General features: G+C 41.0%; 3 protein-coding genes across 3 annotated transcripts; all 3 read left to right on the forward strand.

The window, feature by feature from the left end:
* The first annotated feature begins 11,211 nt into the window (after positions 1-11,211).
* Positions 11,212-11,958, forward strand: LOC113505245. Its single transcript, XM_026887864.1, has one exon. It carries the CDS (start codon positions 11,212-11,214, stop codon positions 11,956-11,958), a length of 747 nt encoding a protein of 248 aa, XP_026743665.1.
* A 16,666-nt stretch (positions 11,959-28,624) lies between these two features.
* Positions 28,625-29,770, forward strand: LOC113505246. The gene has a single exon (XM_026887865.1). It carries the CDS (start codon positions 28,625-28,627, stop codon positions 29,768-29,770), a length of 1,146 nt encoding a protein of 381 aa, XP_026743666.1.
* Positions 29,771-37,602: 7,832 nt separating this feature from the next.
* LOC113505247 lies at positions 37,603-38,115 on the forward strand. Its single transcript, XM_026887866.1, has one exon. The coding sequence runs from the start codon at positions 37,603-37,605 to the stop codon at positions 38,113-38,115; it is 513 nt and encodes a 170-aa protein (XP_026743667.1).
* Positions 38,116-72,089: the final 33,974 nt, after the last annotated feature.

The raw sequence follows: 72,089 nt of genomic DNA on the forward strand, positions 1-72,089 counted from the left end.
ATTGATCTAAATTGGGAGACAGTAGTAGCGTTGGATGATTTTGCCAAAGGAATAATAAAAGCTTTTTTCCAAATAGACGGGAAGGTGCGGGAAGAGATGGATAAATTAAAAATGTAAGTAAGGATAGGGAGTAATTCTTCTAGGATAGGTGTAATCAACCTCGAGCACATATTGTCAAAGCCAACAGCAGAAGAAGATATAACACGGACAGATGTTTTTACATCTGAGAAGGAGACAGTGTTAAGATTGAAATGAGGACAACTCGGTATTGGTGAACGAGACAGCTCCAGCAAAGTGGAGGACTTTTCAGTTGACCCCAGAGTAATTGGAGACAAGGCGAAATGGCGATTGAGGTCATCAAAGTCCATGTCTTTGCGAATGTCAACTCTAGGACGTTTCCCAATACCGACTGACTTGAGGAATTTCCAAGTGTCAGAAGGACTAAGTTTTTCAAGAGATTCGTGGAAGTAGCGCCTCTTTGCACCCTGACACAGACGATTGCAACGGTTTCTTAGAAGTTTGTAAAAAGCCAAGTTGGAGTCGGATGGCCTTCGCTTGTACCTACCCTTGGCCCTGTCCCTACTGATCATGATCTCCTTGATTGATGAAGTTACCTTCGACCTTGATTCTTCGCTTCGGAGCATGCTTGTCGAATAATTCTACCATCCAAGAATTAAAGATATACACTGCGCTGTCGATGGACTCCGCAGAGAATAAGGGTGACCAGTCGACCGCCACAGCATCGTACCTTAACGTCTCGAGATCCATGGTACGGAAATTACGTAGCTGGAAATATTGAGGTTTGATTCTAGGACGGCGGATACGGTATGATATACAGGGTGTGGCGTAAATAGTGGTCCATAGCTAAGGATTCGACGTACCAGTTAATTAACTGTAACACATATTTTTTTTAGCCATTTTTACCCAAAGGTTTCAGAAAAAAAATGCTTTTTACCTTTTTTTATAAAATTGTTACCCTTTATTACAAATTTTGCTGCAGTTTCTACAAAAAACGTACTTTTTTTATTCTGTTTTCTGTTTGTTACAGCTGAATACATGACCTATCTTAAAAAAATACTGATTTTTATGTAAACTGGAAGCTTTTAATGAAAAAACGGCTTTTTTCCATTTTGGACCCAAATTGATAATAATCATGGATATTCAGATGCGATTTTTGTAAAAAAATTGTACTGTACTGTCAGTGCCCATGAATTTTAAAATATGCCTACTTAATACCAATTTCAAAATGGTATTACATTAATGGATCCTATCATTAAAAAAAAAGTTATTAGTAATAAAGAGGATTTTCAATTAAATACCATGTATTTTTTGTTACGTCAATATTAATGCAAATTGTATTAAATCCTATTAAAATTTAACTTATAAAATCTGTTTTGTAAGCGCAAACATGTCCCAGGTAAAAAAAAGGTCAACTAGTACCCCGAATTCTTAGAAAAAAACTCATTGTTGCGCCCGAGCTCTACCTGTAATTCTGCGCCCCGCATTCCTACCGGCACTACAGCGGTATGCACACCACAAGAGTGATAAGGAAAGAATATGTTTTATTATTGCTATCTCTTTCATTACTAACGTTAGAATCTCCAAAAATTTCGACATGATTTAGTACGATCCCGTGCTTGGTGTGCGTATCGTGTTTGTTCTACCTGTGTTAACTCTGCCGTTTCTCATTGCTATTTCCTTGGACTCTGTTTTGTTTACTGATTGGACTTGTTGTTTTGGTGATCTCCACGATATTGGCTACGTTTTCTGGACTTGGGTTTGCTCAACCAATTTTACAAAGTTACAGTGCAGTGACGGATACGAAATGTCTCAGTATACTCCGCGCGAATATGCTGACATGCATTTTATTTACGGTGAATGCAGAGGCGTGGGTAGAGAAGCAGCGCGACTTTATCGAGAGAGATATCCTGATCGAAGACATCCAGACCATCGGGTTTTTGGGAGAGTCCATAACGCATACACCGAGGGGAGGATACCTGGCACGGGCGTAGGCGGTGCAAGCGAAGGACGACCTCGGGTACACAACGACGATGAGGTATTGAATTTAGTCACTCGAGATTCAACATTATCGGCCCGTGACTTATCTCGCAGAACGGGCATTTCTACAAGATCTGTACACCGAATTCTGAAAAGGCATGAACTGTACCCGTACCATTACCAAAGAGTACAGTCGCTGCAACCAAGGGATTATCCTCTACGAGTAAGATTTTGTAGGGAAATGCTGCGCAGAATAAGAGAAGACCCACAATTTTTTAATAAAATATTATGGAGCGACGAATCATCCTGCAAAAAAGATGGATACCTTAACCTACACAATTTACATAGCTGGCAGCTGGAAAACCCACATAACATACGACAAGATAGGTCGCAATATCAATTTAAAATAAACCTTTGGACCGGAATCATTAATGGACAAATAGTCGGTCCACATGAGCTGCCAGATACTTTAAACGGTGAAAGGTATTTAAGTTTTTTGCGGAATGACTTACCCTTACTTCTAGAGAATGTCGCTCCAGAAGTTCGAGAAGACATGTGCCTGCAGAACGACGGCTGTCCCGCGCATTATGCTCTTAGTGTTCGAGAGCACCTTAATGCAACATATCCGAATAGATGGATAGGGCGCTTAGGTCCAATATTGTGGCCACCGCGCTCACCAGACCTTAATCCCCTTGATTTTTTTATTGGGGTTGTCTAAAAGAAAAAGTGTACAAGGAGCAAGTTACGAGTTTAGACCAACTGAGATCTAGAATCCAAATAGCAGCTAGGAAAATCCAAGAAAACGGATTTGCTCGACGTGTTAAACGGTCGTTTATTCGACGATGCAGAGCGTGCATAGCTGCAAATGGGGGCCATTTCGAACATTTTGTGTAAAATTATTAGTATTATAATCGTGTCAAAGATTATTAATAAATTATGATGACTTTGTACAATGTGTTTTTATTTTTTAATGTTGTTACTTTTTATTAAAATAGCCATAACTTTTTTTTTTACGATAGGATCCATTAATGTAATACCATTTTGAAATCGGTATTAAGTAGGCATATTTTAAAATTCATGGGCACTGACAGTACAGTACAATTTTTTTACAAAAATCGCATCTGAATATCCATGATTATTATAAATTTGGGTCCAAAATGGAAAAAAAGCCGTTTTTTCATTAAAAGCTTCCAGTTTACATAAAAATCAGTATTTTTTTAAGATAGGTCATGTATTCAGCTGTAACAAACAGAAAACAGAATAAAAAAAGTACGTTTTTTGTAGAAACTGCAGCAAAATTTGTAATAAAGGGTAACAATTTTATAAAAAAAGGTAAAAAGCATTTTTTTTCTGAAACCTTTGGGTAAAAATGGCTAAAAAAAATATGTGTTACAGTTAATTAACTGGTACGTCGAATCCTTAGCTATGGACCACTATTTACGACACACCCTGTATAAACGAGGTCGTGGTAGGAAAAGGGAGCGGTGAATTGACCATGGGCGAAAACATTGTTCGGGGAAGAAACTATAATTAGGTCAAGTAGAGAAGGGGTGCAGTTGGGAGAAAAGTGAGTAGGAGAAGAAGGTAGGACGGTCAGATTAAAGGAAGATAAAAGAGATGTTAACTTAAGTGAGCGATTGTCATGTTGTAAGAGGCAGGTATTAAAGTCGCCCATTATGACTATGTGGTCATATAAGGGACAGTAATTATGCAGGCGGGATTCCAGAGATTCGAAATAATTAATATGCAGATTAGGGCAATATACTACGACTAACAGGATTTTGGTGCGGCGGACTATAATCTCGATGAAGAGATACTCGGCAGATTCGGAATATAAATTGTGAGATGAAAATATAACTCTAAAGGGTATCTCAGCACGAAGATAGATAGCCACACCACCACCGCCCTTGCCTGTCCGGTCGTTGCGGATTAGCACAAAGCCGGGGAGAGGATATTGGGTAGAGAGGAGGGAGGGTTTCAGGAAGGACTCCGAAATCAACAGCGCATCGACAACATCACTACAAATAGACGCTAGAAGGTCGCTGTAGTGGCTAGGAACACTCTGGGCATTAATGTGGACTAGGTGGAGGTTATTAGGAGTAATGGAAAATGCAGAGACGATTCTGTCGCGTAGAGTGACAGAAGGGGAATCACTGTCCGCGCTGACATAACTATCTAAGGAAGAGCAAGAGACGAAACTATCATCAAAATTAGAGGATACATCTACCATGACAAATTAAAAACAGTATTAATAATAACAAAAAAAAAATACTATAAAAACAAACACAGGAAGTAAACAAAAATAAACGAGTAACTGTCAGTAATTAGCGTCGCTAAGACTAAAGACTGCCAGCCACCCTAAACTCACAAAAATCTGAATTTAAAAAAAAAACAAAATGAGGCATAAAATTAGCATTTTGCATTAATGTATAAGTTGTTTTGTATAGATAAGCACAGAAAATAGCAACTAAACAGTAAGTGTGTATTCACAACTATTTAAAAACAAAAGCGTGAATTGTTAAAACTATTTACAATTACCGAAACAAAACGCACAAAAGCCCATGCAATCACCAACATGCCATGTAAAAAATAAAAAAAACTAAACGCACAGAAACGTCACACGGATTAGTGACAGTTACAATATAACAGGAGTGTTATATTGACACTACAGTGTCAGTGACAGATGCAGAGTGAGGTTAAGATAGAAAATAATGTTGTCGTACCTACTTGAGAATTAGAAAAATAGAAAGTGAAAAGTAATACAATGTTGGCAGATAGTAAAAGCGGTTAGATAAGAATAGAATAATAGATACATACTTGAAGTTTTGCAAAATACGAGTAGAGATTAGCCAAAAATCCGGTCAATTACGCCGCCGCGCCTTCCTTAAACCCTTGGCAGGAGCGTCTGACTCCTTCGGCGAACCGAGCTGCTCCAATGGAACAGAATTGAAGTAGTATAGGACTCCGTTTTTATATACCGGCTACAGTATACTACTTGCGTTGATAATACAGGTAGGTATAGCAGAAGCAATGATGACTTTGATGATAGGCGAGTACGGGTCAGGAATTCGGACACTGTAATACCGGAACCCTTCAGTAGTTTTTTGTTGTCCCATACGAGTTGCCGATGCTCCGTGGTGAAGAACCGCACTAAGATGGGTCTGGCCTTCTGCTGTGAAGTTCCGATGACAGACGTGAATGGTGTTATTTGTGCTTGCCTCAGATAACTTAAGATGCGTCTTCAGTATCCCAAGGACCGTTTCCGGCAACTTTTCTGAGGGTTTCTCAGGGACACCATGCAGCAGAAGAACCTTGCGGCGCATAGCAGTCTCGTGACGATCCACAGCAGAGTTTAGAGCATCCAGCTGCATCTTCATTGTGTTCAGTGCCTGCCACACAAAGGATTTAAACTCTGCGAACTCGACGGCCAATGAAGCAAGATCTGGATGCGCTGAGTTGGAGCTAGACGTGGCACGCTGTAACTTCTCTTCGTACTGGTGCATCCGACTCGTGAACAGCTGCTCCAGGTCACCAAGTGTGTAGTTGGCGTTCATGTTTGTCGGATTTTACTGGGGTCAAAGTTCAGTGACTTATTGGTGTCAATCAAAACTTGTATGTAACACAAGGACTATGTTACATGGTGAGCGAAGGGTGGCTAGACACTCAATACTAACATAAATTCATGTAAATAGTCAACTTTACTATTAAAAATTAAATATTTAAAGTAGCGAATTGTTTTCACTTGTGTCCACTATGCCTACCCACAGAGGAAAAAAGAGACATACAACATCTGAGAAGCTTCCTTCAAACTTACTCTTGGTTTCGGAAGTTCGTACCAGGTTTCTCTGAAATAGCTCAGCCGCTCACCAAGCTCACTAAGAAGAATGAACCTTGGACCTGGACTGAAGACCAGCAGCGCCTCTAAAGAGCTGAAGCAGAGGCTCATCACAGCACCTGTTCTTGTACAGGCAGATCATAGTAAGCCGTTTATAATTTATACAGATGCCAGCAACTATGCGCTAGGAGCTGTACTCCTGCAGGGTAAAGGTAACGACCTGCATCCCATCGAGTATTCTAGCCGGTTGTTAACGTCGGCAGAAAGTAAGTATTCAACTACGGAGCGTGAAGCGCTTGCCGTAGTCTGGGCAGTAGAGAAGTACCCCCCGTACATTGAAGGTCACCCGGTTATACTACGTAGCGATCATCAACCACTCAAGTGGTTGTTATCCTTAGAGTCTCCTAGTAGATTGATGCGCTGGGCGCTCAAATTACAAGCTTTTGATATAAAATACGAGTATACCCCTGGTAAGCCCAACGGCGTTGCCGATGCTCTTAGTCGCCCCAACTGCGAAGAAGCTACTCAAGCGGTCTGTGGCGTCTGTTCTGTCATATTAGACGTACCACGCAAGAGTCCAGCCGATCTTCGGTCAGCTCAACTTGAAGATCCTAAGGTGAGTAAGGTCATCAAAGATATTGAAAACATCTCTGACCCTATATCTTCTACTCGCTGGGTAGAGCGAGGATATCTAATGGATCAGGGCGTTCTATATCGTTACGCACCTGATTCAGAGTCTGAAGAGCCGCAGTTGGTATTACCAGTGTCTATGTTCCAAGAGGTAATGGATGAATTTCATAACGCCCCTACCTCAGGCCACCAAGGTGTGGATCGCAAAATCGACCGTATTAGGCAAAGGTACTACTTCACAGGTATGCAAAAGCACGCCACTGAGTATCTCAGGAACTGCGTCGATTGCCAAAGATACAAGTTTAGCAATCAAAAGCCAGCAGGTCTTTTGCAGACTCCAATCCTCAACCAGCGGGGTGAGGTACTAGCCGTTGATCTATTCGGCCCTCTCCTAGAGGCTGACTCAGGCGAGGGGTATTTCTTTGGGTATTCCTTGTTGAGGATACTGCCACTCGCTGGGTCGAGCTGTACGCCATCAAGGAGGCCACAGCTGAGGTTTGTGCTAAGCTTTTGATTGAAGAATACTTTCTCCGCTATGGTTTCCCCAGGCGTGTCATTTCAGACAATGGAATCCAGTTTGTGTGTGCGGTCATGCAGCAATGTATGTTCCCATTTCTTGCCTCAGGTACGTTTTTCCCTCAACACTGCTACCTGCTCGACAACTGGACTAACCCCAGCTTTTATGATGTTTGGTCGTAGATTACGGACCCCCTTTGATGCTCAGCACGATCTGAGTGCCATCCTAGATAAAGAAACGTACGTACCACAAGTTACGCCTTACCTTTCTAGGTTTGTAGATTCCCTCAAAGACATTAGAGACCGTGTCGAAAGACGACAGGATCTACGAAAGGAGTACGCTGATAGCTCTGGACGTCCTGGTCCTGGTGATCAGGTCCTTTTAACTACTCATTTATTCAGTAATGCACCAAAAGAGTTGACTAGGAAGTTTATGCCGCAGAGGGATGGACAGTATACTATTCAAAGAGTTCTCAGTCCTACGACTTATGAGTTAGTTGACAGTCAGGGACAACTTTTAGGCCGTTTTCATTCTTCCGCCGTGACCGCTCTTATTTGTAATAACACTGAGGCTGTTATTGAGCCTGTCCAACCACGCCGTCTGCGTGGTTGGCCACGTAAAGTAAAGGCGCGCTCTTAATTATATTTTTTGCCAAGACATTCTCGGGGCGAGGTCTTGTCTTGGAGGAGGAGAGTGTAGCGCGCATTCCTAATATTACAATTCCTGCCGCGGAACACGTAAGCGATATTTCAATAGCAGCTTACGCGTCCCGCGCGCATTGACCAATCACAGCGCTCGGCGCCGACGCGACGCTCAGGACGCGTCACCCCGCGCCCGAGCCCCTCTCTCTCTCGATTTAAAACTGTCGAACGAACGACGTGCTCTGCGTTTAAATTGTGTAATAATAGTTTCAATCGGATTTAATAAACTTTTAAAAATTAAATAGTTTGTTCACCTTCCACACAAGCTATAGACTTAAAAAGAGACAGAAGCTTACTTCTATCAGGGGAATCGGTCAAAATATTAACATTAAAATCTCCACAAACATTTATTTCTTTATTATTGCGACATAACTTATCTAATATTTCCTCCATAATTATAATAAACGACGCCAATTTGGATTCAAGGGGTCTGTATACGCAAAGGATTATAAGATTTTCTGTCTCTGCACATGTTACCTCACATACGCGCTCAATAAAGAGAGAGATGATGTCTTGACGTTCTTTGCATGTAAGGAAATCTTTACATAAAATAAGAGACCCATCACTCTGCTGAAGGTCTATTGAACGCACTGGCAATCACAAAATTATTACCATTAAAGTTCATCTTGTCTGACTTTAACCAAGTTTCACAAAAACAAAGAACATCAATAGAATACCTGTCTACTAAAAGTTCTACATCTAGAATTTTGCCAGAGAAGCGATTTATAGTCTGATGATAGAGCAGAATGATATCATCGTGCTTATCTATTGTCTGCGTTGTAAGTTTGAACAATCTAAATTGTTACTTGATATTAAATTACAACTTAACCTATTCTGTGTTATATTTTCCATAAGTTATCAAGTTAATATTATAAGCTATTAAGCTAGCAATTAAAAATTTATATCTTCTAGGAAGATACATAGTTCCTTGGGTTAATTGAAACCCACTAATAAAATTTTTAGTGTCAAAAAACACTAATTTGTCACTATGACGACATGTTATTGTGTTTATTGTTCAATTTAAATAGTAAACAAAGTTATTTTGTTCCCTACTAAATCTGTCTGCATATGGCAGAGCAAACAACATTATCTTTCCTACATCTAAGCCTAATAAGGTGTCAATGCCATCCACTATGTCCCTCCTCTCCAAGCCCATGCTGCAGCCAACTAATAAAACAATGTTTGTATTCTTGTGAAGTTCTTAATCTATACTTCTATACTAATATATAAAGCTGAAGAGTTTGTTTGTTTGTTTGTTTGTTTGAACGCGCTAATCTCAGGAACTACTGGTCCAAATTGAAAAATTCTTTTTGAGTTGAATAGACCATTAATCGAGGAAGGCTTTAGGCTATAAACCATCACGCTGCGACTAATAGGAGCGAAGATACAATGGAAAATGTGAAAAAAAACAGGGACGGGTATAAATCATAACTTATATCTTCTTCTACCCACGGGAACGAAGTCGCGAACAACAGCTAGTTTTTAAAATAAGATTATTAAAATGAGTGTTTGGGTAGCAGAGATTTGTGACATTGTGAGTGTTATTACGTTTGAAAAATGTTCCAAAACCCACTCCTATCTTATCAAAAACAAATAAACACCTGTCAGAGTAACTGTCACTCACATCCAAGGACTGAGCAACCACAGGTAATGCTGGTGATTGAAGAGGCTGCGGCAATGTAAAAGAAGCTATAGCCCAGTCATATTAGGTAAAAAAAGGGGTCAACCTCGGAATGAAAGATAATAAGCTATAAATTGGTATAAACCTTTGTTTTGTCGTTCTAAATGTTGTCTCAAAAGTCACAAATGATACCGTGTCCGCGTTTTAAGATATTGAAGGTCAGAGGTCATAAAAATGTTTTTTTGTGAATATCTCGCTTTCTATTGCTTAAATGATATTTTTACCTTTAATAGAAGTTGTAGAGTATAAAATTCTCTGCAATTTTCGTTTTATGTTTTTTTTATACGATCAACCGTTTTTGAGGTAGAGCGCGAAGAGTGCGCAGCGCACAGTCACATATGGTCCAATGCAAGGTCAAGCGTGAGTTACGGTTATCAGTACGTTATATTAAGTCTATTATTTATTAAATTATTATAATTATTAAACAATGGCCATTATTTATTATATATTATTTATTAGCATTGGAGAAAATTCCCAATTTGGATAAACTGGTGGAAGTATTTCAACAAAAAAACTGCCCGGTACAAACATTACTTATTTGAAAATGGAGTGCACATCTTGTTAGCATTATATAATGCTTTAAAATCTGAGAACAACATTGATCATTTTCGCTACACGCAATTCATTAAATTAACGAAAATAAATCAACCTGTACAATTGTCAACACTTCCACCAACAAGTGTAGCAGCTCATCAACATATAAATCGCGTCTACTACCAGATTCAAACGTGGTTAGGGAATGACTTAGAACCTCAAGAATGGGGCTGGATGCTTGAAAATGGAATCCTGGAGCCCATAAGAACGTTATTATCTCCAGCACCAACCGAACTACTAAATATACTCGTAATATTTTGCAATTGCAAAAATGGTTGTGGTTCCCGCTTCAGGGCTACTATGTTCTTTAGCTTGTGGCCAGTGCAATGGACAAGCTTGCCTGAACGCTGCACAATATCCAAGTGAATCCGATGAAGAAAACGCATACGATCCTGAAATTCTGGAGGGTTTGGAGATGAATATGACCGATGATGACAATGAATTGAACGTCTTCGAGCGACAACAAGAATAGGACGACGAAGAAGATGAAGATAACTAGCTTCTATTCACAATTTTAGTATAATTAAAACCATGGCTCGTGGCTAAGCTATAACCGCATAAGTGAAACGCTCACAGGTTAAGCTATGCTTGACGCGGTTGGTCCGTAGATGGGTGACCATCTGTGTTATAGCGAGTTCCTCCGTGTTTCGGAAGGCACGTTAAATTGTGGGTCCCGGCTGTTATTCCTAAATCTTTGATAGTCGTTACAGGTATTCAGAAGCTTGAAAAGTCTGACAACCAGTCTAACCTAGGAGTATCGTGTTGCCCAGGTAACTGGGTTGAGGAGGTCAGATAGGCAGTCGCTCCTTGTAAAACACTGGTACTCAGCTGAAACCGGTTAGACTGGTAGCCGACCCCAACATAGTTGGGGCAAGGCTAGGCCCAAAGGTCACCTCTCGGTAGGGCTTAGCTCAGGTGGGGTGTGGATTCTTGGGGACGAGCCGATGCGCTGTTTCAAGTGCTTCGGGATCGGCCACACCCGGGCTCTGTGTCCATCTATTGCAGACCGCAAGAACATGTGCTTCCGGTGCGGAAAGGAGGGGCACAGGTCTGCCGCTTGTGAGGCAGCAAACCCGCACTGCGTGGTATGTGCTGCCAGTGGTCGCTCGGCCAACCACGTCATGACGGGCAGGAAGTGCTGTCCGCCCGCAAAGAAGGGTAAAGTGCAGGCACCGGTGCGGCCTGCCGTTGCTGCCGCTACTGAAACCCCAGTTCCAGTGCCGGCCATCGTGGGGAATGCGATGCTCACCGACTAATGGCTGGTCTTCGACGACATCGCTTTCTCCAGGCGAACATCAACCACTGCAGAGCGGCTCAAGACCTGTTGGTCCAAATCTTTGCAGAGTGGTTGGTGGACGTGGCGGTTGTAGCCGAGCCATACTCCGTCCCTGGCAGCTGGCTGGGAGACGATAACGGCTCGGTTGCTTTGCTGATGCGGTCTTCCACGGACTCCCCTCCCCTTTCGCTCTTAGAGAGGGGACAAGGATACGTGGCCGCTGCGTGGGGAGACATAGCTCTCATAGGGGTATATTTCTCCCCGAACCGCCCTCTTGTGGACTTTGAGAGCTTTCTCGAGGTCCTCGCCAGGGTGGCACGCAGGGTGGCGCAGCGCTGGGTGTTGGTCGTGGGTGACTTCAACGCCAAGTCGGTGTTATGGGGAAGCCCGACCACTGATGCCCGAGGGCGGGAGTTGGAGACGTGGCCCATCTCGACCGGTCTGTCCCTCCTAAATAGAGGGTCAGTACAGACCTGCGTGCGGCGGCAGAGGGGCTCCATTGTGGACCTCGCCTTTGCCTCCCCCTCTTTGGCGGCCTGTGTGGTAGACTGGAGGGTGGAGCTGGTGAAGACGCTATTGGACCACCGATACGTGCGGTTCGATGTCTCCGTCCAGGGCTCCCAGGAGGCCCGTATGGGTCGGTCCCATTTCCCGCGCTGGTCGTTATCCCGCCTGGACCGCAACGAAGGCGGCCTTTGTTCAGGATTGGCTGTCGCCCCCAGTTGACAACCGGGATGTGGACACCACAGCGGTCCAACTAAGGAACTCCCTTACTGAGGTGTGCAACTCTAGCATGCCTCGGTCTCACCGTCCGCCTCCTCGGCGTGCTGTTTACTGGTGGTCCGAGGAGCTGGGAGGATTACGGGCCGCCTGTGTAGTGGCCAGGCGAGCTTACACAAAGAGCCGGCGCCGGCGCTTCCGTAACCTGGAAAACGAGGGCCGCCTCTATGCGGCCTACATGGAGGCCAAGGCGACCTTAACATCGAGGATGGGCGCAGCCCAGGATCGCGCAAGGGCGGAGATGTCGGAGGGTCTGGACAATGACCCCTTTGGGACGCCGTACAAGGCGGCACGTAACAAACTGCGCCCGTATGGTCCTCCAATTGCCGAGACCCTCGATCCGACATTGCTAGACGGGGTGGTCCAGTCCCTGTTTCCGCGTAGGGAAAACTTCACCCCACCCGTGATGAACGCCCCGCGGGGTGCGGCTCCGTCAGCCGAGGCGGTCCCTCCAGTCACGGAGGAGGAGGTGGAGAAGGCAGTCTTCTGCCTCCGGGGGAAAAAGACGGCCCCTGGTCCGGACGGCGTCCCCGCGAGAGTTGTGGCCATCGCCGCCTCCCAGATGGGAGAAAGGCTTCGGGACCTCTTCAGTGCGTGTTTGACGTGTGAAAGGTTCCCAAAGATATGGAAGGAGGGCCAATTGTGCCTTCTTCGGAAGGAAGGGCGGCCGGTGGAATCCCCATCGGCATACCGACCCATCGTCTTACTGGATGAGGTCGGTAAAATGTTCGAGAGGATAATCGCCGCCCGTGTCAACATGCACTTGCGCACAATTGGCCCGGACCTAGCGGACGCTCAGTTCGGTTTTCGAGCTGACCGTTCTACAGTCGATGCCTTGTCCCGCCTCAAGGGTCAGGTGAGAGAGGCGATGGATGCTGGGGATGGGTTGCTGGCTGTGTCATTCGACATAGCTAACGCTTTCAACTCCATTCCCCACTCCACCATACTAGAGGCGCTCCGTTTCCACGGCGTGTCTCCGTACTTGCGGGGTCTCTTGGCGTACTACCTTCGGGACCGCACAGTCGTCCTGGTGGACAAAGCAGGACGGCTCCGACGGTACGGCGTCGAGTCCGGTGTTCCGCAGGGTTCTGTTCTGGGCCACTAATGTGGAACATCGGATTCGACTGGCTCTTGCGGGGCAACCTCCCCCGTGGCACGTCTGTCATCTGCTATGCAGACGACACCCTTCTGACTGCCCGGGGAAGAAATTTTGGAGAGGCAGCCAGCTTGGCCTCGGCGGGGGGTTCGCAAGTGGTCGACCGCATCTCCCGCCTAGGGCTGACGGTGGCGCTGCACAAGACCAAGGCAGTGTTCTTCCATGGGCTTCGGCAGCGCCAACCGCCCGACCCAGCACCTGGGGTGCAGGCCCAGATAAAATACCTGGGTCTAGTGCTCGACAGCAGGTGGCGCTTCAGTGCACACTTCAGTGGGCTGTCGACGCGCTTACTGAAGACAGCGGGGGCCCTCTCATGGCTCCTCCCGAACATCGGGAGGCCCGGCGAAAAATGCCGACGTCTATACGCCGGCATACTCAAAAGTATGGCCCTATACGGGGCCTCCATCTGGGCGGACTCACTGTGCAGACGGGAAAACGCTGCTGCTATCCGCAGGCCACAAAGGGCCATTGCACAGCGGGTCGCAAGGGCCTATCGCACAGTGGGTTTCGCGGCGGCGTGCGCTCTGGCGGGAACGCCCCCTTAGGAGCTCGAGGCTTGGGTGCTCGCCAGGGTGTACGACTGGACGGCGGGGCAGAGGGCGCTCAACCAGCGCCCCGACCCGATAGAACACGAGGAAGTGCGTGAGGAGGCGAGGGAGGCAATAACTCAGCACTGGGCCGATGATCTCGCCTCTGCAACGTTCGGCCGCCGGACGCTAGACGCCATCGGGCCCGTCCTCAAGGATTGGCTCGATCGGCGACATGGTTGCCTCTACCTTCGTCTGGTGCAGGTGCTGTCCGGGCATGGTTGTTTCGGATCGTACCTGCACCGGATTGGGAGGGAGGAGACTCCGCAGTGCCACCACTGCGAGGCCGCGGTGGACACAGCCGAGCACACCTTTGAGGTGTGTCCATCGTGGGACGCACCCCGCCGCACCCTGATGTCAGCGGTCGGAGACGACCTCTCACTCCCCAGCGTGATTGCTGCCATGCTGGGGAGTGCGGAGGCATGGGAAGCGGCAGCCTGCTTCTGTGAGGTCTTCATGTCACAAAAGGAGGCAGCGGAGCGCATGCGGGAGGACGACCCTCTCGCGGCGCCGTTCCGCAGACGAAGAAGGGGCGAAAGACGGCGAGCACAGCGCCCGTCCTCATCCGCCCCAGGGGTGATCAGCGGGCGACTGGCGCGGGAGCGCCACCGCCTGCATCACAACTATCACCCCCCCATGCTCCGGCCATTATAAAGCTTCCGCCCCTCTGGGGGGGAGCGTGAGGGGCTTGCCGCAAGGCAGGCAGTCGCCGGTGGGGGACTGGACGACATAGACTCCCAGGCCCCCACTCACTCAGGCGAGGTCGGAGTGCCGCTGGGTTTTTTTAGTGGGTATACAAGGAACGCTGTTCACCGGGAAGTCCTACATACCCCTCTCTCGCCCCCCGGCGGGAAGGGGATGCGTAAACAGCATTTTTTCCCAGCGACAAAAAAAAAAAAAGGCTAGGCCAATGATAAAACCAATAAAAAATCTTATAGTGTTTAAACTGACATTTCAACAAATGTATAGTAGCCAATATTAAATGATAAATAAAGATATGCATAAAATAGATCCCCTTATTGTCTTTTTAACTGAAAATATATTTTTTGATAGTAACTGTCGTGAGAATGATTCATTATTAAATGATGTAACGGTTTACTCACGCGTATTTATCGGGGTAGCCCGACTAGTTTCGGACCCAACCGGAGTCCTTAATCATGAGCAGACGCGGCGGGATCACGAGTCGAACTGCTACCCGGGGGTCGCATTGAGACGGCACTGCGGAGTCTCCTCCCTCCCAATCCGGTGCAGGTACGATCCGAAACAACCATGCCCGGACAGCACCTGCACCAGACGAAGGTAGAGGCAACCATGTCGCCGATCGAGCCAATCCTTGAGGACGGGCCCGATGGCGTCTAGCGTCCGGCGGCCGAACGTTGCAGAGGCGAGATCATCGGCCCAGTGCTGAGTTATTGCCTCCCGGCTACCCCGATAAATACGCGTGAGTAAACCGTTACATCATTTAATAATGAAAATATATATTCCAGAATTAATAATATACTTTAAAATATGCCTAAAATACACAAACCAAACGCCCCGCTTCGTCTTATTGTAAGCCAAATCGACACACCAACCTACAGATTGGCTCAACACGTCGCGAAAACACTCTCACCACTCAGAGGCAACACAACAGCGTTTGTGAAGGATTCATACCACTTTGTCAATGAGATTAAAAATCTACATCTTCATGACAATGAAGTAATGGTTAGTTTCGATGTACAGTCCTTGTTTACATGCCTACCAGTTAAGGATTGCATTGAAATTGTCTCCAAGAAGCTAGCAGAGAACAACTTACCTCTAGCATATGCAGAACTCCTAGAACACTGCCTCACATCTGGCTACCTGCTGTGGAACAATCATTTCTATGTACAAGTAGATGGTGTAGCGATGGGCTCGCCTGTATCCCCTGTAGTCGCCGATATATTCATGGAAGACTTCGAGGAGACAGCCTTAAAAACAGCTCCTTTCACTCCCAGGTTTTATAAACGGTACGTAGATGACACTTTCACAATTTTACCATCTAACCAAGTAAATGCATTTTTAAAACATCTCAACTCCATAAATAACAAAATTCAATTCACTATGGAGTTGGAGGATAACAAATCTCTTGCCTTCCTAGACATATTAGTTAAACGGAATCCTGATCAGACCATAAGTCACACCGTGTATCTCAAAAAGACCATACAGATAGGTACTTAAACGGTGAATCTCACCACCACCCTAAACAGTTAGCTACCGTGGGAAAATCTTTGTTTCAGAGAGCACACGGACTCTGTGATGACAGACACCTTGCCGCTGAGCTGCAACACGTCAAACAAGTACTGCGAGACAACAAGCTCCAAGTTCCACGGCCCCGTCACAGAAACCGAGTGAAGCCAGCCACAGTTGATCGTTTGCCTGCTGTACTACCATACGTCCGAGGAGTCACTGACAAGATTGGTTACATCCTGAAGCGAGCTTCAATTAAAACATACTTCAAGCCGCCCAAGAAGATTAGTCAGTCCCTACCATCTGTCAAGTGTCACATACCTCTACAAGATGCAGGAGTATACAAACTAGATTGTGACTGCGGCCTCTCTTATATCGGTCAAACTAAACGAAGCATAGGGACCCGCGTAAAAGAACACATAGCTGACGTCAAACACCGCCGCTCAACGAAGTCTGCAGTCGCCGAATATGCTGAAGGCTCCAGCCATTATATTAGATTTGATCAACCACAGATCCTCGCTAAAGAATCCAAATTCCTACCAAGGATGTTTCGCGAGGCTATTGAGATTAAAAAACACCCTAATTTCAATAGAGAAGATGGCTGGAAGATATCACGTCGGACCATAAATAATTAATTAAAAATATGAAGGTAGAACGAGCAACATCTTCTGTCAAGACGAACACCATCTCAGTCTGCCCGTGACCATGATACCTGCAAAGGTGTCGAAACGTCGGGAACTAAAACCAAAAATTAAACCGCGATAAAATCCGTAAAAGTCGTTTCATTTCAATATACTTTAGTTGAATAGTTAAATATAAATAATTAAGTTGCTGATTTTTAATAAAATATCAACAATTAATAATTAGTACATAAATAATGGCCATTGTTTAATAATTATAATAATTTAATAAATAATAGACTTTATATAACGTACTGATAACCGTAACTCACGCTTGACCTTGCATTGGACCATATATGACTGTGCGCTGCGCACTCTTCATGCTCTACCTCATAAACGGTTGATCGTATCAAAAAAAAACAGAAAACGAAAATTGTAGAGAATTTTATACTCTACAACTTTTATTAAGGTAAAAATATCATTTAAGCAATATAAAGCGAGATATTCACAAAAAACCAATTTTAATGACCTTTGACCTTTAATATCTTAAGACGCGGACACGGTATCATTTGTGACTTTTGAGACAACATTTAGAACGACAAAACAAAGGATTATACCAAGTTATAGCTTATTATCTTTCATTCCGAGGTGAAACCCCTAAAATGACTGGGCTACTAGTACTTCATGCAGGTGCTGGTGGCGGTCGAGCACACGTGGACCTCCACGTGTTCAATGTGAAGCTCAGCTAGTTCATACTTGAGAGTGGTGTTTTTGTCGATGATGATCTTGACCTCAACCTCACTATCATCACGTTCCTGTAGCAACTATCTACACAGGGTTTTCGAAGACTCCAACTCCTTTAAGGTGGCTCTTAGTTTGTCTTCCATGTCACGTGTTGTAGCTCTGCGGGTTAACATTCTTGATATACCTTGAGGAATCTGAAACTTAAAAAGGTACTGCTAAAAATCAAGTCAGGGCAAACCTAATGTATTTTATACATTATGATAGTAACAATTTTTACAATAATCTAAACATAAGAAAATAAGATGAACAAAGGAATTAAAAGGTAGTGAAGGAAATCAAAATGTAAACAATGTAAACTAAAAGAAAAGGCTAATTTAATAGAACAATAAAAATATCTTATATTGAAGAGAAAATAATAAATTGGGAGGTATTGGGAGGTGTAAATATTAAAATAAATTCAGGAAATAGACTTAAACAAAAAGTTAGCTATTATTGTGTACCCTTGTAAAACAAGGTGCGAGTCACTTAAATTATGTATAGTTCGTGCGTTATAAAATGATATGGGTGACAGGTCTCATATTCCTTGCTACACAAATTTCTTACGAGTGAACAATAGAGGAAGCAAACGAAATAAATTATTTTCTCCTGTCACAAAAATGAATTTTAAATAATTAATAACGGAACAAATATTATTTATGTTATTAACTTTAATGAATATTCATTTTAATAAAGATGAAATTATATCATAACAATTTCAGATGCATGGAACGGGACTTCTAGTAGTGTTGTAATAGAGATTGACACTGTTGCATCGACATCAAATCGATGAATCGGAGCGTCCATCTAATGATCGTATTGCAATTCGCAATCGTCAAACGTCAGAACGAGTGCATCTGAATTTTATGCGGTTTGTATCGTTGTTTGTTGTTATTGTTTTTTTCGCATCTTACAATGTCCAAAAACCTCAAAAGAGACTTTATCATTATGAATTTACAAATTAATCATTTCTTGGCAATTGAATATCTTATATTTATACGATACTTATTCGATATTTTAAAAGAATCGATTCATTTTCGTTAGGCTACAACGATTGTCAACTATTACCTGTCACCCATATCATTTTAGAACGCACGAACTATAGTTTTTGGTGTCTGGGGCAATTGATCAAGTCGTCGATTTTGTTTCCACAAAATAACATTGTTCGTGAAGGAATAAATAAAAGAAACAGAACGAAATGCTTGAGAAAATATGGCGGTTTTATTAAGACTTGAAAAAAAAAGAATGTTACCAACTTACAGAAAAAACTAATCTACTATAAAAAAATGTTGCCAATATAAAAAGGTATTACATTGATTTATACTAACACCCCCCTTCAAGGTAATACCTCTTCATAGATACCACACTTATTAACTAACTTACATAACATATTTTTATTTAGGGCTTTTGTAAACATATCAGCAATTTGATCTTCGGTTTTTATATATTTGAGAACTAGCTTACCCTTTTTAATTAACTCTTTTATATAATGAAATCTAATATCAATATGTTTTAATCTCTTGACACTATCTGTATTTGCAACCATTATGGCACCCTGATTATCGCTGAACATCACTACTTGACTTATCTTTTCAATATTAAAATCATTTATAAGATTAATAAGCCAGCAAGCATCAGACGCAGCCATACTGATAGCTACATATTCAGATTCTGTAGAGGATAGACTAACACTAGTTTGCTTCTTGGAACACCATGAAATTAAACAGTTTGCAAATGTGAAGCAATAACCCGTTGTGGATTTTCTATCTCTTAAATCTCCCCCCCAGTCAGCATCACAGTATCCCCTTAACATGTCATTATTACATTTATATATTAGACTGTAATCAATAGTATGTTTAATGTACCTTAATACCCTTTTTAAAGCTGTTAACAGGAAATGATTTGCTTTATTTTGATATCTACTTAATATGGACACCGCTACACATATGTCTGGCCTTGTTCCCAATGCTGCATAAGACAGACAGCCTATGATTTTTCTACATTTCTTTTCAACATTTTTATCAATCACAGAATTACACTTATCTTCTAATATTTTTACATTAAAATTAGGATCCATAGGGGTACTCATTCCCTTACAGTTTTGCATTTCAAACTTCTGTAAGATATTTTCAAGATACTCCTTTTGATTAAGCCTAGTGACTCCATTTTTCAAATCCTGTTTTATCCTTATGCCTAAAAAAATTGACACATTTCCTAAATCTTTCATCTTAAATTCTCTGTTCAACAATGCTTTAAGGTCACAAATTTCACTATTATTATCACCAAAAATTAACAAATCATCAACATATAATAGAACATATGTTTTGGCCTCACCAGTGTGTTTTGTATACAAACAAGTATCACTTTTGGATCTTACAAAACCTTTTGTCATTATAACAGAGTTAAACTTATCATTCCAATATTTTGGAGACTTTTTCAAACCATACAACGATTTTTTTAGTTTAACAATATTTTTATTTCCAGTATAGGCACCATCTGGTAACTCTAAGTAAACTGTTTCATTAATATTTCCATACAGAAAAGCCCCTGTAACATCCATCTGATATATATGTAAATTTAACTTGGTTGCAATTGACACAAATAACCTAAAAGTAGATAGTTTTGCCACTGGAGCATAAATTTCATACATGTCTAATTTATCACTTTGTTCAAAACCCCTAGCCACTAGTCTAGCTTTATATTGTACATTACCATTACAGGTTTTTATTTTGAACACCCACTTACTACTGACTGTCTTTACACTCACCGGTTTTTCACAGAAGTCCCAGGAATTATTTTCATTTAAAGTTTCCAGTTCTCTTTCTATAGCTTCTTGCCATTTACCAGCATCCTGCCTTTGCATAGCTTCACGATATGATTTAGGTTCATTTCCCTGAGTGGACACAAGATTACAGTTATAGAATGAAGTCTGTTTCCTAATACGCGTACTTCTCTGGCGTGGTGGCAAGGTAGCTTCTTCTTCATTACTGGAGTCCTCATCACTTGAACATGGCACATACATACTATTTTCATCCTCTGAGGATATTTCTAACATTTCATCAGATTGTCTGGATTGCTGTTTATCTTCAAGGCTTTCACTGACCTTCATGACTCCATGTGACTGTGTAACTTCTTCTTTATCCTTCTCTTTATTAGATATTTGATCTTGATCATCCCTTTCTAGTATATTTGTAGCATTTTCCAGCATGAGCAATTGTTCTGTATTCTCCTTGCCCACTTGTAGAAACACAACATCTCTTTTAATATCCACTCGGTTTTTGTTCGAGAAGAATATCCTGTAGCCCTTTACATCTTCTCCATAGCCTACCATGACTCCTTTCTCCCCTTTAGAGTCCCACTTTCGTCTCTTCTCCTTAGGGATGTGAACAAACACTGCGGTACCAAAGGTTCTCAGTTCATTAATATCAAAATGTTTGTTAGTCCATGTCTCAAACGGAGTCTTTCCTGGCTCGTTACTTTTGTTGGTTCTGTTTAATACATATGCTGCCGTTTGAACCGCTTCCGCCCATAACCTTTTTGGCAGCCCTTTCGCATACAACATTGTTCTTGCTGCTTCAACTAGAGTCCTGTTTTCTCGCTCCGCTTTGCCGTTTTGCTCTGGGGTATATGGCACTGTAGTTTGATGTGTAATACCCCGTCTATCAAACAGTTCACGCACTTCTTTGTTAGTAAACTCCAACCCATTGTCACTACGAAAATAGCGTATCTTATTGTTAGTGGTATTTTCAGCCTTATTTATAAAGTTTTCAATGCATCTTTTCACTTCATTTTTCCCTTTAACAAAGTACACTGACCTGAAGTTGGAGTAATCGTCCTTCAGTACAATGAAGTATTTAGAACCTCCTACAGACGGTACCTCCATAGGCCCACACATATCAGCATGTATGAGCTCGCACACCCTAGTTGTTTTGGATTCACTCGTGCTGAAAGGCAGACGATGTATTTTGCCTTGTAGACAACTTTCACACTCTAGTGTTGAATCATTTTCAAACAAAATGTTATTTTTTTTTGAGCACAGTTTTTACGTGTAGTAAATTTTGATGGGCTAGTCTTTCATGCCACTCTTTCAGAGTTGGTTGTACTTGAGTCACATTTGCTTCTTTAGGTGAGTAACGAACATCCAAGAAGTACATATCTCCATTACGATTGGCCTCTGCACAGAGTTTATTTTGTTTGTATAATTTGCATTTGTTATCGTTTGTAATCATAATATAACCTCTATCTGTCACACAATTTACAGATAACAAATTTGTTTTAAGCTCCGGCACATATAGAACATTGTCTATAGCCGTGTCAATCCACTGTCGTCCGTCATAGACTTGCAGCGCCACCTTTCCGCAACCATGTGCTCTAATCGCACTGCCATTACCGATAACTACAAATTTGTTCGATAATGGCGTATACCTTGTAAACAAATGACGTTCACGACACATATGTTGGCTGGCACCGCTGTCCACTAGCCACTGCGACTTTTGAAAGAGTTCACTTGAATTCACAATAACAAATGCATTACCCGGGTTACTGTCTTTTTCCTTGCCTTTTTTAAACCAACACTCTCTTTTTAGGTGTCCCAATTTTTTACAGTATAAGCACTTTTTAACCTGTTTATTATCATTGTTCGAACTGTTATTATTTCGATGATTATTATTATAACACTCGCTCTGAAAATGTCCCAGTTTATTGCACTTAAAACACTTAACTTTATTCTTTTCAATCTTCTTCGCAATAAAAGCCGCTGACTGCTGAGGTTCATCTTCTTTGTCTTGCAATCGCTCCTCTTCTATAAGTAATCTAGCAACGAGATTATCGTAAGTTTGTTTTTCATCCGGCGCAGATTCCCACGCGGAGACAAAATGTTTGTACTTAGCTGGAAGTGACATCAACACTTTAGTTATCACGAATTTTTCTGAGATGTTTTCTCCCATCTGCTTTAATTGATTCTTCAGCTCTTCGATTTTAGACAGAAATGTAGACATATCCGTTCCCTCTTCATATTTATACTGAAAAAATCGTTGTTGCACGATATGTATACTAGTTTCTGATGTTTGCTCGTAAACACTAGAAAGCTTCTTCCACATTTCCGCAGATGTCGAACATGTTAAAATGTGCATCATTGCATTTTCAGACATTCTTGTCACAAGCCATGTTTGTGCTTTTGCATCTTGCTTCTCCCACATTGCTTTTCCAGCTGCATCTTCCGGTTTCACACGTGCTCCTTGAACTACATCCAGAAGTTCTTGACTTCTCAACAAAATTGTGGATTGGAATTTCCACACATTCCAATTAGACACTCCCTCTAGCTTGATGTGGGAACCAAGCGTTTTATTTTCTTCCATTTCGTTTCTTTTACTTTACTTTTTATTTTTTTCTTCCCGCCGAAACAACCGCAAACTCCACCTGCCGTGACGACGCGACGCCGACAACGTTTTCTTAACTTTCCTCGCAGAATTACTTTTACGAGTTATATATATGTTTTTACGATCTATCTTTTTACTTTATTTAAACTCAGGATTATGTGTCTGGGCCCATAACCTGAAGGAATAAATAAAAGAAACAGAACGAAATGCTTGAGAAAATATGGCGGTTTTATTAAGACTTGAAAAAAAAAGAATGTTACCAACTTACAGAAAAAACTAATCTACTATAAAAAAATGTTGCCAATATAAAAAGGTATTACATTGATTTATACTAACAGTTCGTTACTTAATTTTTAAGTGTTAATTACTAAAAAAGTGTATCCGAGTTGGTTTTTTATAAAAATTACGTAATACTAATTTCGTAAGACGTCAATTTTGTTAAACAAAACATGGAATAAATGATTAGAGGTATTATTGTCGTTTGTTTTTGTCATAACTACTTGCCCCGAGCACGAGGTAAGTTGTAACACCGCACTTCTTCTAGAAAATAATTGATAGAAAAATAATAACCAATAATATGGTATTAATTTTACTTGATTTGGTAGAGGAAGAGTTGCAGTATTCATCGATCTTTATACAGTAGATATTTAATCAATAGATCTCAAGATATATTAGTTTTAATGAAAACTGTTACAACAAAATGAGCAAAAAACCGTATTTTATTTTTCCTGTAAAATTTTGATTTTTCGATTACGATATTATTCGGTGGGGCGGCGATTTAATCGGATGAATTATATACTTCCAATCTTTAATTATTAATTTTAGTTCAATCAGTCAAAAATCTTTGAAGATTTACACAAACTTTCATCTCCTATTTTATCCTCTTTGGGGTCGAATTTATCAAAATCATTTTTAGGGGATGCCTACGTTAAAGTAGCTATATGCATGCAAAGTCCGATCGGTTTAAAATTGACAAACTTTCATTCCCTATATTATCACCTTAGGGGTGGATTTTACCAAAATTTGTTCAAAGCCTTGTGATTTTTCGGAAAACTCCAATGCGGGTCGCTAATGACGGCAAGCGACTCTTGCAGTATCTCCAGCCGTCTTTTCATCACCGATCTCCAAACTCGAAAATTATTTCTCGTAGACACTGGCTCCGATTTATGCGTCTACCCTCGCAATTTTTTGGATGAAAGATGGGTACGTGTCAATTACGATTTAAGCGCAGCTAATAATACCATTACATCCACGTACAGGTATATTAATTTACTATTGGAATGTAAGGGGTCCCAACTAACATCTCTCGGGGCTCAAGCCAACCTCACCTGCACGTGGTACATTCTGCTAAATAACAAACGAGGCAATGGCCACCCACCAACACGCTCAGGACCAGAGCGGTGGGTTACGGTCCAAATTCCCCCCTAATGAGTAAACGACTCCAAAACAGGGCCCAAGTCCCCGGCGACTCCGGTGGCTGTGTTAATGTGGACGGACGTGAGCATGGCCCTGGTGTCAGGGGAGCTAAGAATCTCCGGGTGAGACCGATCAACCGTCAAACGACCTCAGCAAATTGCATAACGGACTCTGATACACTTAACATCCTTACCTACAATGTAAGGACGCTGATGAAAGACGAACGGTTAGTAGAGTTAGAAAATGCTCTAAAAGATATCAACTGGGACATTGTCGGTCTATCCGAAGTTAGAAGAGTTGGCGAACATACAGAAGAACGAGAAGATGCAGTGTTTTTCCATTTCGGAGAAACTAACGGACTTCACGGTGTGGGTTTCATGGTAGCTAAGAAATGGAAAAATAATGTAGCAGTACTTAAATTTAGACTTACGCCTAGCAAGACTCTAACCCTTATTCAAGTATATGCACCAACATCTGCAAACAATGATGAAGTTGTAGAAGAATTCTACGACCTTGTTAACAAAGCATGTGATGAGAATAAGAGTACTTGGCACTTGGTCATAGGAGACTTTAACGCCAAGGTAGGAAAGAGGCAGACAACAGATTGTGATGATATCCTGGGTAAGTTTGGGCTAGGTGACCGTAACGAAAGAGGTGTTCGTCTAACACAGTTCGCTTTCGGTCAAAGTCTGCATGTAGCCAATAGCTTATTCTTCAGAAGACCGCAACGTCGTTGGACCTCGGTTTCCCCAGATGGCTTTACAAAAAACGAAATAGACTATATTTTGACATCAGACAAACATATAATAAAAAACGTTGGTATTCTCAATAAATTTAAGTACAACTCTGATCACAGACCATTACGCGCAAAAGTTCGATTTGATTTTAAACTTTATAGATATAAGCTTTTTACAAAACAAATTAAAAGACTTGATAAAGAGACACTTATTAATAATTATGAATATTTTAATTTAGAGTTGAGTAATAATTTTAAAGAACTGAAAATTGATAAAATAGATGCGGAAGAGCAGTACAATGATATAGTTACTGGAATTTTAAAAAGTTGTAAAAATATCAAAAGCGATAAAAAACACAAGCATATACTATCCGCCCATAGTCTTTCCTTAATAAACGAAAGATCAAAGAAAGACAAAGGTACATCCGATTTCAGAGCAAAAGACAGAGAAGTTAAAAGAAGTATCAGAAGAGATTTAAGAAACATCAACACACATTTAGTTACAACAGCACTGCAAAACCAGACATCTTTGAGAGTTTTAAAAAATGGAATTACAAAGGGCAAAACATGGATTAATAGTCTTAAAGACAAAACAGGAATGAAACATTACAATAGAGACAAAATTATGGAAATAGCTACCGAATTCTATCAATCCTTATATTCCAACCATGATCCGCCTCATTCCAACTCAGAGTACAAACTGCCAGATTCCATTCCCTTGATTAGCGGTTACGAAGTAAACATAGCACTCACCACGATGCGCTACAACAGAAGTCCTGGAGAAGATGGAATTACGACTGAAGCATTAAAACTTGGTTCGAAAACACTGTTACCCTATCTTACAAACCTGTTTAACACTTTTTTTAAAACTGGAAAAGCGCCTACTAAAATGTGTCATTCAAATATAATTCTTCTCCATAAAAAAGGAAATAAAAGCGAAATTGGCAACTATCGTCCAATAAGTCTGACATCACACATTTATAAAGCTTTTACTAAAGTAATATATAACCGAATAGAAAACTTATTAGATCAGCACCAGCCACCAGAACAAGCCGGATTTCGCCCTCATTTTTCAACTACAGACCACCTTCAAACCCTAAACCAAATTATCAAAAAAAAAATCAGAATTTAATAAACCTTTATATTTAGCCTTTGTAGATTATACAAAGGCTTTCGATAGTCTAACTCATTCCAAAATTTTTACTGCACTAACCAATCAAAATTTAGATAAATAATATATAGACATTTTGAAAAATATTTATGCTAATAGTTCTGCTAGATTAAAACTTAATACTTTTGGACCTTCTTTTAAAATTGAAAATGGTGTCAAACAGGGTGACCCTCTTTCCCCCAAATTATTCATTAGCACAATAGAGGAAGTATTCAAGTCCATTGCGGCCAACTTGCTAGTTTTTCTCAGTTACTTTATAATAAAACTGTTAAGGTGGTCAGTAGGCCTTACACAGCGCATCGTTGTTCGCATTTCAAAAACAACATCAAGTCAAAATTACGGCCATCACTTTTGGACTCGATTAACCCAAATGAGGCTTATGAATCAGTTTTTAATGTAGTTAAAAGCGAGTTTGAAACAATTTTTAAGTGTAAAACTAGGCAAGTCAAGTGCAGTTCTGCTGCCTCGTTTAATCAATGGGCCACTACTGATATATACAAAAGTCGAAGTAGGTTGTATGAGTTATATGGCATGAAAAAATATAAATTTGACGCAGATTTTGTAAATTATGTTAGAAATTATTCTAAAATTTTTAAAAAGGTTTCTAACTCTGCTAAATCTAACTATATCAGCGAAAAAATTAAAAACTGTAAATAAAGTAAAAGCTACCTGGAATATTATCAATCAAGAAACTGGTAAGGCTACGAAACGCGATAATAACTTCGAGATTTTATCCAATAATGAACTAGTTACTGAAGCTAAATCGCCTCTATATTCAATAACTTTTTTGCAGATATACCATTAACAACAACGAGATCTTTAAAATCATCATCACTTGACGCGGAAAAACTATTACGTAATTGCGTGCCCAGTTGTGATTCTACTTTTAGTTTCGAATATGTGACTCCATTAGATATAACCAATGTTTTTAAATCACTCAGTCAAAAGAAAACCGAAGTCTGTAAAACTCCTAGGTAATATAATAAACATTGTAGCACCCTCCTTAGCTGTTATCTTTAATAAATGCGTAGACGTAGGTGTCTTCCCGGACTTGATGAAACACAGTAAAGTCATACCGTTATTTAAGGCAGGCAGTAAATGTGACGTTGGTAATTTTAGACCGATTTCAATTTTACCTGCATTCAGTAAGATTTTTGAAAAATTGATATTAAAACAACTACTACATTATTTTAATCACAAGACTCTCTTGCATAGCGAGCAATACGGTTTTACAAAGGGACGTTCAACTACCGACGCGGGTGTAGCTTTACTGAAACACATCTACGATGCTTGGGAGAACTCTCAGAACGCTATTGGCGTTTTCTGTGACCTTTCAAAGGCATTTGATTGCGTCCGGCATGACACGTTATTATGCAAACTCGGATATTACGGTATCAAAAATAGATCACTGGATTTAATTAATTCCTATTTGAGTGATAGGGTCCAATGTGTAGATGTAAATGGTAGTAAGTCCACCGGACTACCTGTGAAACTAGGGGTACCCCAGGGTTCAATACTCGGCCCATTTTTATTTTTAGTATATATTAATGACTTACCATTCTTTTTAAAAGGCATATGTGACGTTGTGCTCTTTGCAGACGATACTTCCTTAATATTTAAAGTTAACAGAAATGACTTTAACGAAGTAAATAGTGCACTTACTCGGGTCACACATTGGTTTTCAGTTAATAATTTAGTTTTGAATGCCAAAAAAACCAAATGTATTAAATTCGCGATGCCTAATGTTAACAATCTTGGGCCAAATATTGTTATAAATAATGAAGTACTAGGGACTGTAGAGTCAACGGTTTTTCTCGGCGTTACAGTTGATGCAAAATTAAAATGGACGGCGCATATTGCATACCTAGCAAATAAACTCAGCTCTGCGGCTTATGCGGTTAGAAAAGTTAGGCAGATTACTGACGTGGACACAGCTCGTCTTGTTTATTTTAGCTATTTCCACAGCGTTACGTCCTATGGCATACTTTTGTGGGGTAGGGCAGCAGATATCGAATCGATATTCGTCTTACAAAAGCGAGCTGTCAGATCCATTTACCAACTAGGCTCTAGAGTTTCTCTTAGGGAGCGGTTTAAAGAGATAGGCATTTTAACGGTAGCATCCCAATTTATTTTAGATAATATACTATTGATACGAAAAAACCTTCACATATACTCCAAAAATAGTGATATTCATAGTATAAATACACGGAATAAACATAAGTTAATTGGTACATCGCACCGGTTACACAGGGTACACAATTCATTTGTGGGACTTGGTGTTCGCCTCTACAATAAACTGCCTCTCACTTTATTGGAATTGCCTTTTAACTCATTTAAAACAACGGTTAAAGATAAACTGTGCAAGAGGGCTTACTATACAATCAATGATTATTTAAATGATAAAAATAGTTGGTCGCCGTGATTTGCACAGGACGGTTTAGTGTGCATTAATGTTTGACGTGTATTTTTTTTTTCATTCGATCATTCGCGCGCATCGAATACGGACGTGCCTTATAAAGTGCAACGTGCAGACATTTAAATTCGCGAACAGCGCGGCTCTATGCCGCTGCCCGTCTCTGTCGCTATGAGCTCAACACTCAGAGCCAACGAATTGTTGGCGTTTATACAACACGCCATCGACACCATAGATGAAGTTAGCATCTTGCAAATATGCAAGACTAACTTCAAGGAAGAAGAAATAAGCAGTGGGAAGAGACTGCTGTACATGAGCCTGGACAAGCTCGACCAGATGCCGTCTAGACGGAGGGACGGTACGGAGAAGAGCGTCCAAGACATAATCACCTTGCTGAAGGTGACCGATCCGGACGACGTTCCGACTTTCGTGGCGAAGGATCTGCACAAGCTGCCCCCCGTCACGTTCGACCACGTCGACGTCATGAGGCTCCTAAAAGACATCATCTTCCTGAAGACGAGCCTGTCAGAAGTGCAGTCCAAACTAGAGGTCTCGGAAAAGACCATTCGGGAGCTGCGCGCGGAAGTAGTGTTATTGCGTAACACTATGTCTGTAAGTAGGTCACCTGACGAGGCCTCTAAGGTGAACACACGTCGCGGGGCGCAAAACCTTTCCGTCTGCAGTTTTGCATCGGCTGATTTCGATGCGTCTGCAGTTGTAGGAGAGTGCAATGCCCCAATTGCGAAAGAAGTATCCGCGTCGACGCCTCGGCGCGTTTATGCTGACGCCGCTGCTCGAACACCGAGCTGCGTGACCTTACCCCGCGCGCCCGCGCCGGCGCCCGCGCGTGTTCCTGCACGAGCCGCGCCTGCTCCGTGCGGGGCCCCGCTGCCCGCTGCACCGAGTGTGCTGCTGCCGAGACGGGATGAAGACGGTTTTGAGCTGGTGCAGAGGAAGAAGCGTCGTCCCAAACCTACAAAGAACCGCTGCGGCAAGGCTCCAACAAAGCCCGAACAACTAGTGCGTGCCGCGCAGCCGAACACGCCGGTATACATCTCCCGCCTACATTACTCTGTGAAGCGAGAGAGTATCGTCGAGTATGTGCGCCAGAAGTTGAAATACACGCTGAGGGTGCAGGAGCTGGAGTCGAACCGCAACGTCAACTTCAAGGCGTTTGTGGTGCGAGTACCGAATTGCTTCCTGCATCTCGTCTTAAATGAAGACTTCTGGCCTCAGAACGTGGTGTTCCGTCGCTTCCGCGGACAAGTTCCACCAGAACGCACTAAGACGTAGTATAAGGAAGCTTACTAACTTAATTTTATGCTATATATACTAACAACTATTGTATAAATATCTATGTTAGTCTGTAAGGTATATGTCTATGGGCCTTATTAGCCTGATAATAAAATGATTAATTATTATTATTATTATTTGTGTAATTTGATAGACATACTCTATGTGTGTAACATTGTGTTACCTATTTTGTTTTATTTTTAGTATAATTATACGCATGCACGTATATATTATTTATTATAAATTTTGACATGTATAATTTATTAATTATAAAATTAAATGACGTAGCAATTTATGCCGCCTCCGTGTTTAGGGCTATGCCAGGTAAATCAACGTTTGGGGTATTTCTTTCAGTCTTATTTTATTTTATTAGCCGGCAGCAGATACGTCATGCTCCCTAAGTCGTCACTGCCTGCGGTGGCGTCTTGGGTCGGGTCACCTCCTTTCCTCTAATATGGCGAGGGAGGTGATGGCTGACCCTTGCGTCATACTCGTGAACGGGTGCTGCTTGCGGTGGCTGGTCGGTCTGCTGACCTTGGCCTTAGTACTTAAAGTTTAATTTCGTATAGACTTATATACAGCGACCTCAAACTTTTGTTTGTTTGGCATGGCACCTGCACACTTATTTTTGTTATTGTTCTGTACAATTATAATATTTTTTGTAAACGGAATGACAGCGTGCTGCTGGGGAGTTTGTTGCGCCGTTTCTTCTCTCACAGCAAAAGCACTTAGGAAGCGGTGAAGGGTGGGCGAAACTGGGTGCTGTTCAATGTAAATGACCTTCAAAATTCATTTATTCAAATGACTTAGTAGCCTAATTTGAATAAATGAATTTTGATTTTGATTTTGAAAAAAAAGTCGCTGGCAGCCTTATGGAACACCAAAGGTATAGAAGTCGGCAATAAAAGGATAACAAACCTTCGATTTGCCGACGACATAATACTCTTTGCCCCCACAGCTCTTGATCTACAAACAATGCTCCAAGAACTGAGCACGGCAAGCTTCTGGGGTGGGCCTTTCAATGAGTCGGTCTAAGACCAAATTAATGACCAACAAATATAAACGTAGGGTAGAGGTAGATGGGCAGGAAATGCATTATGTCGATGACTATGAGTATATCTACCTAGGCCAGTTAGTCTCTTTCGAAAACAGGCAAGAAAAAAAAATCGATCGAAGAATCGAAAATGCCTGGAAAAGCTACTGGTCTATGAAGACGCTCATGAAGGGTGATCTGCCGATTTTCCTGAAGCGGAAGCTAATTGATATGTGTATCCTGCCCATCTTAACTTACGGTGCTCAGACCTGGTCGCTGACCGACTCGCAGAAATTCCGCCTTGGAGTTTGCCAAAGAGCTATGGAACGCAGCATTCTTGGTGTTAGGTTACAAGACCGAATTCCGAATACCACGCTGCGTTCCAAAACTGGGATTATAGACGTCGGCAAAAAGGCTGCCAGGCTAAAATGGGATTGGGCGGGTCATGTTAGCCGCATGGAAAGCGATCGTTGGGCCAAAGTCACCACACTATAGGAGCCAACGGATGGACGGCGTCGTCGTGGGCGACCTAGGAAGCGGTGGCGAGACGACCTTAACGCCTACCGCGCAGGCTGGTTCCATGTGGCCCAGAATAGAGAGTCGTGGAAGGATTTGGGGGAGGCCTTTGCCCAGCAGTGGGACACAGTGGGCTAGAGAAAAAAGAAAAAATTGGACTTAAGACTTCGGAGAGATTTTTCTTGGAGGTTTATCGTCGCTAACTTCTCGTCGATTATTGTGTACGATTCTTTATCTTATTTTAACTTGTTGGTAGACTGTCACAATAATCGTTTGGTAGATGGAGTCACTTTAACTCTACACAAATGGAGCAGTGGCGAAGACGGAGATACCCAGCGTCAAGGCCGTTACTGGTTCTTCCCGGTACCATGAGTTGTTACAACAGTTTCCGGATGTCTCCCGTCCGGCTGGGACACCAAGAAAAGTACGTCATACAACCGTACATTACATTAATACCACGATTGGCCCACCCCTATTCTGCAGGCCACGTAGATTAGCACCAGATCGGTTGAAGATTGCCTAGGCGGAATTGCAAGCAATGCTGAAAGAGGGTACCGCTCGTTATTCTAGTGGACCCTAGGCATCACCGTTGCACTTGGTACCGAAACACGACAACACCTGGAGGCCATGTGGAGATTACCGAGCTCTTAACGCGAGGACGGTGCCAGATAGGTATCCAGTTCGACACATTGAGGATTTTTCACAGCACTTGCACGGGACGACAATCTTCTCCGTCATTGACCTCGTAAAAGCGTACCAACAAATACCCGTACATCCAGCAGACATAGAAAAGACAGCCATCACTACTCCCGTTGGCCTGTTCGAGTTTCCATACATGTCTTTCGGATTAAGGAATGCTGCACAGACTTTTCAGTGTTTTATCGATGGTTTGGTAAGGGATTTGGATTTTTGTTTCCCATATATTGACTATTTGTTGGTAGCCTCTAGAAGTGTGCAGGAGCACGAAGAACACTTGCGAAAGCTGTTCAAATGTCTACAGGAGCATGGCGTGGTCATAAACGTGGCAAAGTGCAATTTCGGTCAGCCCCAGGTAACTTTCCTTGGCTACTCAGTTCCAGTTGCCGGCGTGCGCCCCTTAGAAAAGAAGATGAAAGCTTTCCAAGAGTATCCACCACCTCAGACGATTAAGGGCTTAAGACGATTTTAGAAATGCTGAATATGCGTTTCCTTAAAAATGCAGCCGAATTACAAGCTCCTCTTATTGACATTTTGAGTGGACTAGGCATGAAAGGATCGAAGCCGGTGAATTGGACGTCTGAACTTCTACAGATTTTTGATCGGTTCACCCGGTTTCCAATGCTCAATTAGAACTAGTAGTCGATGCGTCCAATGTCTCCATTGGAGCTGTCTTGCAGCAACATTTTGATGGCATCTGGCAGCCATTAGCATCCTATTCCAAGAAAATGAACCCCACGCAACAAAATACAGCGCGTACGATCGGGCACTCCTAGCTATTTATGAAGCTGTAAAACATTTCCGTCACATGTTAGAAGCTCGTGATTTCACAATATTTACCGACCATAAGCCATTGATATTTGCTTTTAAACGAAAAGATCAGCAAAAGGGTTCACCTAGGCAGATTAATCAACTTTCTTTTATATCGCAGTTCACCACAGATGTCCAGCACGTTTCCGGCCAAGACAACCAGGTGGCAGACGCTTTGTCTCGAATCGAAGCAGTCACTTCGCCGGTTGACATCATTGAGCTTGCCCGTGCGCAACGTGATGATCCGGAGTTACAGCAAATCTTGAAGGGTGACACCTCATTGAAACTTGAGTTGACGCAAGTACCTGATTTAGATTTGCAAATTTATTGTGACGTTTCTATGTTAAAACCTTGGCCTTTTGTAGCAGCTTCCCATAGACGCCGAGTGTTCGAGTCGAGTGTTCGAGTGTTCGAGTCGAGCCGAGTGTTCGAGTTCGAGTCACAGTCTAAGTCATCCTGGAGCCAAGGCATCTATCAAGCTAATCAGTGAACGCTTTATTTGGCTTCTTTTAGGAAAGATGTTCGCTCTTGGGTCAGAGAGTGTATTCCGTGCCAGAAGTCGAAGGTGACGAGGCATACTTCGTCTCATTTTGGTAATTTCGGACTACCAGACGCTCGTTATGCGGAGGTACATATGGATTCGACCACTTCCAGTGTTGTCAAATTTCAAATATTGCCTGACTTCAATTGACAGATACACCAGATGGCCTGAGGTAATTCCACTCTCGGACATGACAGCGGAGACTGTGACGAAGGCGTTTGTGTTAAAATGGATTGCGCAGTGTGGGTGTCCCAAGAAGGTATTCACGGACCAAGGTAGACAATTTCAATCTTACCTTTTTCAAAATCTTGCTAAAGTTTATGGTATTCGCTTAGCCAGGACAACAGCGTATCACCCAGCCTGCAATGGTATAATTGAGCGTTTACACAGTACACTCAAAGCTGACCTAATGTGTCATGGTACAAAGGATTGGGTAAATACACTTCCCGTAGTCCTTTGAGGCTTACGTACGGCATACAAAGATGCTATACAATGTTCCCCCGCAGAGCTGGTGTTTGGGGAACCATTGCGCATACCAGGCCAGTTTTTTAAGATCAGTCCGGACAAAGTTGAATATCCAAATTATATCAGCAGTCTACGACAGAGGATGTCTCAGCTGAGGCCATGTCCATTAACTCATCATTCCAGACACAAAATTTTTCTACATAAAGATTTGCATTCATGCACTCATGTGTGGGCAGCAGCGTCCCTCGCAGACTAACGCCACCGAACTGCGATCCCCAACCCGCATGCCCAGCGTGGGGATTATGGGCCTTAACCCCCCTTATGAGCAGAAACAAAAGGAAATGGCCCCCAGTTCCCGGTCGCCTCGCTATTCCTGGCCATGGAAACGGCGGGACAGGGGATGCTAGAAATCCCCAGGCTACCTCAGGCTACCTCCCTACACTGACCCTGGCTACGTACAACGGACGCACACTGAGGCTTGACTGCCATCTGGAGCAGTTGGAAGTGGAGTTAGAGGCGATTAAATGGTAAGTTCTGGCGTTATGTGAACTCCGTGGAGAGGGGGAGGACACCGTTACCCTAACCTCGGGCCATCTTCTATACTTTCGCGAGGGTGATAGAACATCCCAGGGTGGGGTAGGTTTCCTCGTCAATAAAGCCCTCTCTAACAATGTTTAAGAAATCTCCAGTGTGTCGACGAGGGTAGCGTACTTGATCCTTCGGCTATCCAAGCGGTATAGCTTGAAGGTAATTCAGGTCTACACACCGACCTCGACACACTCGGATGATGAAGTGGAGGATATGTACGAAGATACATCCAAAGCCTTGCATAACACCACTAAGGCTCACTTCAACGTTGATATGGGGGATTTCAGGGGCAAGGTGGGAACTCAGACGGGCAACGAATCCCGAATAGGCCCGCATGGTTATGGAGTGAGGAATCACAGGGGGCAAATGCTCGCCAATTTCCACGAAAATGAAGGGCTTTTCTTAATGAATTCCTTCTTTAAGAAGCAGCCCCAAAGGAAGTGGACGTGGCAAAGCCCCGACACTGTGACAAAAAACGAGATCGACTTCATCATGACGGATAGCAAGCACATATTCAGAGATGTCTCAGTGATCAACAGGTTTAGTACCGGATCAGATCACCGATTGCTCCGAGGCTCTCTGAATATCGACCTTAAGCTTGGAAGAAACCGTCTGATGAAGTCCACGCTCCGACCTAACTCCGTCCAAACCATGACGGACACTGAGAAGTTCCAGCAGCTTCTTGGGGATAGATTTGTTGCCTTGGAGCCCACCGAAGACGCTGACGAGGCCCTACACAATCTGGTTGAAACGTTGGGGGAGGAGAGCATCAACCTTTTTCAAAAGCAGCGTACTGGTCGGAAGTTCAAACTCTCGGATGAGACACTCGGGCTGATGATAAAAAGACGGGAAACCACTCGAATGCCTTCGTCAGAGTGGTCAGATCTGAACAAGCAAATTGCAAAGATGATACGGCGCGACCTCCGGAGCTCCAACACACGCCTCATTGAAGAGGCGATAGAGTGAAACCGAGGGTCCAAAGTGTTCACTCAACACCTTGGCAGGAGCCACCTGACGAAGCTTAAAACTCACGACGGGAGGACCGTAATGTCGAAGCCGGAGATCTTAGCCGAGATATAGGATTTCTATAGTCGTCTGTACGCTGCTCGTGCCCCTCGTCCCCGACGAGATGACTACGATTCCAGAGCCACCCTGACACGCCACTACACCGACGAACTGCCTGACATCAGTCAAGACTAGATCGAGCTAGCTCTGAGACAGCTTAAAAATGGAAAAGCCCCCGGTGAGGACGGAGTCACATCTGAGCTCCTGAAAGCAGGAGGCGCTCTTGTTATAAGGGAGCTACAGAATGTATTTAACGCCGTCCTCCATAGTGGGAGAACTCCAAAGGCGTGGAGTGGGAGTTTGGTGGTGTTCTTTTTTAAAAAGGGAGATAAAACCCTTCTTAAAAACTACGGACCCATCTCACTTCTGAGCCACATCTATAAGCTGTTCTCACGGGTGATCACGAATCGTCTCGCAAGGAGACTCGACGAGTTCCAGCCACCGGAACAGGCCGGGTTTCGCGAAGGCTACGGCACCATAGACCACATTAACACAGTGAGGCTGATTATACAGAAGTCCGAAGAGCATAATCAGCCCCTGTGTCTCGCTTTTGTGGACTATAAGAAGGCATTTCACTCCGTCGAGACCTGGGCTGTTCTGGAATCCTTACAGCGATGCCAAGTAGACTATCGTTATATCGAGGTGCTGAGATGTCTTTACGAGGCGGCCACCATGAGTGTCCAAGTACAGGGCCAGCATTCTAAACCTAGCCAATTGCGCAGAGGAATGAGACAGGGGGGTCCTATATCCCCGAAACTGTTCACTAACGCATTGGAAAATATGTTTGGGACGCTGGACTGGAAAGGTAAGGGCATTAACATAAACGGTCAGTACATCTCACACCTGCGACAAAACCAAAGTCATGATCATTGGTCACATTGATCCAGGACCGGTCGTCGTACATAGTCACCTCCTCGAAATTGTTTCCGAGTACACTTACCTTAGGCAGTATTCAATGATGTAACGGTTTACTCACGCGTATTTATCGGGGTAGCCTGACTAGGGGTTCGACTCGCGATCCCGCCGCGTCTGCTCATGATTAAGGACTCCGGTTGGGTCCGAAACTAGTCGGGCTACCCCGATAAATACGCGTGAGTAAACCGTTACATCATTTAATAATGAATCATTCTCACGACAGTTACTATCAAAATACCTTAGGCAGATTCTGCAGTTGGGCAGGAGCAATTTCGAGAAGGAGGCCAAGCAAAGGATCCAGCTGGGCTGGGCAGCATTTGAAAAACTGCGCCGAGTCTTCTCGTCATCCATACCGCAATGCTTGAAAACGAAAGTTTTCAACCAGTGCATCCTACCCGTCTTGACCTACGGAGCTGAAACGTGGACACTCACCGTAGGGCCGGTCCACCAGTTTAAAGTCGCTCAGTGAGCTCTGGAAAGAGCTATGCTCGGAGTTTCTCTGAAAGATAGGATTCGTAACGAATATGTTGCGGGAATGCTGACACAATGTTTGGAGTTATCGGTACAGTAGTGCGCTGTGAACCTCAGTTGTCCCGTGGTCGTCTCGTATACCGCACTACAGTCACATATTATAATCAGTCGTAATTAATAGTCGAAATTAATAAAGTTAAATAAGTTATTCGCAGACGTATTATTTCTCTCTGTACACATACGCAACCCAATTAATAAGTAACAAGTGGCGACCAGATACAAAAGTGGTGACCCCGCGACGAACTTTTCTGAAATTGTGTACAGATTGAGACTTTTAGAACGGGCAACTCACTTGTGCTGTAGTGTTGGTTTTTAATATCGGTACTTTTACGAGTCGTGATTATTTTAAACATGTCTACCGAAGATAGAAAAATCGCCACCGAAGAGTATCATTTATCCACTATCTCCGTCACTGCAAGAATACCTGAGTTTTGGAAGAAGTCGCCGAAAACCTGGTTTATTCAGGTAGAAGCAGTACTACAACCGCAGAAGATGTCTGATGAAGCGAAATATCAAGTCGTCATATCTAAATTAGGCCAAGAAGTTATAGAGCAGATCACAGAAATTTTATTAAATCCGCCGGAAAAGAATAAATATGAAAATTTGAAACAAAAATTAATATTGATTTACCAAGAATCGGAAGAACGACAAGTAAAGAAATTAATAGGCGAGATGGAGTTAGGAGACCAGAAACCATCACAGTTATTGAGAAAAATGCAGGACCTAGCTCGCAATAGAGTCACCAAAGAAACACTCGTGGTGATGTGGCAAAATCACCTACCACCGTCAGTCAGAGGAGTATTGGCTGTGACAAATGAAAATGATTTAGAAAAATTAGCAACTATCGCGGATAAGGTAATGGAGACCGCGACGCCAATACCCAGTATCGCTGCGGTAGAAGGAAAATCGCCGACCCAGAATAAAGACGATTTGGTGATAGCCCATCTAGATAAAATAAGTGAAAGACTGGAAAAATTAGAAAGTAGATCAAGAAAGCACTGGCAGAAGGGTAACAGAAGGCGTTACAGATCAAGATCGCGATCGTCATCAGAGTCAAGGACGCGTGGGAAGACACCTGAAGATCCCAACTGGTTGTGTTACTATCATTATCGATACAAGAATCGGGCAAATAAGTGCGTCCAGCCGTGCAACTGGAAGAAAGATGTTAAGCCGTCGGAAAACTAACGTCGGTGCAGTCGACGACGGGAGGCTGTGGCCGCGTGGATGCTAACAACCGTCTTTGTGTGATGGACAGGAAAACAGGTTTAACTTTCTTAGTGGATAGCGGTGCTAATGTGTCGGTGCTACCCCGCAGTGTAGCATATTTAAAAGGTAATAAAAATAATGTATGTTATAAATTGTATGCCGCGAATGGAACCGAGATTAATACATATGGTACGCATTTTTTAGAGTTAGATCTTAATCTTAGAAGAGCTTTCCGTTGGTTATTTATATTAGCGGACGTACAGCAACCAATATTAGGTGCTGACTTCTTAGCTAAGCATAAGCTATTAATTGATTTAAACGGACGAAGATTAATCGATCAGTTAACTAATTTAAGCATTAGGGGTACCATTTCGAGTTCAACTGAGTCCACTGTAAAGACAATTGTTGATAATTGCCCTTATTATGATTTATTATGTAAGTTTCCTGAGTTAACTAAGCCTGTTTCATATAAGGAGACACCTAAACATGGCGTTTGTCATCACATAGAGACGACAGGACCTCCAGTGCACGCGAAAAGTAGGCAGCTACCACCAGACAGGTATGTTAAAGCTAAAAATGAATTTAAAATTATGCAGGAGCTTGGGATTTGTAGGCCGAGTAATAGCGTTTGGGCAAGTCCTTTACATATCGTGCCAAAGAAGGATGGAAATATTAGACCTTGCGGTGATTATAGACGTTTAAATTCGATTACTAAACCAGATCGTTATCCAGTTCCTCGTCTTCATGATTTTATGTATAATTTGTCGAATAAGAAAATATTTACGAAGTTAGACATAAATAGAGCCTATAATTGTATACCCGTAGCTGAAAAGGACATCGAAAAAACTGCTGTCATAACACCTTTTGGGTTATTTGAATTTATGCGAATGCCTTTCGGATTGCGTAATGCAGCGCAAACTTTTCAACGTTTCATGCACCATACCGTGTTACAAGGTTTAGATTTTTTATTTAATTATTTGGATGACGTAATAATTGCCTCAGAAAATGAAACTGAGCATAAACAGCATTTACTTAAAGTTTTTGAAAGATTTAATGAATTTGGGATAACAATTAATTTTGCGAAATGTAGTTTCGGAAAGACAAAATTAGATTTTTTAGGTTACGAAGTTTCAACTGAAGGAATTGTACCTTTAACGGATAAGGTCAAAGCTATTATCGATTTTCCAAAACCTAGCACTGTTGAGGAACTAAGAAGATTTATGGGTATGCTAAATTTTTATAGAGCACACATACCACATTCGGCAGCTCATCAATTACATTTATATAAGTATTTAGGTTCTTCTAAACGAAAAGATAAAAGTAAAATTATTTGGACAAAAGAGGCCGAACAAAATTTTGAACAATGTAAGGATGATCTTAAAAATGCTGCATTATTAGGTTATCCATCTATAGACACACCATTTTCATTAATGACAGATGCGTCAGACAATTGCGTAGGTGCAGTACTACAACAAAAAATCGATGATAAATGGAAACCTTTAGGTTATTTTTCTAAAAAATTAACTGAAGTGCAAAAGAAATATAGTACGTACGATAGAGAACTTTTAGCAATTTATTTAGCCATAATTCATTTTCGTTATTTAATTGAAGGTCAAAATTTAATTATTTATACTGATCATAAACCTTTATCTTTTGCATTTACGAAATCAGGTACAAATAGAGAAACCTCGAGGAGGGCCAGGCAAATCATGTTTATTAGTGAATTTAGTTCTGATATAAGGCATATTAGCGGTCATAATAATATTGTAGCGGACACATTATCTAGAATTGAAACAATAACAAGTCCCACGACTATCGACTTCGCAGAACTGGCAGTTGCGCAGGAAGTCGACGAACAGCTTGCAAAAATTCTTAGTGAATCGAATAACAACTGTAAGTTGATATTTAAGCGTGTAACTTTAAATGTACCCGATAAGCATGTTGTTTGCGAAACATCTACTAATAAAATACGTCCTTATTTACCGGAACAATTTAGGCGTTTAGCTTTTGACTCGATACATAACTTGAGCCATCCAGGTATTAAAGCTAGTAGAAAGATAATAGCAGAGAGATATTTTTGGCCAAATATGAATAGAGACATTGGTAATTGGGCCAAAACATGTATAAATTGTCAACGAGCGAAAATACAGAAGCATACAGTATCTAATTTAGGACAATTTGAGATTACGAAACGTTTTGAGCATATACATATAGATTTAATAGGTCCTTTGCCAATCACAGCTGAAGGATATAGGTATTGCTTAACTATAGTAGACAGATTTACACGTTGGCCAGAAGCTTTTCCTATAAAGGAAATGACTGCAGAAGTAGTCGCAAAGACGTTATACGAGGGTTGGATAAGTCGTTTTGGTTGTCCAGTTAAACTTACAAGTGATCAAGGCCGACAATTTGAAAGTAACTTATTTAGACAACTAATGTTATTAATGGGAATTAAAAAGTCAAGAACCACCCCGTATCATCCTCAGTGTAATGGAACAGTGGAACGTTGGCATAGATCGTTGAAAACTGCAATTACGGCTCGTTTAAGCAATAAGTCTTGGGTAGATGAACTGGCAACTGTAATGTTAGGGTTACGCACGACAATTAGGTTAGATACAGGCGTAACCGCTGCACAAATGTTGTATGGTAATAATATTAGATTACCTGGTGATTTTTATGATGTAAGCAATGTGAAATCGTGTGACGATAGTGATTACGTTAGCAAGTTAAAAGAAGTTATTGACGAATATAAACCGTCTAGTAGAGAAAATAGATCGTCACGTAAAATTTTTGTGCATAAAGATTTGTACACCTGCGATTATGTTTTTGTTCGAAATGACGCAGTAAGGAAACCGTTACAACCTCCTTACGACGGACCATATCGCGTCATTAGTAGAACTGATAAAGTTTTTTGTGTACAATTGCCAGACAGACAACTTAGAGTTTCTATAGACCGTCTTAAACCTGCGTTTATGTTAGCAGAGGATAATGTACAACCAGAAGTAGTAGATAATAGTGGTAAAACTGCCTGTAAAAAAGTCCAGAGAAAAGTAACTTTTCAAACAGCCGAACCCAGTAACTTTGGTTATACTACGAGAACAGGACGAGTTAGCAAAAAGCCGATGAAGTATTTGTAATATTTAATTTTGCTGATTAGACAATAATTTAACTAGGACATTTGGTTATATATGTAGTTATGTGAAATAGAAAATGTATATTAAAATCAGTTATTGTCTGATACTTATACGTTGTAGTTGATTAATTAAGAAAATGGGCAACTATCAGACGAAGGATAAAGTTGTAGTTAACGAGAATATAGCCAACACAGCTCAAGTAACTAACAAGTTGAATATGATTGGTATCGTCATGGTAGTTATTATAGTACTACTGATTATGGTGATTGGATATACATTAAAACAAAGGTGTACTAAAGGCGTAAGAAAATGGTTGAAGAAAGAAATGGTCGCTAGTTCGATAACCTTACCAGGCATTAAGGTAGAAACTATACAACCGCCGCAAGTTAATAATGGAACGTCGTCATCTCATAAAGTGGTTTACTGATTATTTGATCGATAAATCTTCGTGCATTCATGTTATTAAGTGTGTATTGTATACGATTGTAATTATTTTGTAACGATTTAATAGTGTGTGTTATATTTTGCTATTCGGTCGTAGAACAAGCTGCAGAGTTTGTGTTGTTGGTGTCCGGCCACAATGAAGTCGAGAAAGGATAGCAGAATGTAACACAAACATTATATGTTATGCGTAATAAGAATAAATAATTGTGTTAATGTATAAGTAATGGTAAATTTATATTTTAAGCACGCTGTTGATAACTTAAATTTAAATAGCGTGATAATGAATGTTATAACTTTTGTCGTTATTACAATGTTGAAATGTATTCACAGGCTGATCGCATAACAATATGTAGCATAGTACTCATATCAAGTTGCAAACTGTTGATTGAGCAAAATAAAATGATGTCACCTTTGTTGAACGAAGTTAAGTTACAAGAAATGTCGTTTGATAAATGTATTGAGTAGAATTTAGATTTTGTATTGTAAAAAAAAAATATTATTTTTTTTAAAAAAAGAGGGAAATAGTGTTGCGGGAATGCTGACACAATGTTTGGAGTTATCGGTACAGTAGTGCGCTGTGAACCTCAGTTGTCCCGTGGTCGTCTCGTATACCGCACTACAGTCACATATTATAATCAGTCGTAATTAATAGTCGAAATTAATAAAGTTAAATAAGTTATTCGCAGACGTATTATTTCTCTCTGTACACATACGCAACCCAATTAATAAGTAACAAGTGGCGACCAGATACAAAAACAGCACTAAAGATCCCGACTTAGCTTTTGACACAACTCAAGAATGACTTTACATAAAAAGGTGTAATGGATTTCACTTGGCATTAAGTTATGTAGTAAACGCAAGAGACAGTTGTTATGGCAAGCAAGATTAACAAAAGATCCAAAACATAAAATGCAATATATCAACTACACAAAACAATATAAAAAAAATATAAACTTAACGCAAAAGGCTCAAAATAACAATTACATATACAAGTCTTATAATAAATCCAAAACTACTTAGCAGATAATTAAACAAAATAACACAAATTGCACGTCTGCAGAAATTGAACGGATCAAGCACATTGATGAGTTAATTAGGAAACATTCAATGATTATTTTGTAAATTTAGCTAAAAATAATAATTCGAATACCTATAAGCATTCTATGGCATCAAATAATCACAATTCCATATTTCTATCTCCTGTTAATGAGTCTGGCATTATAAAAATAATCTTGAACCTTAAAAACATCAATAGTGTCGGTGTCGATGGAATAACAACAAAAGTAATAAAAAAGACTTCATAAATTATAGCCCCACTTTCAAGTTTCATTATCAACTTGTCAATTGAATGTGGAGTCTTTCCTTCGCAATTAAAAACATCATGCATTAAACCAATATTTAAAAAAGGAGACAAAGATTTAATTGACAATTACAGACCTATAGCCATAATACCTGTATTTGCAAAGATATTCGAAAAGGTAATTCATAAGTCTCTATACGAATACATTGAGACACATAATATTTTGGCAAATGAACAACATGGGTTCAGGAAAAATCTATATCTATACTAATCTATACTAATATATAAAGCTGAAGAGTTTGTTTGTTTGTTTGAACGCGCTAATCTCAGGAACTACTGGTCCATATTGAAAAAATATTTTTGTGTTGAATAGACCATTCATCAAGGAAGGCTTTAGGCTATAAACCATCACGCTGCGACTAATAGGAGCGAAGATACAATGGAAAATGTAAAAAAAAACAGGGCAGGTATGAATCATAACTTATTTCTACCCACGGGGACGAAGTCGCGGGCAACAGCTATATTTAATATACCGTTAATTAAAAATACAAATGTCACCTAAAAAACGACCATCTTTATCTCGAAATTCGAGAGATGCTAAGAGGATGAGAAATGCGCGTTCTCAAGAATCAGCAGAGGAAAAAGCACATCGATTAAACTCTATGAGAGTTAGTGCCTCAACTTCTCGAGCCAATGCAAGCTCTCCAGAGAGAGAGATGCGATTAGCAGCTGACAGAGCGAGACGAGCTACATCACGTGCGTCTCAAAGCTTTTCTCAACGAGAACTTAGGCTTACTATTGACCGAGAACAACATGTGTTATCCCGAGAAGCTGAAACTGCTTCACCACGAGAGCTACGGCTCACAGCTGACCGAGAGCAGCATATATTATCTTGCGGGTCAGAAACCTTCACGGAAAGGGAATTACGTCTCACAGCTGACCGCGAACGGCATACATTATCTCGCGAGTCAGAAACCTTTACTGACAGGGAGTTACGCCTCACAGCTGACCGCGAACGTCATACATTGTCTCGCGAGTCAGAAACCTTCACTGAAAGGGAACTACGGCTTACAGCTGATCGCGAACGTCATATTTTATCTCGAGAATCTGAAACTTTTTCCCAATATGAAGACCGTTTGACAAATAATAGGGTGCACCATAATATTATTCGATCTCTTGAAGATGAACATGAGCATGTACAACGAATAGAGTCGGTACGTGAACATTACAATTCTTTGAGACAAGATCGATTAATAAGTTTGTCTAATGAAAGATTAAGAATCGAAAATATTCGGTCTCTTGAAACGGACGAACAGCGAAAGGCCCGTCTTACCTCAGACAGATTTCGACATAGTCTTAATAACTTAGATTTACACATAGATGATCAATCTAGAATTTCGGTGGCGTGGTCCGACAAATATAAAAGTGGGTTTGCTTATAACCTCGCAATTGATTACAGATCATCTTCTTTAATGGGCAATAGTATGTGTTTTTTGTAATGCTTCAAAGTGGAGTAAGGAGTCGGCTGGTTTCTGTTGTTCTGGAGGCAAAATAAATTTGCCTTCTTTCGCAGACCCGCCGGAACCATTGAAATCACTACTTTTAGGGGAACATGTGCAATCTAAACAGTTCTTAGACAATATTCGCACTTATAATAGTGCGTTTCAAATGACATCCTTTGGTGCTCAACAAATCTCAAAAGGTCCTTTCATGCCTACTTTTAAGGTACAAGGTCATGTTTACCATTTGATAGGATCCCTTTTGCCTGAAGACCAACCTAAGTTTCTTCGAATATATTTCGTATCCGACTACAACGAACAGTCGAATATAAGAAATCAATATTTCCCGAATTTAAATACTGAACTAATTTCACAACTTCAAGACATGGTGCATCAGGTTAATTCATATGTATGCAGTTTTAAATCGGCACTAGAAGCTCTTCCTCGATATGATGATAGCAATTATAAAATTGTTATAAATGCCGATAGGCGTCCAACTCAGGAACATCCTAGGCGTTATAATGCTCCATCCACAAATGAAGTTGCTATGGTATTGGTCGACCAAGAATGTGATAGGCGTGATATTGTTATCCGGTCCAGAGACAATCGTTTGCAACGTATTTACGAAACCTACAGGGCTTATGACAGTTTGCAATATCGTCTGATATGTTGTCGAGGGGAAGATGGTTATTATACCAAACTGATCCGCATACAGGTGCACCTAATTATAATAAAAAGATTTCATGCCTTCAATTTTATTGTTACCACTTGCAAGTGAGACGGAATAGGTTTGTATACTTTCAACGTTTTCGTGGCTTCTTCAATCAGTTTATTGTTGACATGTACGCAAAAATTGAAACCGAAAGGTTAGTTTACTTACGATCTAATCAAAGGCAGCTACGCACTGAAGAATACGTACACCTTCGCGACGCCATGCAGTAAAATAATGATACGGTAAATATGGGCCGTTTAGTTATTTTACCCTCTTTTTTACTGATGGTCCACGGTACATGCACGAACGTACTCAAGATGCTTTTTGTTACGTAAGAAAATATGGACGTCCCGACTTATTTATTACAGTAACTACCAATCCTAAGTGGGATGAAATCACTCGGGAGCTTCTTGAGGGTCAAGCACCGCATGACCGCCATGATATCATCGCAAGAGTTTTTCATTTAAAATTAAAATTAATGATAGATCTACTTACCAAAGATAACATTTTTTGAGAAGTATTGTGTTATATGTATAGTGTTGAATGGCAAAAACGCGGCTTACCTCACGCACATATCCTGCTATGGTTAAAAGATGAGGTTCGACCTAATGATGTAGACAGTTTAATCAGTGCTGAAATTCCAAGTCCGATTGCAGATCGCGTGCTATACGACATTGTTAAAACCCATATGATACATAGTCCATGTGATGCATTTAACGGGAATCCTACTTGCATGCAAGACGGTCGTTGCACTAAAAGATATCCAAAATGCTTAGTGGATGAAACTGTAACAGGACATGATGGATACCCATTATATCATCGTCGTTGAAGAGACAATGGTGGTTTTACTGTTGAAAAACGAGTGTCTAGACAACAGGTAACTTTAGATAATAGGTGGGTCGTTCCGTATCCGCCTGTGTTGTCTAGAACATTTCAAACTCACATAAATGTTGAAATGTGTAATAGTGTAGAGTCAATAAAATATATTTGTAAGTACATTAATAAGGGCAGTGACCACGCTACATTTGCGTTGAGAAATGAACATAATGAAATTACTAGATTTCAGAAGCTGTGCGGTGGATCTTAAGTTTCAACATTCACGAAAGATATCCACCTGTGACTCATCTAGATGTTCATCTTGAAGGCGGTCAACGTATATATTTCAACGCCGAAAATGTTACAGAACGATTAGAGAACCCTACACAAACAACTTTATTAGCATTCTTTCGACTTTGCCAAACTGATGATTTTGCAAAATCTCTTTTGTATGAGGAAGTTCCATCGTATTATACCTACAATAAGCAACGAGGTGTCTTTAATCGGAGACGCCGTGGCAGGCCTGTAGGTGGCGAGTCAGGTATTTTCAAAGAACATGTTCTTGGTAGAGTGTATACCGTTCATCCTAACAACGCTGAGTGTTTGTATTTGCGATTATTATTACACACAGTGCGAGGACCAACCTCATTTATAGATTTGAGAAAAGTAGACGATGTTGTTTATCCAACTTATCATGCAGCTTGAAAAGCGCGTCATTTGCTTGAATATGATCAGCATTGGGATGACGCTTTAGCAGAATCCTGTATTAGTGATAATCCACGACGGTTATCCATTTATTTGTAACATTACTAACATTTTGTAATTTGTCAGATGCTATACAATTATGGGAAAAATATAAAGAAAAACTTGCAGAAGACTTTCTTAGGAATATATCTCACAATGATGAAGGCACAACTAATGATAATGTCCGTGATCTTGCTATAAATCAGTGTTTATTGGCTCTTCAGGATAACTTAACAGCAGTAGGCGGTAAATTACTATGTGAATATGGTTTGCCAAAATTGCCAACACCAACCTCAGTCGGAGACGTTACTAAAAGGGAATATTCCGCAGAGATTGGTTACAACCCAATCGAACTGCTGACGACATTAGAAAGCGGTGTCCCAATGATGACTGCAGAACAACGTTCAGTCTATGATCGCATGTGCGAGAGTGTTCAAAATAATTTGGGGACAATATGGTTACTAAATTAATATTAGCTTCCGTTCGAAACCAGGGTAAAATTGCTCTTGCCGTGGCTTCATTAGGGATAGCTGCAACATTGCTACCAGGAGGTAAAACTGCTCACACTATGTTTAAAATACCAATTGATTTAGATCGCACGGAAAGTCCAACCTATAGTATTTCAAGCAATAGCGACAAAGCTAAGGTATTACGCGAGTGTAATTTAATCATATGGGATGAGTGTACGATGGCCCATCGAAAAGGAGTAGAAGCGGTAGACAGAACTTTAAGGGATATTAAACAAAATGATCGACCAATGGGCGGTATCACGGTTTTATTTTGTGGTGATTTCCGACAAACCTTACCGGTAATACTACGGGGAACCCGAGCTGATGAGGTTAGGGCTTGCCTGAAAAGCTCTTATTTGTGGCGTGATATACAATCGATGCATTTAACTATAAACATGCGAGTGAGAACTGGAGATAATTCAGATAATAGTAAATTTTCTAATACATTATTAAAGATTGGTGAAGGTACCTATCCACAACTACACCAAAGAAAACTTATTTTGACGCCTGAATTATGTTGTATAGTTCAATCTCAAACACATCTGATATCGTCGGTTTACGGTGACAAATATATTAAATAGGGACAATACTTGGCTCAGCGAAAGATCCATTTTAACTCCTCGCAATGATCAGGCATTTGAGATTAATAACAAAATACTGTCAAATCTACAGGGGAAAGCAAAGTTTATAGATCAATAAATAGAATGGTCGATGAACAAGAAGCCACTAATTACCTACCCGATAGAATTCTTAAATTCTTTAATTATGCCCGGACTTCCTTCTCATGAAATTTGTTTAAAAATTGGCATTCCGATTATTCTACTCCGAAATTTAAGACCACCACAACTTTGCAATGGAACTCGACTGAAAGTAACCCAGTTGCAACAAAATATAATCGACGCTCAAATTGTAACAGGTTGCGGTGCAGGAGAAACCGTCTTTATCCCCAGAATACCCATTATACCAAATAATTTTCCGTTCCAATTTAAAAGAACGCAATTCCCGGTATCGGTGTGTTATACAATGACAACTAATAAAGCTCAAGGGCAGACTTTTCGTGTTGCCGGAGTAGATCTCGGTGTCAGTTGTTTCTCGCATGGTCAGTTATACGTTGCTCTTTCCCGGGTTAGCAGTTCTAGAAATCTTTATGTTCACGTGCCGGACGCAACAACTTCCAATATAGTTTAAGCCTTATGTAAATGTGATCTAAACAATATTACCAATACATTAACTTAATAACAGAAGGAGTCACACGCTAACAGATTCGCGGACACAGCTATCTTTTCTGCCGAAAGTCGCTATTACACGCGAACGAAGTCGCGGGCAAAAGCTAGTTTATTATAAAAAAATGTTTTTTTTTAAACCTACTTAGTTAAAATTCCACTTTGCTAGTACGTCGCGTAGTACTGTGGACTATAGTGTCTATAGTACGCTTGAACTGTGACATAGCGTAGGTAAATTCTGAACACAAAGGAATTGCCCTCTTGTGTATGTAATCATAAGGTACGGTTTAAAATGCACCAGGTGCGATGGAATCTCTTTACGCCTTTATAATGGCGGCTTTCTTCGAGATCAAAGAAGTGCAACTTCTGGTAGGTAGTATTATTCTTTATTAGCTTTTCGCCCGCTTTGAGGTCGGTTATATCGCGTTTCCAAAAAAACTCTTCAAAAGTCCGGGATAAAAAACTATCCTATGTTCTTTTTGAAGGTCAAATCTATCTCTGACCCGAACTTCATTATAATATTAGTAGGGATTCTGTACTAGAGGTGGCCACAAACCAGCGTTGCCAGACGTCCCGATTTTGGTGGGACGTCTCGATTTTTAAATCAAATTTAAATGTCCCGCGCAGTACAGGCTCGGTCCCGCTTTTCGCAGAGAACTAGACCGTACGTGGTAGATTGCTGAGAAAGAAAGTCGCGTAATGAAGATAAGAGTGTGGGAGAAAGAGAGGCGGATTCGCACCAAGTACGAATCTTAAAAAAAGCGCTATCAATTTTTCGCGGAGTTAAATAAAAAGATAAAAATTTGAAATCCTTTAATTATATATACGTGTTTTTTTAACTATGTCCCGCTTCTGACGGAAGAATCCCGCTATTTTCACTCAAAAAGTAACATTTTTTTTTTCTGACAAATAGGGACACATGTCTGAAAAAAAAATTGATACTCCCGCACTAAGGAATTTAATCCTTGTGTCGCGGGGGTTTCACAAACATACAATTCACATGCACAAAGACACCCAGCCTAACAACAAGCATTCGTGAATCAAACAAACGCTTGTCCTACACGGGAATCGAACCCGCGACACGTCGCGCATAGTGGGTTAGGCGGGATGACCTCAACCGCTCGGCTATCCGTGTAGTCAAATTGAATGAACGTATCAAAAAACCTTGACAAATAATTTTTTTTTTTGCTATTTAGTCTTGAAACCATAATTTCAAATTCAAATGCCACAACAAATACGTTATAACACTCAAAGTTAAAGTAAAGGACAAATCCAATTTACATTGACAAAGTAGGTATTAATCTAGGCGCGCTATACCCGAGTAAAGCAGACAAAAAGTAAACATAACCTATGTGCTCGCCCTCGCTCTACCCCTTGTCCAATTTTTTTTTTTTAACTATTAATTTTAATTATCACTTATTCCGTCGTCAACAAAAATAAACACTTAATTTAACTAAAAACAACAAAACAATATTTTTCTTAGGTATAATACATATAAATCTAAATAACAACTTATTATTTAGATTTCTATGATATAATACCTAATAGTTATAATGTCGAACCCATAGAAATCTAAATAACAAGGTAATAGAAGTGCCAACGCCGCGTGACCTTGTCGCCACACGGGTGTCTCGGACGACACCAGCGCGCGAACTTACGCACAGTCGCTCGCGGAACGTCGTCACAGCAAGAACCACTAAAAATGGTGTTTTGCGGGGTTTCTCAGGCTGGAAATTCATCTGCATCGTGTAATAACATAAATAAATAGATAACATTTTATCGGTAAGTAAATTATTGCAGTAATATTGATGTTATTGCAAAATTAAATTTCAAAACATAACCTTCATTATAAACCATATTTATATCGCACCATCCTGCAACAATTGCATTCTTTACTAATCATTGCCTCTGCAGTAAGAGACTTACAGAAATGCACCGTTGTAAAAAGAGAAATGTATAACGAAAAATAATATTTATCAATGCGATCGTATTTGTAGTGGTACGGCCGCACAAAACTGTCGGAAATAGTGATGTGGTTAAGTGCGGACAAATTATCCAAAATGAACATTGTATACGAAAAGTAACAATTTTAATAGTCGTTTGCTTTTGTGAACATATTATTGAATATATTTTTATTTCAGATTCCCACAGGATTGAAATAAATACAAAAGACAAGTGGATGTCTACCACGGGTAAACGAAATTGGTACCCTACAACTTAGGCCGAATATACACTATGAAATTAGTTGCATGCTTGATAACTTGCCGCCCGCCGCCGCCCGCGCCCCTCCATTTTTACGGCTCGGACCGCGCTCGCAACTGAATGTTTCAAAAAGTACGCCTTGAGTTATGGCATAGCATTGAATAAAAATTGCAATTTAAATTTATCCAAATCTCATAAATACCTATTTTTCTATTATGAACGTTTACTAGTCATTGGATACATGAACTGGGCTGCTTTTGTAAGACGACTAAAAAGTCACCGTATATACCAAACCTACCTACCAAGTATTTCCTAATAATATTTTTTTTGTCAACCGACAATTTTTTATTTATTTATTTATTTATTTATCATTTATGTACACAGACCAATAAAAGTATCACAAATATAGAAAGAGGTGTACAAAGGTACTGCTTATTTCTTTGAGAAATCTCTTCCAGCAGACCTGCGAAAGGATAAATAAGTTAGAAAAATAGACAATAGTGTACAAGCATTGGAAAAACAGAAAGAGGTGAATATGACAAATACAATTTTAACAAAAGAAGAGAAGATAATAAAAAGAGACAAACTAAGATAAGATTACAATTACATAAATAAATACATATATACAATATAAATATGACACAACAGAAATTAAGATGACAGGTAGTGATCCTTTACTCGTCTCTTAAATATGGAAATAGATGAAGAATTCCGTATGTCAGGCGGCAGAGAGTTCCATAATCGAACTGCGTGCACGGTGAAGGAGTAGGAGTAGAAGTCCGTGCTGTGGGGATGGAACTTGAGGAGGGTTTTGAGGTGGGATCGGCACGGAGCGTCGCGAGGCTTGACGTATGAGAAACGCTCTCGTAGATACGATGGGTAATGTGGATTATGAAGGATGTTAAAAAGGAGACATAATATCCGAGTGTTCCGGCGAAGGCGGATAGGAAGCCACTTGAGATCCTTGCGAAAGTTGGAGACGTGGTCGTACTTACGTAGCCCGAAAACAAAACGTATGCACAAGTTTTGCAAGCGCTCAAGCTTGTTTAATAGCTCCTCAGTAGCGTCTAAAAAGCAGGCATCAGCGTAATCAATAATCGGCTGAATCAGGGCTTGAGCCAGCGAAATTTTACATTTCAAGGGAAGGAAAAACTGGAGGCTCTTAAGCGAGTGGAAGGAGTGATACACTTTGCGGCTAACCTCGTTAATATGAGATCGCCACGAAAGGTTCGAGTCGATTATAACGCCTAGGTCTTTGGCTGTGTCGGAGTATGGGATAGCTATACCGTCGAGGTATAAAATAGGGATGCAATGGGCGTCGAGTAAACTACGCTGATGTCGACTGCCGATGATTAATGCCTGAGTCTTATCTGGGTTCAGTCGTAGTCCGAAGGACTTCGCCCATGAACTAATGCGGACTAAGTCAAGGTTTATGGCAGATATAGCAGCATCAGCATCAGCTAGTGCGAAATGGCGATACACTTGCAAATCGTCTGCGTAAAGATGGAAGTTAGAAGTAATTGAACGTGTGCAAGAGTTAATGAAGATAGAAAATAATAGAGGAGAGAGGACGCCACCCTGGGGCACCCCCGCAACGAGATTACACCAATCAGAAAAAGAATCATCATGGCGAACGCACTGCGAACGGCCCCGAAGATAGGAGGAGAACCAATCTACGGAAGAGGAAGAAAAGTTGAGAGATTGTAGTACACCCAAGAGTACATCATAGTCCACTGAATTAAATGCGCTACTGAAGTCGAGGAGAACAAGTACTGTTAGGCACTTGTTCTCCATAGCAAGGCGAATGTCAACAGTGACATTAATCAGGGCAGTGACGGTACTGTGGCCCGGGCGGAAACCAGATTGGAAAGGAGAAAGAAGAGAGTTATGAGATAAGAAGGCAGATACTTGGCGATGTACAATGTGCTCGAGGACTTTGGATAGGAAAGGAAGGATTGAGATTGGTCTAAATTGGGAGACAGTAGTAGCGTTGGATGATTTTGCCAAAGGAATAATAAAAGCTTTTTTCCAAAGAGACGGAAAGGTGCGGGAGGAGATTGATAAATTAAAAATGTAAGTAAGGATAGGGAGTAATTCTTCTAGGATAGGTGTAATCATCCTCGAGCAGATATTGTCAAAGCCAACAGCAGAAGAAGATATAGCAAGGACAGATGTTTTTACATCCGAGAAGGAGACAGTGTTAAGATTGAAATAAGGACAGCTCGGTATTGGTGAACGAGACAGCTCCAGCAAAGTGGAGGACTTTTCAGTTGACCCCAGAGTAGTTGGAGACAAGGCGAAATGGCGATTGAGGTCATCAAGGTCCACGTCTTTGCGAATGTCAACTCTAGGAGGTTTACCAATACCGACTGACTTGAGGAATTTCCAAGAGTCGGAAGGACTAAGTTTTTCAAGAGATTCGTGGAAGTAGCGCCTCTTTGCATCCTGACACAGACGATTACAACGGTTTCTCAAAAGTTTGTAAAAAGCCAAGTTAGAGTCGGATGGCCTTCGCTTGTACCTACCCTTGGCCCTGTCCCTACTGATCATAATCTCCTTGATTGACGAAGTAACCCAGGGAGCAGGGTCGTGTCTAACCTTGACTCTTCGCTTCGGAGCATGCTTGTCGAATAATTCTACCATCCTAGAATTCAAGATAGACACTGCGCTATCGATGGACTCCGCAGAGAATAAGGGCGACCAGTCAACCGCCACAGCATCGTACCTTAACGCTTCGAGATCCATGGTACGGAAATTACGTAGCTGCAAATATTGAGGTTTGATTCTAGGACGGCGGATACGATATGATATATATACGAGGTCGTGGTAGGAAAAGGGAGCAGTGAATTGACCATGGGCGGAAACATTGTTCGGGGAAGAAACTATCATTAGGTCAAGTAGAGAAGGGGTGCAGTTGGGAGAAAAGTGAGTAGGAGAAGAAGGTAGGACGGTCAGATTAAAGGAAGACAAAAGTGATGTTAACTTGCTTGAACGATTGTCACGTTTTAAGAGGCAGGTATTAAAGTCGCCCATTATGACAATGTGGTCATATAGGGGACAGTAATTGTGCAGATGGGATTCCAGAGATTCGAAATAATTAATATGCAGATTAGGGCAGTATACTACGACTAACAGAATTTTGGTGTGGCGGACTATAATCTCGATGAAGAGATACTCGGCAGATTCAGAATATAAATTGGGAGATGAAAATATAACTCTAAAGGGTATCTCAGCACGAAGATAGATAGCCACACCACCACCGCCCTTGCCAGTGCGGTCGTTGCGGATTAGCACAAAGCCGGGGAGAGGATATTGGGTAGAGGGGAGGGAGGGTTTCAGGAAGGATTCCGAAATCAACAGCGCATCGACAACATCACCACTAATAGACGCCAGAAGGTCATTGTAGTGGCCAGGAACACTCTGGGCATTAATGTGGACTAGGTGGAGGTTATTAGGAGTATTGGAAAATGCAGAGGCGATTCTGTCGCGTAAAGTGACAGAAGGGGAATCACTGTCCGCGCTGACATAACTATCTAAGGAAGAGCAAGAGACGAAACTATCATCAAAATTAGAGGATACATCTACCATGTCAAATTAAAAACAGTATTAATAATAACAAAAAAAAAAAAAATACTTTAAAAACAAACACAGAAGGTAAACAAAAATAAGCGAGCAACTGTCAGTAATTAGCGTCGCTTAAACTAAAGACTGCCAGCCACCCTAAACTCACAAAAATCTAAATTAAAAATAAAATAAAATGAGGCATAAAATCAGCACTTTGCATTAGTGTATAAGTTGTTTTGTATCGATAAGCTCAGAAAATAGCAACTAAACGGTAGGTGTGAATTCACAACTATTTAAAAACAAAAGCGTGAATTGTTAAAACTATTTACCATTACCGAAACAAAACGCACAAAAGTCCATGCAATCGCCAACATGCCAAGTAAAAAATAAATTAAAAACTAAACGCACTGAAACGTCAAACGGATTAGTGACAGTTAGAATTATTATGACAGGAGTGCGAGTGACAGATACAGAGTGAGGTTAGGATATAAATGTTTGTCATACCTACTTGAGAATTAGAAAAATTGAAGATGAAAAGTAATACAATGTTGGTAGATAGCAAAAGCGGTTAGATAAGAATAGAATAATAGATACATACTTGAAGTTTTGCAAAATACGAGTAGAGATTAGCCAATAATCCGGTCAATTACGCCGCCGCACCTTCCTTAAACCCTTGGCAGGGGCCTCTGGCTCCTTTGGCGAACCGAGCTGCTCCGGAGGAACAGAATCGTCACCTGCACTCATCGGGAAACGCGCTGTTAGCCGTCGGAGTTCGTCCATAGTCTCCAACTTGTGCCGAGACATGTCCGGGGAAACAACAACAATCTTGCCCTCGATGGTCCAGCAATTGTTGATCCCGAAGTGCTTGCGGGCTGCCATAAATGCCACATGACGAGTACGGGTCAGGAATTCGGAAACTGTAATACCGGAACCCTTCAGAAGTTTTTTGTTGTCCCATACGAGTTGCCGATGCTCCATGGTGAAGAACCGCACTAAGATGGGTCTGGTCTTCTGCTGTGAAGTTCCCAGCCGATGACAGACGTGAATGGAGTTATTTGTGCTTGCCTCAGATAGCTTAAGACGCGTCTTCAGTATCTCAAGGACCGTTTCCGGCAACTTTTCTGAGGGTTTCTCAGGGACACCATGCAGCAGAAGAACTTTGCGGCGCATAGCAGTCTCGTGACGATCCACAGCAGAGTTTAAAGCATCCAGCTGCATCTTCATTGTGTTCAGTGCCTGCCACACAAAGGATTTGAACTCTGCAAACTCGACGGCCAATGAAGCAAGATCAGGATGTGCAGAGTTGGAGCTGGATGTAGTACGCTGTAACTTGTCTTCGTACTGGTGCATCCGGCTCGTAAACAGCTGTTCCAGGTCACCAAGTGTGTAGTTGGCGTTCATGATTGTCGGTTTTTCGATTTTTACTGGGGTCAAAGTTCAGTGACTTATTGGTGTATCAAAACTTGTATGTAACACAAGGACTATGTTATATGGTGAGCGAAGGGTGGCTAGACATTCAATACTAACATAAATTCATGTAAATAGTCAACTTTACTATTAAAAATTAAATATTTGAAGTAGCGAATTATTTTCACTTGTGTCCACTATGCCTACCCACAAAGGAAAAAAAAAAAAAAAAAAAAAAAAAAAAAAAAAAAATTAGCGAATTTTTTTTTTGTAAGTACAAATAGAAGAATACAACAAAAAACATTGTCACTCATAATTTCGTCTTTCATTATATTTCGGATCCGTAGTCAATTCCTAGTGTAGTTTACGTAATCACTACAACTAATGCAAAAAAATGCAATGACTGTGTGAGTTAGTGAATCCATACAACGACAAAGTCAACCTTATTGCAATAGATGTACAGCCTAATGTTGTTTGCTTGGTCTTAGCGATGTTAATGTTTGCGTGATTGCGTAGTTATTTGCTGTGAATGTGTTGAAGCCCCGCCCACCGGCGACATGCGTTTCGATAGATCGCCGCGGTGTATGCCATTTTTATTACCTTGTTATTTAGATTTCTATGGTCGAACCCAACGCCAGCCCATGCACCACGAGCAGTGCGTACACGCACACAAACATAACGTGTTGGACGTTGGTGAGACATGCGACAGCGATAGTATCATTTCAGATTTGTGATGAATTTGGTTATGTTCCGTAATACCAAAAATTATGAATGAAAACTTATTATTTGTCCACTTATTTTTTGATAAATTGCAACTAGACTATATAATCTGTGTTCCTATTAAAAGGATATGAAGAATATTAAAGTTTTAAGAACAGAAATATTAAGTTCAAAACATGCTGTTAGCGGTGTTAAAATATACGAAATGGAATTCGCTCGCATTTCGTAAATAGTGAATGTTTTAAACTAAAAGTTTAATAGGAACCTAGATAAATACCGTCTGTATCCGAATAACATAATTTTAATTCGGTGATATGTTCGTAGCGACAATGATTTTGGTATTACGTTTGTATGGAAAAGTATTCGTTCACCGCACCCTTAACTTGCTGAGATTGTTAAGGGTTTTGTTTACGCCAATTTATTATTATATTGGCGTTTGCGACATTAAGATATATCGTGACCCGGATTCTTACAGTATCTGCAGATAATCGGCTGCGAAGTAGAAGATGTAGAAGGCTGTGGATTTTTAGCGAAGGAATTAACATGACGTTGTTGCCTAGAGTAACAAGTTTTATCCGTATGACCGACTTTACCGCATGCTCTACATTTAGGTTTCAATGATTCAGAGGTTTTAAAATCTGTCTGGTCGATTGAGTATAGTTTTGGAACTTTTTCTCCTGCATAGCAAGGTCAATAGCTTCTTGCAAGGTACGTAGATTGCGGCATCTGACAATGTTAGAGGTATGGCTAGGCAAACCCAATAAATGTATATGTAGGCCATGTCCTCCGTACTGGCAATTCGCCCTTTTAATTCGGTGACATCGCTAGTGGAATGGTATATATCAGTTTGCAAACGTGTGAGGCAGGTCTCTACACGGAGGCTGTATTGGGTCACAGACTCGTTAGACTTCTGAATACAACTTTGTAACTCTAACAATAAATGATTGCTATGTTTGGTTTTGCCAAAAGTTGTTTTAAGAAACTATTTCAGTTCTTGCCAATTATCAAATATCTTTATAGAACAAAAGCACAAAACATGTCAACAATTATATACACAAATAATGATAGCTGTATAAGCTACGTATATAATAATGGGGGATAATACGTCATCACGCCAGAGAATTTGTTGTAGGTGCCTATCATTTGGATGAACAGGCTCTGGTCAGGTCTGTACATCTTTTCTATATCAGCGGCTAAAATATATTTATGTTGCCGAAATTGAATTAGTATTGAAAGCAAGTCGTCTTGAATAGGCCCTACCATATGAATATCTTTCAAGGAAACGAGTGAACTAGTAGGTGCACTAGCATTGAACACCACCCTTAGTTTGGTAGTTGAACTACTTAGACGTAGAATACCATGATGGGGAATAAAATAATTCACAGTTTCTGGGTTTATTTGACTTTCAGACATATGCCCCAGTGAAATGTACTCAGACATGAAATCACAGTAGCCTTTCCGAAATTCCGGTTGATTTTTTGTTCTACGCTCTAAAGAAAAATGGCAATGCTTAGCTCGTTGCAGTGAGTCACCCAATACATTCTGACTCTGCTTGAGTGGGATGCGCACACAAAAGCGACCATCCTCTAAACGAGTTGTGTTTTCATTAAAATGCTTTTCACATTGTTGCTCCTCTTCAGAATAATACGATGACTTAGGGCTCTTCAAGTTGCCAAAATTGCGTTAACTGGATTTGTAGATCATCGTTGAGCTCAAGCTCACTATCATTGTTGACATTAGTGAAATCGCATTTAATATGTTGAGACGAGTTCGATACATGGCCGCCGTTGATAAGGCCAGAAAAAATCCAGCCAAGTCTGGTTTCAAAAAGTATCGGGTAGCCGTCCCCTAACTTAATACTACGAGGTCCCAGTAAGTCCCAGAAAATATCAGAGCCCAGTAGGTAAATCTACCGCGGACGGTGTATGAAAATTAGGGTCCGCCAAATAAATATCACCCGGAATATTCACTGCCGATATATTTATTTGACGAGTAGGAACGCAATCAGTAATAGACGGTAAAACAAAACAAATTAATTTGTTCGAATAAGTTTAACTTAACGACTTTATTCCTACGTGAACTATTTTACCTATGCGGGACACTGAATTATTAATTCCCAAAACGGATTTATCTACTGTGTGATAAGGTAATTTTAATCTTCGACACAAGTCGTCCGTCATAAGACTTGAAGTACTGCCGCTGTCAAGCACGGCACGGACTACATGTTGCCGATTATCATTATCATATAATTTTACTAAAGCGGTTGATAAGAGTACCGCGTCGTGAGCGAAACGCGAAGTAGTTACACACGACAGTGAAACATTATTACTAGACTCAGTGGAAGTCGATTCTATTGGCCTCTCAGTGCCATCTGTGCGCAGGAATAACTTGCACCCGTTTGACTTGCAACGGTTAGCATAATGTCCTGACTTGAAACAATTAAAACATATTTTAAAGTCGGTAATAATTGCAATCTTTGATCAGTATTAAGTACTAAAAACTGAGAACAATTTTGTAAACTGTGGTCACCGTTACATTTACGACAAGAATTAATTGAGAAGTTAATACTCGGTGCGCGTGTGTATTATTGACTGACTGAACGACTATACTTTTTAACTTAATATTTGTATTGCAAGGTGGCTGCTGATTACTCCGTGATAACTCCAATGTTTCAATCAAGTCTGCCCTACTACGCATGAATTCGTAAAACTGACATAATGTTATACGTACGTTTGTCCTTGTCTAGCCTGCAGTTAAATTCCTCCCACTCACGGAAAGTTTTAGCGTCGAGTTTATGAGTCACGATATGTATGAGAAGTGTATCCCAGTGTTTAGTGGGCTCATCTAACGACCACAATGCTCTGAGATTTTTATTTAATTGATCGAAAAATAATAATAAAACCATGGATTACACCCGGATTATTAAGATGTATGCGAAACCGAGATAAATTATATATTAAGGCTAAGAAAACACCGGACTGTGATGTAGCGCAGACTACATATAGACGTTACAAATTATTCTGTAATAATGTTCTTCAAAATGTTAAATTAAATTATGAACGCGATTTAATTAAGACAGCAGGACGAAATAACAAACAACTTTGGGATGCTATCAAAACAATAACATATACTAAAAATCAAACGATAATTCATCTCAGCTTCTTTCTAAAAATGACCCCAAGACCTCTGTTAACAATATAAGCACGTTCTTTGCAAGCATAGGAAAAAAATTGGCCGAAAAACACGATTGCCGTCCTAACACCTCAAAACCAATCAACTCATTTAGTAAATCAATAGTACTTCTGCCTGCAACCGAACAGGAAATTAAACTACTAATACAAAACTTAAAAAATAAATGTGCTGTAGGTTTAGATAGCATTTCAGATTACATTCTTAAAAAATACATAGAGATAATCACACCACCACTAACTTATATTTGCAACCTGTCTCTTTCTACGGGAGTCTTTCCGAAAGCTTTTAAAAAAGCCAGAATTACGCCGGTATTTAAAAACGGAGATAGGTCATGTGTAAATAACTATCGTCCAACAGTATTACAAGCATTAAGCAGTACAAGCTATTCTTCCAACATTATCAAAGGTATTAGAACGAATTATGAACTCCAGACTTGTAGACTTCTTAGAAAAAAACAATTTGTTATCATCGACACAATTTGGATTCCGCGTAGGTCGGTCGACGTCGGAGGCTGTACATCAACTAACTGATTTTATTGCTACAAACTTAGACAAGAAACAAAAAGTCATTACAATATTTTTAGATTTAGCTAAGGCCTTCGACACCGTATTGGTACCTAATCTATTATGTAAACTCGAAAGTCTCGGCGTCAGAGGCCTTCCACTGAAACTTTTTAAGGACTACCTTCAGGGAAGAAGACAGGTTGTTAGGGTGGGTGATTGGACGAGTGACGAGCTACCGGTTGAATATGGCGTACCGCAGGGCAGTATCCTCGGCCCTACCCTATTTCTAGTTTACATTAACGAACTATGTCAAATAAACATCGAAAATGGTAAACTCATCTCTTTCGCTGATGACACTGCCCTGCTCTTCCATGCTAATACATGGGAAGAGGTCAGTCAGTTGGCCCAAATAGGATTCAACCAAGTGACACATTGGCTAAAAGAAAACATTTTAACTTTAAACGTTGATAAAACAAAATTTATTACTTACAGCAATAAAAACCTTAATCATCCTGATCTCCATATCATAGCGCACTCTTGCCGCTTACTATCTACCACTACCTCATGTACCTGCCCTAAATTAACGAAGACAAGTTCAATAAAATATCTAGGTATCATTATAGATGAGAAACTTTCTTTCCAACCACATTTAGAAGCGTTAATTGGTAGAACGCGTAAACTCATATATATTTTTAAGGCACTACGCCATGTAGCTGATCAGATGATCATTAAATCAGTCTATCTTGCGCTATGCCAGTCACTATTGGCCTATTGCATAACTTCTTGGGGTGGTGCTGCAAAATCTTTTATGATTAACCTTGAGCGGGCTCAAAGAGCCATCCTCAAGGTAAGCCAATTTTTACCTATTCGGTACCCAACTCATGACTTATACCAAAACCTAAAAATTCTAACAGTGCGTCAAATATTTATTTTGGCCACAATTCTCAAGCAACATTCTGAAATTCAATTTGATAAAAAACAAATGTCAACTAAAAGAATAAACTCTACGGTTTGTGAAAGAATGCGTTGCAACAATAGTCTCTCACAAAAGTTCTACATGTTTCTGGGTCCGTACTTATACAATAAAATAAATAAAGATTTACAAATTTATCTACTTACAAGGGCGAAATGTAAAGAAAGAGTAAGTTCTTGGCTGCATGAATTAGACTATAATACCACTGAGCAATTGTTAAAACCTATTAACTAAGAGTAAGAAAAAATATATCATAAAAATAAGGAACAACTTGTACCAACACCCACAACATTACACTCACAATCACGCGGAAACTCACGCATTCACACAGTCATATACACACACACACACACACACACACACACACACACACACACACACACACACACACACACACACACACACACAAACCAATTGAAACTTCCAGTTATTCGTCCATATAAATTACTTTTATACTTTAATTTTATTATAATTCTACTATTACTTTATATAGAGTTTAATTTTAAGTTTTATGTTTAAATTGTTGATCTAAGATTTTAGTTTTGATTTAAGTTATAAATTAGGCTATTTCACATTTTGTTAAATAATTAATAAGACGTAGGAATAAACGACATTGTCTCCTCGAAGGGTAGCCTGGTGATCTGTAACACAGGTCTTACCTATCACAGACACCAGTCTCTATCTTAGTACACAAAATAAGTACTGTAACATTGTGTGATAATGAGAAAAATAAACATTTTTTATTATTATTATTTATTATTATTATCTATAATAATGACTGGAGGCCAAGATCTGATAATTTGGTCTCTTGGTCTCGGCCTCGGCAATGACCGACTGGTACGTTACGCCGCGCTCCGCAGCCCCGGGCAGCAGCGTCATCTGCAGCAGCGGCAGCGCTGAAAAGGCGGACGCTCTGGCCGACTTCGCCCCCAACAAGAGTCTCGCCGACTTCGAGGGTTTCCTTGTTCCGACTCGAGGAAGCTGCCTCAGTCCAGTCCTGGATCTGGGAGTCGGCGACGGACGGCCCCGTCGACGTCGAAGCGGTGGAGCTGTGGTTTCGCGGGGCGATGACGCAGATTTGCGACGCGTCCTTGCCCCGTGTAAGCCAACAGTCCGCAAGGCGCCGGGTGTACTGGTGGACCGACGAGATCACGCGGCTGCGCGTTGAGTGCGTCGCACTCGATACCGGAGACGACGTCGACGGGATCCTGACGAGGAGGGCGCGCTGTATGAGGTGTACCGCGCGTCCAGGGAGACTCTGTGGCTGGCCATCGGCGACTCGAAGTCGCGTGCCAGGGAGGAGCTGCTGGGGTCCCTGGACCGGGATCCGTGGGGGCACCCCTACCGTTGGGTACGGGGCAAGTTGCGTCCCTGGGCGCCCCCAGTGGTCCAGGGCATGCAGCCCCAGTTGCTAGAGGCGGTGGTGTCGGCCCTCTTCCCCGGCGCCCGGACCCGACGGAGTTCCCGGTCGAGCTCTCGTCCTGGCTCTGAAGGAGCTAGAGCCCCAGCTGAGGGGGCTCTTCACGGCATGTCTCGAGCGGGGTCGGTTTGTGGAAGGAGGGGAGGCTGGTCCTGCTCAGAAAGGAGGGGCGCCCCGCGGACTCGCCGTCCGCATACCGGTCCATAGTGCTGCTAGACGAGGCGGGCTAACTGTTTGAGCGAATCATCGCAGATCGCCTCGTCAGGCACTTGTGCAGAGAGGGGCCGGACCTGGACGACAACCAGTTTGGTTTTCGTCGGGGGCGCTCCACCATAGACGCCATCATGCGCGTGAAGGCCCTGGCGGAGGAGACAGTGTCCCGGGGTGGGGTGGTGCTGGCGGTGTCGTTGGACATTTCCAACGCCTTCAACACCCTACCCTAGAGTTGTATTCGGGAGGCCCTAAAATATCAACGTGTGCCTCCCTACCTCCGCCGCACAGTAGGGGCTTATCTGGAGGATAGGTGCGTCACCTATCGGGGACGTGACGGTGCTTTATGGTGGTCGGTACCTTATGTCGTGCAGTGTTCCACAGGGATCGGTTTTGGGGCCGCTCCTGTGGAACATCGGCTACGACTAGGTGCTGAGAGGCGAGCTCCCGTCGGGCGCCGACTTGACGTGTTGGGCGCCGACTTGACGTGTTACGTGGACGACACGCTAGTCACAGCCCGGGGGAGCTCGCATAGGGAAGCGGTGTTGATAGCCACGGCTGCGGTGTCACAGGTGGTGAACCGCATCCGGCGCCTGGGCATAGAAGTGGCCCTGAATAAGTCGGAGGCCATGGTGTTTCATGGCCCCCGACGTGCGCCGGCGCCGGGATCACACATCGTGGTCAGTGGGGCCCGGATAGCTGTCGAGTCCACCACGAAGTACCTGGAGCTCGACAGCCGATGGGAATTCGGACTCCACTTCCGGCGCCTGGCGCCCAAGCTGATGGGTGTGGCGGGCGCGATTTCAGCGCTGCTTCCCAACATGGGGGGCCCGAGCAACGCCTGTAGGCGGTTGTACGTGGGAATCGTGCGGTCCATGGCCCTGTATGGGGCCCCTGTGTGGGCGATGGACCTGACGGCCGGCACACTCGCCACTCTGCGTAAACCGTTGAGGGCGATGGCCGTCAGAGTCGTCCGCGGGTACCGCACGATCTCCTACGAGGTGGCTTGCGTACTGGCCGGATCCCCGCCCTGGGACCTGGAGGCGAAAGTACGCGCGTCTTTGTACCGATGGCGGGAGGACGAGCGGGCACAGGGCTCGAGGCCGGCGCAGCGATAGATCGCACTGCGCCGAGCTGAGCTCCGTCAGGTCTTGGTGGTGTCGTGTGTATATAGACACTCATACTCTTAGACTTTTATATGTGTGCTTTTAATATTTAAATCATTAACTAGCTGTTGCCCGCGACTTCGTCTGCGTGGTTAGAAGATATAAGTTATGACTTTTTCTTCGCTCCTATTGGTCGCAGCGTGATGATATATAGCCTAAAACCTTCCTCGATGAATGGTCTATTCAACACAAAAATATTTTTTCAATTTGAACCAGTAGTTCCTGAGATTAGCGCGTTCAAACAAACAAACAAACTCTTCAGCTTTATATATTAGTATATAGATGCCAACGATATCTTCGCTACGTTTCATCGATTTTTAATTTCTCGCGCGGAGATTTTAATATTACGATAACTCATTACCTATTAACTTTTTTGGTGTAGTGTAAAAGGCAATTTTGTTCTATATTACATGCATAATATATCTAACGTTTTTTTTTATTTATTTGGATAAGGATTAATACTGTATTGTTAAAAATAGGTTCGTAAATAACCCATAATTTTACTGTATTAAGAAAACACATAAAAATGGTTATTGTGGGTTATCCTTGGAAGATAGACATATACGACCGCGGATTTTTTTGTAGATCTACGTAGGTCACTAGGAAAGTTTTGAGATTTGGCACCTGTACTTCATTTTTTTTCAAAATAATTTCCGTCGGCTGCTATACATTTCTCCATACGCCGAAACCAATCATCAAACATTTTCTGCCATACTTCTTTAGAAACTTCTTCACACGCTAAGTCCCACGCTTGAATTAATTCGTCATCGTTGGAATACTTCCGTCCTTTCAGTTTATCCTTTATCATCGGGAACAGTCCAAAATCACAGGGTGCAAGGTCGGGGCTGTAGGGAGGGTGTTCAAGTAAAATTAACCCAGTGTTGCTTAAAAAATCTAGAGTTAATTGAGCGCGATGTGCAGGTGCGTTATCGTGGTGCATTCGCCAAGTGTCGAGACGCGAGTTGGGTCGTAGGTTTTTGAGAGATTCAATCACTTGAGGTAAACAAATTTCTGTGTACCATTTTGCGGTAACAGTTTTCTGCTCATCAAGACGTATAGTTTTTATTATGCCCCTTTTACCGAAGAAGACTACGATCATTTTCTTTTTCACGGATCGAGACTGTTTGACGGTGGTTGGCTGGTCCTCATCTTCAAAAATCCATACCTTGTTTTTAGACTTAGATTTGACATCGTAATAGTAAAGCCAAGATTCATCACCTGTTACTATAGAATTCACGTAAGGTGATTTTCCACCATCGAACATATTGAGCATTTTGTGACACCAGTTTTTACGACACTCCATTTGAGCAACTGTTAACAGATGCGGTACCCACAACGTACAAACTTTTTTAACTTTAAGATGATCGTGTAAAATTTTGTGAATTGACGGTGCACTAATCTTCAAGGTCTCTTCTATTTGTTTATAAGTTATATGTCTATCTACTTCAATTAGTTTCTTAACAGCAGCTATGTTTTCTAAAGACACAGTTTCAGTAGGCCGCCCGGGTCGAGAATCGTCAGACAAGCTAAAATCTCCTCTTTGGAACTGTTTGTACCACCGATACACTGAGCTACGGGACGGTGCTTTTTCTTGAAATACAAATTTTAATTCACTAACACAATCATCAGCACTCAAACCTCGCTTGAAATTATAAAACATTATTGCCCGAAAGTCGCGTCGCGTTAACTCTGCCATCTCGACGTAATTAAAAATTATTAAAAAATTATTACGGGTAGATAGAATTATTTTTTTATTTACTACCTGCTACTAATAAGGTAAGCTATTAGCGGTAACAGTTTGATACTTATGCTCTGGATAGTTTAGCGATATCTCAAAACTTTCCTAGTGACCTACGTATTAAAGAGGTACAAACCCGCCATACATTGTTTTGTTGTAACTCAAAAGGTTTTGGCAGCGTTCTCGACGAAAGCTCTCGAATGGCTTAATTTTTTCCGACATGTTTAACTAATATCGTTGTAATATCGTCAGTTTACACAAAACCTAAACTTATTATACACTAAAACCTTCCTCAAGAATTGTTCTATCTATTGTTGGAAACCGCATAAAAATCCGTTCAGTACTTTTCTAGTTTACGCGAACAGACAGACAGACAGACAGACGCGGCGGGGGACTTTGTTTTATAATATGTAAGGATAAAGTCAGTATTTACTCAACATTCGGCTCGTTATTATTTCTAATCTGATCCCAACCTCATATGACGACCGTGACATATGAGACGTCGGGGCCCCGCGCGATGTGTATTTAATTCCTTAACCATATAAAGATAGTTATCCGCGATGTGCCACAAGAATATTTATTCATTTCACCTTGCGAGACTCGGTTCTTCTGGTCTAAGTTACTGTTTTATTCAACTGAAACAAAATGGGAAAAGTCAAAGTAAAGAAGAAGTAATTATTGCCCAAACCGCCTCGGGAGGCAATAATAGTGCAGATATAGAACAAATAAAATACCACGCTAGTACAACAAATGTGGTTCTGTTGGTGATTTTAACTCTTTTGTTGCTGGGATTTCTGTACCTCGTATTCAGGATATACAAGAATTGCCACACCAAGTGGATGGCCTATGAAATAAATCGTCACGCTCTGCGAAGATCGATTTCGTACTTTCGTCGAAACCCCAAGATAAACGAGGAAGCGGTATAAAGTAAAATATCAAAAGTACCACACTACCTATCAGTGGCGTGCACAGAGATTTTAGTCAGGGTAGGCAAAAAGAAACGGCCAAGTGCGATTCTGATTCGCGACTCTCACAGTTGGTACAAAATGTATAAAGGTTACCCATCGACTTCACGACCGTAAGAAATGATGCTTAACCTCGATTTCTCGGTGATCTATGAAACTGTTTACTCTCTAAATAACTATCAACGTTCATGCCTACAGCCAAAAGACAGACGGACAGAAGGCCAGCCGGATTTAAAATGTTGTGCGGTAAACTTTGTAGTTACCTACCTAGTGTACCTAGCCAACGTATTTGAATATTAAACTTTTACAGCTATCTTTTCGTCAGATCATTTATCATTGAATCGCAGGTAGTCAATAACGTATACATTTCTTTAAACTTTTTTTCTATTGGCAACATACCTATCGTAATATTGTAACTACGTACGTAAACACGAAAATAACCTTTTCGTTGAAGTAGGTACCAAGCGGGAACCTTACCAATAAATCGTGTCAAAGGTACTAAATAGATATATTTTTGTAATTTTTTGTAAATAAGTTTAGATAAGTGAAGTAAATCTAAGTATAGTTTAAAATAAATGGATAGGGAAACAGAACAAGCGATTTCTCTGTAGGTATCTACGAGCAACTCGTTAGATTTAAATCATTATGTTTTCTACGTATTGTTTTGAACGATTGACTCACCTTCCTTAATTTATTAGATGTCTTGCGTAGTTTTATATATTTAAAACACTTGTTTTTATTCCAGAAAAATAGTTTTAAAATCGCACTTTTTGTGTTATGAGCACACGCCGTTTGAAAGTTCACAATTATTAATCAATTTTTCACTCTTTTATCGACTTATATCAAATAACTTAAAAACCAACGACCCAGAAAACGAATTATGACAAATGAAAACAAAAATGCATCGATGCATCGAAAATATTGCGGCTCACTTTACGATAATCACTGTCAAAACATAACCGCTCATGTCATCCGCTGTCTTTGTCGTGCAAAGGCAGTGTCTATTTTATCACACACACTAACAAAACGCAGACTATTTTGACATTGTGTGACAACTATGTATAGGAAAACAGACATAGACACATTGTCATACGAGTCTGTCACACGCACACATGCTTAAAGTACCTACGTCACTGAGACATCGAGTTGAAGTGTCTTTCCAGCGGGAAAACGGTGCCAGCGGTGGCGCACTTCGGCAAAAAAGTGTACTAATTTTGAAATATTGATAATCCTCCCTTGAACATAATCTATGTTACAACGTGTAATAGATAGATGGCGCTGATACGTGTTTTACGAATATTGTTTATTTTATGGATAGTAATTATGTACCTATAATATCTGAATTTCTCAGGGTAGGCAGTGTCTTTTTGTCTCTATGGACTGCACGCCACTGCTACCTATACATATACGACAAGGACGACGACACTTCAAAGAACATTTTACAGAAGGTGAATACAGATATACGTGATGTAAAGATACCAAAGCTGAAGACAAAGGAAGTGCATGCTGCAGAAAAGCATACAGCTAGAATAATACATACTGCAAGAAGAAATCAGAGAAGTGATGAAGTGAAAGTGACGGAGTGCGTTAGTGTTTAATGAACCATTCGTTTAAGTTTATATATTTTCAGTATCAGTGTGCGTGTGTGCTTAGTATAAAAAAAAAGTGAAACTTCGGGCACCTATTTTGGATTGGTAATGTACCTACTACCTATATGAACTGTATCGTGCAACCCTGTATTAGTTTATTATCTTTAATTATAACTCCTGCCTGCAGGCATGTATGTACTTGTCAATACCTAATTGATTAATTAATATATTCCTTGATATTATAGAAAGATTAAATACCTTATGGCCCAAGATTTATCAGATTTACTTGAAAAATTATAATGCTTGAGAACATATTTAATAAAGATAGGCCCTAGCAGGCGCATAGGTCAAACAATTGAAAAAAAATTACGAGAAGTTAATAGTTTACATAACGATTATAATTGTATTTTAGATAAACTAAACGCTATTAAAGGTAGTATTAAACAGGAAGATTAATCTATTATATAAATATAAAAGAAAGTCGTGTTAGTTACACCACTTATAACTCAAGAACGGCAGTACAGATTTGTCTGAAAATTGGTAGGGAGGTAGCTTAGAGCCAGGAGACGGACATAGGATACTTTTTATCCCGTTCGATAGCGTTCCCGTGTGACTTGACATGAAACGTCAGTCACTATAAAACGTGGTATAACAAAAAAGAATCAGACTTGGAATAACAAAACGCAAATGACAGCTATGTAATTGACGTAAAATGACAGCTATGTAATGACGTATGGATGACAATTTGATATTTGTAAGAAATCAATATTAGAACTATTTCTATCTATATATATAAAAGAAAGTCGTGTTTGTTACAACACTTATAACTCGAGAACGGCTGGACCGATTGCCATGGTTTTTGATTTGTTGGATTTGTTTCCGTCCCGAATAGCAGAATACATCTTAAAAACAACGAAAACTCGATATTTGTAATGAATACTTTCATTTCAATAAATGCTGATTTGTTTATTACATGTCAAACTTTTGTTGTCCATAGGGTGATACCAGGAGATCAGATAGTAGTATTTTATGAGGGTTGTAGCTGGGGAGCACGAGGGCGGTACCAGGAGAGCACGTAGTCGTAGTTGATTAGGGTGATACCAGGAGATCAGATAGTAGTATTTCATGGGGGTTGTAGCTAGGGGAGCACGAGGGCGGTACCAGGAGAGCACGTAGCCGTAGTTGATTAGGGTGGTACCAGGAGATCAGATAGTAGTATTTCATGAGTGTTGTAGCTGGGGAGCACGAGGGCGGTACCAGGAGAGCACGTAGCCGTAGTTGATTAGGGTGGTACCAGAAGATCAGATAGTAGTATTTCATGAGGGTTGTAGCTGGGGAGCACGAGCGCGGTACCAGGAGAGCAGGTGCCGTAGTTGATCCCGTGGCTCTGGCTTAGGCAGTTGTAGGGGCCCGGGGTATCAGGAGATCAGATAGTAGTATTTCATGAGGGTTGTAGCTGGGTAGCAGGTACTGTACGCGTGAGAGTAGGGTGGGACCTTAGAGTAGGTAGCAGTCATGAGGGGATTACCATTAGAGCAGGTAGCAGTAATACATGAAGGGTGGTACCATTAAATCGGGGAATGGTAGTCAAAATCAAAAATAAACTAGATGTCTATTGGCAGCACCCATGAGTTTGGCTCTAAGTTGCAGTAGATGTATATGAAGGTGGTTGCGATCTTGCTGAAGGGACGCGATTAGCATAAAAAACTAATTCAATCGGCAATATTATCATCGACTCTAAGGCGGTACGAAGTCCGCCGGGAAAGCTAGTTGTGTATGAAACAAACTTGTGAAAAATTTGATTTACTTTATCAAGACATATTGTATTTATGTTCGGTGAAATCTGAGGAAACTAGTACCATGGCGAAATTTGATTTAAAAGTTGCTATGAATTTATTGCCTGTTTCAGATGACGATGAATCAACTATTAAACGCCTTATAGATGGTATTGATTATTATAGTTCTGAACTTGACGATGACTCCTAAAAAAGGTTAGTTAACTTTGTTTTAAAAAATAGACTAAGTCAAACTGCTAAACTAAAATTAAGTTCAAGTTATTCTAGCTGCAAAGATCAAAGATCTTATTTGAGGATATGAAAAAACAGCTACTACCGAAAAAGTCGGCAACTGCTATCTGAATGCAAAACTTTGAAAAACTACTTGGAATATAATAAACTCAGAAACCGGGAGAACTTCTGTGAAACAAACAGACTTTCACCTTAAAATTAATGATGTTGATATAAGGGCGGATATGGAGGTGGCAACAGAGTTTGAAAATTTCTTTACAAATATTCCAATTGCAACAACTAAGACCTTGTTGTCGTCTCCAACCGCCGCATTATCGATACTCAAGGAATGTGTAGAGGAATGTGGCACGGGATTTGAATTTACAACTGTTAGTAGCAAAGATGTTTTTGAGTCATTTCGACAAATAGAAGTAAAAAAGACTGCTGATCTCTGGGGAATGTCTGTACATATTGTGTCTTCAATAATTAAATCCATCTCCCCTCATCTGGCAGTAGTGTTCAACTCTTGTGTCACTTCCGGTGTTTTTCCAAATTTAATGAAGTTGAGTAAGGTGGTTCCACTCTTTAAATCAGGTAGTACAACCGATCCCACAAACTTTCGGCCTATCTCAATTTTGCCCACTCTGAGCAAAATTTTTGAGAAGTTAATTTTAAATCAAATGTTAGTTCATTTTAATAAACACCGCTTGTTTCATACGAAACAATTTGGTTTTACTAAGGGTCGGTCTACTACAGATGCAGGTGTGGAATTACTAAAAAATATATTCGAGGCTTGGGAGAATTCACAGGATGCTCTGGGCGTGTTTTGTGACTTGTCCAAAGCCTTTGATTGTGTATGTCATGAAACGCTTATTAACAAATTGCACCATTATGGTATTAAAAAAAATGCTCTTAGTCTTTTAAGATCTTATTTAGAAAATAGAATTCAGAGAGTGGATGTGAACGGTAAAAGATCTGAAGGTGCTGTGGTTACAATGGGTGTTCCGCAGGGTTCAATTCTAGGACCATTTTTATTTCTTATTTACATAAACGATTTACCTTTTGATATAAGGGAAAATCACAAAATTTTGTTATTTGCAGATGACACCTCACTTGTGTTTAAAATTAAACGTCAACTCCTAAATTTCGATGAAGTGAACAATGCACTTTCGAAGGTTGTCCATTGGTTTAATGTAAATAATCTACTTTTGAATTCGGCTAAAACCAAATTGATAAAATTTTCAACGCCTAATGTGAGGCAACTAGATACCAATGTTCAACTAAACGGAATAGAGTTGGACCCTGTTGAGTCAACTGTTTTTCTTGGCATAACTGTTGATGCCAAATTGCAGTGGGGCCCACAAGTTCAGCCGCATATGCTGTAAAAAAAATCCGACAGATAACTGATGTGGATACAGCCAGAATTCTTTACTTTAGTTACTTTCATAGCTTAATGACGTACGGCATTCTCCTCTGGGGCAGCTGTACCGATATTAATTCAATATTCGTCTTGCAAAAAAGAGCCATTCGCGCGATTTACGGCTTAGGGCCAAGAGTTTCTCTCCGAGAGAAATTCAAGGAAATAAACATTCTGACTGTAACATCACAGTATATACTTGAAAATTTAATGTATGTTCACAAAAACGAGCCTGAATTTGTAAAAATGTCTGATGTACATTCCTTGAACACTAGAAACAAACATAATTTGGCTGTTCACTCCACTCGTCTCCACAGAATTAGCAACTCGTTCATGGGTCAATGTATACGCTTTTACAATAAACTTCCCATTGACGTTCGTAAATTACCTATTAAGAAGTTTAAAGTATATGTCAAAGCTAAGTTATCCAAAAAAGGATATTACAAGATATCTGACTATCTTACTGATAAAAACGCATGGGATTGAGCTGATCGCTAATA

Source organism: Trichoplusia ni, chromosome 25 (assembly GCF_003590095.1).
Source record: "Trichoplusia ni isolate ovarian cell line Hi5 chromosome 25, tn1, whole genome shotgun sequence".
In the NCBI taxonomy this organism is placed as follows: domain Eukaryota; kingdom Metazoa; phylum Arthropoda; class Insecta; order Lepidoptera; family Noctuidae; genus Trichoplusia; species Trichoplusia ni.

Bases quoted from the DNA above. Each gene is read 5' to 3' on its own strand.
- LOC113505245 (XM_026887864.1), top strand. From the start codon at position 11,212: ATGGCTGGTCTTCGACGACATCGCTTTCTCCAGGCGAACATCAACCAC.
- LOC113505246 (XM_026887865.1), top strand. From the start codon at position 28,625: ATGCCGCTGCCCGTCTCTGTCGCTATGAGCTCAACACTCAGAGCCAAC.
- LOC113505247 (XM_026887866.1), top strand. From the start codon at position 37,603: ATGGAGTTAGGAGACCAGAAACCATCACAGTTATTGAGAAAAATGCAG.